Source organism: Haemaphysalis longicornis, unplaced genomic scaffold, assembly GCF_048455015.1.
Source record: "Haemaphysalis longicornis isolate Haplotype H1 unplaced genomic scaffold, Haemaphysalis longicornis Haplotype H1 scaffold_18, whole genome shotgun sequence".
NCBI lineage: Eukaryota > Metazoa > Arthropoda > Arachnida > Ixodida > Ixodidae > Haemaphysalis > Haemaphysalis longicornis.
This window is the reverse complement of record NW_027526282.1, coordinates 788,348-860,436: the sequence shown is the minus strand read 5'-3', so window position 1 is coordinate 860,436 and position 72,089 is coordinate 788,348. Positions and strand designations below refer to the sequence as shown.

General features: G+C 46.7%; 1 pseudogene; it reads right to left on the bottom strand.

The window, feature by feature from the left end:
* Positions 1-15,126: 15,126 nt before the first annotated feature.
* LOC144166621 (uncharacterized) lies at positions 15,127-48,042 on the bottom strand (annotated as a pseudogene).
* Between the last annotated feature and the right edge of the window lie 24,047 nt (positions 48,043-72,089).

The window sequence follows — 72,089 nt, the reverse complement described above, 5'->3', positions numbered from 1 at the left end:
ACCTAAGAATACGGCACCATTACGGGATGAGCAGTTGGAAGGTCACGAAAAGGAGGTAAGGCACGGAACATCTTGTATTATGCCAATATTGGTATACTATAGGAGGTGATTTCAATTTCTTTAGCAAGAAAAAGCTGATGAACATCCGGAAAGAACATAGAATTCAGGCACAAAACTCGGAGTATTCAATTTCGTGTTTGTTACACAAGTTACGTAGGCCAAAAGAACGAATAATCCTATATAATGCGCCTTGCCATTACATGTCACATACACATGTGTGAAACTTTTTTAAAATTTTTCATTCCGCCTGGACGCGCACTATTTTGACTCACTGCAACGCACAATGTCTTAAAAACTACATATGGCTTCTGCTGAATCATGTTCCGCTGAATCGCTAGGTATGGTTTGCGGTGAAATCGTTCGCCAGGCAGGGGTCAAAGATTGCTCGTAGGGCTAGTAGGGTATATACCCGACGCAATGGTGTGTAAGAGTAGCTGTCATTGTTGAAAAGCTGCACTTTTAGCGAGTTCAATGGAAGATTTTTTTGCACCTTTTTACTTCATCACCCAAGTCCGCTGAAGGTAAAGGAAGGGCTCCTTTAATATTTCGAAAATTCAATCTTTTACCAGATATTTTTGCGTTCAGAGCGGATTTTATATAATTTACATATTGAGATACAATGATATTTACACGTGGTGTGTCGCCTAAAGAAAATGAGACATGGATTAAAACAAAATTTCAATCGGCATATTATTTTCAACCATGTCAACTAAAATGCCCCTCCGAAAATTCTAAATAATGTTGTTAACTAAGGCTTCGAACCGACACCATGTAAATGTAAATTCTTCTCCTTCTTTTCACAGCCACCCAATCAACGCAATAGTTCAAGATGTAAAGTGCGTGGCGGACGCCAAAAAAGGATACGAATCAACTGGCTCCTTCCAGGCTGAGTGCAAAAATACGTTTACTTGGGAAATTACAAGTGGTATAGTTGGTCCGTTTCACCTGCGTTATAACATCACTCTTCCCATGATTAGGCAGTCTGGTGAACTACAAATTAACAACAAAAGAATTACCATTGAGTTAAATAACAAAACACTCATCACGTGGGAAAAGTTTCGTAAAAAATACTACCAGACAAGGAGCGCCTGGTACAGTTTCAGGCAGGTAGGTGCTTACGCTCATTATAGTGGTCATTTGCTATGCCTTATTTGTTGCAGGGTCATGTTGGTTGGGATCACCTAACCGACAAATTTATTTTCTGGTTTTATTTCTAAAACATTTAAAAAAGGTAGGGTTATTTGTAGATTGTAGGAGCAACACTTTTCACTAGAAAAAACGACTTAAAGACCATTTGACACTAGCGTGAAAAGGATGGCACTCCCGACGCACACAACTTTACGGTATATAAGGCCCGCACCACGGCGTTTTTGTGCACCCCTCACACGCCGTGCGAGGGGTGTACTAGGTTTTGAGTTCTTCCCGTTTCCGTGGTCAGTATTCTACACCTTAGAAGCGGCATTGACTGCGTGTCGTTACTCTTGTTGTTCACTTTTATCTGTACTTCGTTGCCGCAATTTTCATTCAATTCTGTTGTTCCGCATTCTCTGCAACGCATCGCTTATTAGATGGGAACGGAATACTCCAGAAGCCGTGCGATGTAGTCATCGGGCAGAAATATGCCAGCATACCCCGAAGTTCCTAAATTCCCCAGAAACGTGGAGAGAACTCCAGTAGCGGGACCCTACTTATGTTACTCTAAAAGAGCGCTGCGCCGAAATAGCCAATGCCGCTGCCTGCTCGAGGTTCTGTTTGCAGTCTAGGTGTCTAGAAGCGTGATAGGAGCTTCGCTTATTCCCTCCTTTTTACACGCACTCTGCCCTGTCTTTGCCTTGCGGCTTTCACTTGGGGCTGACGAATACACGCAAAATTTTTTGAAAAATGTCCAATTTATTGCTTAAGCCACAAAATGATTCCCAAGCGCAGTTACCAGAGTCTGTCACAAAAACAGCCGGAGCATGCAAGTGCAGGGCCGATTTCTAGAGAGCAAATACATCAAAGTGATTAAACTCACAGAGTAATTGGTTAAAAAATGTACTCTGCAGATACCACGCCATTACGTGAACTTGCCAAAATTTTGATAAAATCAATATACATTCAAACACCATTGTACGTTTACTCGGGATTCGCAAATAAATACGGCGCACCTACGAAGTCTATCTTTACATTTTAAAGGATGCTGGGGATAGTGTATTGTCTTTTACCATTCCTCAGTGTATCCTCGAGCAGTTGGTAGGGGATATTTGGCAGTAACTAGAATATCCACGCAGACGCATTCTTGTTAATGACCACCACCCCTAGATATGTGCCTAATATGGTCCAATAAATACCGATATTGGACACATTTTTCTCTCCCTATGCGCGAACACCCGCTAAAGTATACAGTGGTTGGCCTCGCGGAAAGGCTAACAACATTTTCTAATATTCAAGTGTTGCGGATAATGCTGCAACCACCAAAGGCAAGACATGTGAAAACTGCACGGAAAAAATAAGCGAAATATTTAAACGGATGTTTTTACACAAACACGGTAATGATTGTCTTGTTAGGCTATTTTCTGATTTTCGAAAAAATACATCGATTCCCACAACGTTCCTAGAAAACGAAGGCGAAAACTTTATTGAACCCCTTATTCATCTAGAGTTAAGTTTTCTGTTAAACTTTTATTGAGTTCTCGTCGGGCCACTGCCTTCGTTTCTCCCGTAACCGTTTTCTTCTGGCGGCAGTTAAGATGAGCAGCACTAATCTCGTCTGCCGTGGAATATGATCACGGAATCCGCACTCAAGGCTAAGGCCTGGACTGTCTCCACCCATAGAGATATGAACTGAACCTATCATCTCAGGCGGCGTCGTGTACGATGAGCTTTTAAAGCAGTCTTTTGTCTATCGCCATACTGCAGAACCGTCACGCGGTGCGACTCTTCTGTTTTTCTGCGGCAGTCCAAGGCTTCAACTTCAATTTTCCGTGCCACCGCCTTTGACAACAACTTTACTTATATCAGAAAGCCTATAACTAAGCATGGAGACAATGAGCTTTTCAACTACGAATGGTAACTTGGACGTTTTTAGTCCATTGGTTTCGAAAGTCAAAGCATCCCAAGAGAGAAAGAAATTTTGAGAGGTGAGGCAAGCGCTAGAAATTCATTTATACCCGTACTTTCCAAGGTACATTTTAGATGCAAAACTTTTATTAGATGCAAAGCAACTCTTGCTCTCGGCTCCGTCTTTCGTCGTCCATCCATCCACCGGCCCAGGGAGACACCGGCAACACTGTCGCTCCAGCATCTCATGGTCGGGGCCTATGTCCCTCCCTTGTTGTGGCGTGTCCACACCTCCACTGCGCATGCTCTGCTCATCTCGGGCCGGCCCAGGAAGACACCGGTAACCATGTCGCTCCAGGAGATAATAAAGGGTAAGACAACACAAAGCCGAGCATGCGCAGTGGGGGTGTGGACGGCGCAACAACGACAAGGGAGGGACATAGCCCCGTCGCATCTAATAAAATTACACCATCTTCCCGTAGGGGAACCGTGAGTAGTATACGAAACAGCCATGGGCTCAACGCAATTTCTCATTTCGTAGTTCCGGTAAGTGAAAAGTGTGGGAGTTACCATGAAACCCAAACTGTAAATATAACGGCAGCTACGTACCTCAACCTAACGGAAACGACGAACTGAAAACTAATGGGCACTTGAATCGACCCCATGTCTGCTTTGCATAATACTGAGGGTTCCCCGAAGATGGTGTAATTTTTTTCATTTGCTGTTGTTGAACAATGTTTTGGTCGCGTGGCATAAAATAATGGTCTAGTGTCTGCTTGGTACACTGAAAAAAAGTGAAGTTTTACGCCCAAGTTTTCATTCGCAGAGTGACATGGCATACGAAAATATTTTAGCTGACTTTGTGGCATTTATATTTTTAAAACTAGCGCCTTCCCTGTGTACCAACTAAACCCTCATTGAACTGGAGTAAAGTTAGGTTTTCCATGGTGCACAAACACTTTCCTGAAACATAAAACGGCCGCTGAAAAGAAGCCATTATGTGATAACAACAGATCAGCCACTTCATATAACTCCGAGTTCTCGCTTCATGAACTAAGGGCTGCTCTGAGCGGCTGTAAGCCTTCAGCTCCGGGCCCAGACAACATAACATATACAATGATACAACACCTGCACACAGACACTCTTGTTACACTCCTTCACCTATACAACAAAATATGGCTCTCGGGGCACATCCCGAGGTCTTGGAGGGAGGCTATAGTTATTACTTTTCTGAAGGAGGGGAAGGACCCATCCTCCCCCGCCAGTTATCGCCCTATCGCCCTGACAAGCTGCCTGTGTAAGCTTCTCGAGAAGATGATTAACAGAAGGCTTGTGTACTTTTTGGAGTACAATGGACTTCTCGAGAGCTGCCAGGCAGGCTTCAGGGCAGGTCGATCTACAAATGATCAACTCGTTGCCTTAGAATCCTACATCAAAGATGCATTTATTCATAAACAGTATTGTATGACAGTATTTTTCGATATTGAAAAAGCGTATGATACTGCATGGCGCTATGGAATTCTTAGCGACCTTAAGTCTTTTGGTGTGTCAGGCAACATGTTAAATACGCTTGCAAGTTACATGTCAGAAAGAACTTTTCGTGTCAGAGTGGGCAATACATATTCTCGAGCTCACGTTCAGGAAAACGGTGTGCCTCAAGCGGGTGTTTTGAGCTGCACGCTGTTTATTATAAAAATGAACTCTCTTGGGAAAGGCTTGCCACCATCCATTTCTTACTCTCTCTATGTAGATGATGTTCAAATCTCCTTCAAATCCTGTAATCTGTCGGTTTGCGAGAGGCAAGTCAAGCTTGGGGTCAACAAAGTCGCTGACTGGGCAGACAGGAATGGATTTAAGCTGAATCCAGGAAAGTGTACTTCTCTTCTATTTTCAAGGAGGCGAGCGATTCATGCTGATCCTGATATTAGGCTTAAAGGTGTCTCAATCCCTCTCAAAAAGAAACACAAATTTTTAGGCGTGGTACTTGATGAAAAACTGACATTCATTCCGCATATAAAACAGCTGAAACAGAAATGCCTGAAAACCATGAATATCCTGAAGGTCCTATCGCATTGCTCCTACGGAGCGGACAAACAAATACTCCTCCGCGTTTTTACCAGCCTTATTGGCTCACGGTTGGACTACGGGAGTGTCGTCTATGGGTCCGCCTGTAAATCTGCTCTGAAAATGTTGGACCCAGTCCTGCACTTGGGTCTCCGTCTTGCATCTGGAGCGTTTCGGACGAGTCCCATTGAAAGCCTGTATGCAGAGTGTGATAGGTGGAGCCTTGAACACCAGCGTTCTTACACTTCCTTGCTGTATGCTATTAAGGCGACTTCTGTAAAAAATCACCCATGTAGCTTTATCATAAACAACATTTCATCCGATCCGTTGTTTGCAGCACGGCCGTCGATACCCGTTCCTTTCTCTATACGAGTGAGAGCCCTCGCTGAGGAACTAGGGATTTCATTTGAGGAGAGCATAAAGTCTTCTATTGCTGACCTCGTTTCCCCTTGGGAGAGGTCAGCAATTTCGTGTGATATTTCTTTCAAACACATCGACAAACGAAATGCCCCAGAGAACTTATACTACAGCCCTTCCTACAGTTACAACACAAATACCCGCACACCGCCTTCTACACCGATGCTTCAAAGTCTTCTTCGGCTGTCGCATGTGCTGCATATGGCCCCAACTTTACCAGTACGAAGACATTACACAGAAATAGCAGCAGTTTTACGGCAGAAGCGCATGGTATCCTATTAGCAGTACAACACATTACACAAACCAGAACAGAACACTCCATTATCTTTACAGACTCTCTAAGTGTGGTAACAGCCTTGCATTGCTTCAGACCTACGAAAAACATTGTGCTCCAGCATTTAATTAAAGCTCTAACATTTGCTGATCACGCAAAACTAAAAATAATTGTTTGCTGGGTTCCAGGTCACAGTGGCATTCGGGGGAACTAAATTGCTGACCAGGGTGCCGCTGTGGCTGCTCTCCGCAGTAGCATAGATGTACCATGTGTTCCCTACCTCGACCTGAAGCCACTGGTACGGACAGCCTTGCGCAAATCTTGGCAGGAAACATAGGACACACAAACAGACAACAAACTCTACACTATAAAGCCACACCTAGGTAGATACATAACCGACAAACAAGACAGACACACGGAAGTAGCCTTAGCCAGGCTACGGATAGTCCACACTTATGTAACACATTCACACTTGCTCACTGGGTCTCAGAGACCCGTGTGCAGCAGGTGTGGAGAAGGCCTATCCGTAGTTCACATACTAATCAGATGCAAGGCACTCCACTCCACACGACGCAAACACTTTCCGGAAATCTACAGACAACAAATCTTACTCCACCCATCGTACTTCTTAGGCGATGAACCAATGTTTACAGTTAAACGTGTTTTTGAGTATCTATCAGAAGTTCAATTTCGGAAACTCATATCATATCATGCATAATCACAACCTGGCCCTCTACACCAGCCATCTCCATTGTCTTTGTTTTTACCTCTGTTGCTATTAAATTTTAGTATACACATTTAATCTGTTGTAGCTAACCATCTGTTTTTGGCGCTCTTTGCCCCAGCTGGCCTTGCGCCATTAGAATGCAACCATCATCATTTTCCATGGTGCACATCAGGGGTCCGTTTGCAGTGCGAAGGCAACCAGCGTGTTTCAAGTAACCTATCGGCTTTTTATTTTGCGCTAAAATTTGTCTCTGTCATATCTGTCACAGACAGCAGAAAGTCGCATATTTACCACATTTGCACTGTCGGTTAGGATAATGTATTTAGAACATTTCAAAGTGCATCCCGTTTGTAGCATTTATATTTCAACCACAAACTTCATGCTTAAAATAACCGCAGAACCCAATTTTTAGCTCTTAGAGCTTGAACCCTTTTTTTAATAATCAAATCAAATCACGTCTTTATTTATTTTCATTTTGTTACAGAGCATGAGCCAACGACAAAAAGCTTCTGTTTTAAGGAGCTTGACGAGGTGGCTGACCAAGTACTGACAGCAATGATCGGCGCAGATTTGAACAGAAAAGTAAAGTGATACATACTCACACACAGTACACATTTTAAATCGTGTGACCTAATACAGCATACAGATAAAAAACGCAACGAGGAACACAATTGAACTCGCATACACGAAAATAAAATGATAACCGCTATGTGACTGTTCGTGATAGCAAAAAAAGAACAGAAGAAAAGGATCCCCTCTCTGCAACCTCGTTTTTTTCCAGTTGCGAACATAATAATATAGTTGAACAAAAAAAACAAATGAGAGGGCATCAAAGAAACAAATCGTGGAAACGTGTTCTTCACAAAATAGCGGTATGAATGTTTTGCGCTTCACGTTTGTTGAGTAGTTTTGGAAGAACATAAGACAGTAATTGCATGTCATAATTATTGCGTGGTATCGGTACAATCCCTGTATTGGTAAAGCGGGTATCATACAATCCCATTTTCTTCTTTAATTCAGATAGGCCAGCCAAATATGGATCATTATTCTTCAATCGTAGGCAAAATGAATGCGCTAAATGGTAATGATAAAAATTATTTGCTTTGATTATCCGGCACTGGCTAAATTATTCCGCTGTATGATGCAAAAATGGCACGTTTGCAATGATTCGCACAACTGTTTTCTGTAACAGATAAAGCAATTAGCAACGCATTGTTCTGATTTTAAATCTATTCAAACTGAAAAATAAATATTCCCATTTGCTGTTTTTAAAAAGTATATACCTATTAAACAAGGAAGTTATTTTCCGTCCTATCGCGAAGTACACTTTCCCTTGTTATAAGTAGAAACGCACTGCTAAGCTCGCGGCAGCTGTGTCCGTTCAAGAACCGAAAAAGTACTTTTAAATAAAACAGTCCACTTCAGAACTAATTCATTTTTTAAGAATGAATGACTTTGGTCCGCAAAACATCGGACGCTCAAAAGACAAAGAAACATTTTAATTCGGTTTTTTCAATAGATTTTAAATGAAAAAGGGATCATTGTAAAGACATGGTTTAGCTGAATTTACAAGAAAGTACTACTGCTAATGGTAGTAATGTTGACAACCTTTCTGTGCCTTTTATGCGCACCAGGCTTAAAGGCACAGGCTTTATTTTTCGACTTCATTGCACAAGTGTGTTAGGCTTCTTTACCAAAAGCTGTCCTTCCGTCCGTCCAAACGTTTGTCTAGTCTGGAAGGCGTGTGCTGGTGGGCTCTATACCAACACACAGGCCGTAGAAACACAGAAATGGTCATTTCGGTTGTTTGGTTACCACCGAAAGAGAAGTTGGGGGAAAATGCGGCAAAATTTGCGACGTTGGAATGAGGGTGCGTGGGGTGGGCTTTGTGACGTCTTCTTAAGAATCCGTAACGAATATGAGCAGCGACGCCGCGGGTATGAACATAGCTCATTGTATGTACGGTATGTGAAAAGATGGGCACTGCAAAAAATTGTGACACAGTCTGCGACACTTACAAATCAGAGCTTTTACAACATTTTCAGTTCATTTTGAACTTTTCGCATACTGAAATACCGTTCCAAAATTTTCGTTACCCTCCGTGAACTTGTACACGTATTCGCGAGATGTCTGTGTACGCAACGTGGTTCAAACAATGTCGTTCACAAATATATTCTCAGCTCATTTACCTCGCAGCTTGGCCACACCAAAACAAAAACAATAAAGATTAAACATGATACTTTAACATGCTACTTTATGTTTCATTAGTTTTGTCGAGAAATTATATTTTCTTTTGTAACACGAGAGTGCGAGGGCTTAGTTCTATAGTGATGGGTGCTCGAAATTATAACATCTCCAAACAAAACAGAATGCCTAACACCATGTTTTGATAAAGTGTTAGACATTTTTGTTATTGGTTTAAATTATTAAACAGTCATCTTTCCTTTTCAGTCATGCAAGTTTTATGCCGCGGTACTCTTCGACGGTTGGTTTGCTGTTCACGATGCTGCAAATAGCAATCCAGATTGCCTCCCTGTTGGAGTCGGAATGCTTGGAAACACTTCGGTAGGGTTGTCGCAGCAGAGTGAAAATAGATTGCGCTACAATATTACGGGCACATACACACAACACGTATGTGTACGTGGTTGGTAAGATCAAAGCGGCATACAAGCAATAATAAATATCTGCTCTCGGCCAAGCAGCCTCTGACCAAAGCTTGTTTCCAGTTACTTTTGGGGTTCATTCCCGAATCTCCAAAATTCTGCATTTCACATATACAGACATACGCGCCCAAATGACACCTATAGTTCAGAAAGGAAATATTCGCGTCCACGAAAATTTTTCAGACACTTCGTACCTAATCCACCAGGACCCGTCATCATCTTTCGGAAAGTTTTTAGCACAAAGGGCGCAGAACGCATACAATATGAGTTTACGGGAACAAATGTAGAGGTTCTCAAGCCTTTTTAAGGTGTGCGCCGCTATGTTATAACGTGGCGGTGACCAAGTGGAAGATGGGAACACAGCACATGGCTAAGGGGCACTTGTATACCAGCCCGCCAACTGCATGCATAGAGGCAAATAAACAGCTAACGTGCCACAACTAAAGCCCCACAACAGACAAACCTGAAAAGAGGCTACATTGCGAATACAAAAAAGGCCAATTTTATGTCGCTTGACAACGTTCGAAATATTGCTTTGGGTTTGTTTGTGGACTGCTACGTATATCTCAATTTGGTTTTGTTTTTTCAAGTTTTATAAAAAAATTGTTCTCCTCCAACATTGATCACATCTAAACCTGTACAATGTCGCTGGGCAGATAACGTTTGAAATGCAGGTTCCAACAATTTTGAAAAATCATTCAAAAAACATGTTAAACAAATATTTCCTACTGTAAACGTGAAGTTTCTTCAATTGCTTATACTTCTTCCTGTGCTTGTTTTCTCACTGTTTACAACACCGGGTGGAGATTGATGAACATTTTTGCCGTGTGCTTTTTGCAACCACGCATTCCTAAATAGGAGACATACTTCCTGTTGCTGTGATTGTAAAATGGTTCGTTTCGAGATGCCTACATTTTTAAAAAATATTTTCGTGCTTTTTCATGCAATTAGTATTTGGCACGTTGTTTTTTTCCTTTGTCCAACTGTCTATAAGTTTGTGTATATGTATACCAAGAGTAATATTTATTTTTATTTTTCGAGGACTCAGAGTCATAAGGCAGCAAGCTGACTCACTAGTGCACTCTCCCACGCCACCCCCTCACCACTCACAAGTGAGTTATGAGTGATTCTTGCCATCGTTTTGGACTGGCAAGTGCGAGTGTGAGTGACTAAAATCGCCACACGCAGTTTATCCTGCTCACCATTCGCGAGTTGGAGCACCTCTCTCAGCGAGGCCCACACACCACTCGCGAGTGCAAGAGCCACTCGCGGGGAGCCTTTGTCACCACTTGCAAAAGCGAATGCCACTCGCCGTTAGTCACGCTCACCACGCCTAACTTCTGAGCCCCGTTCACCACTCAGAACGGCACGCGCGCTATTCGCGCCATTCGCGCGCCTTAGCGCGGTGGCCGCCATTAACGTTCTGGTGGCGTGTGGATGAAGAAATATGATCTTGATTGACTTGTGATGCCGTAAATCACTGATACTGTTCGTTTCATCACCCATGGAGGGTCTGCTGTGCACAATCACGTGCGAGGGGTGGCGACAGAGTAGTCTCCGCAAGCACGACTGAGTGCGTGTGGAGTCGGTGAGGAATCAGTATGAGAGCGAGTGGTGAGTGCGAGCGAGTGCGAGTGGTAAGGAAAAGGGGTGGGCGTCAACGCGAGTGATGATGGCGAGCGGTGAGGGTGAGCGCGATTGAGCGCAAGTAGTGAGGGCAAGCGGTGAGTGTGATCACGATTGAGTACGAGGGGTCACGTTACGTGGTGAGCGTGAGCACAAGCGGGTGCGAGTCGTAAGTGGAAGTGAGCGTGAGGGCAAATGAGTCGTCGTGGTGAGGACGGGTGGTGAGGGTGAGTTTGAGTGAGTGCGGGAGAAGACCTATATTTCGTGTGAGTGAGTGAGTGAGTGAGTGAGTGAGTGGGTGAGAGTGAGTGAGTAGCGTCTAGTTTTGCCGAGGTATGTTCAGAGTTCTCTGAGATGTTGTGCTCTAGTTATTTTTTTCTCACTTAATTCCTCATACTCTCTTGCTAGTTGCTTTATCATTTTTTTTCTTATTTCCATATCTGTGACAACACTTTTTAGGTTCAGCTATGTGCATAGACAAACGTACTGAGATATACGTTGGTGACACAGTGTGTAGGGGGCTGAGGACCTCCATTAGGCCGTTTACGCTGCCAGACCAGTCTGCTCACGCTCAGACGGCAATTGAAGGTATTTCAATTAAAAACATTCCCACTTTGTGCCCAAATACTTTTTCATCTGGAAGAACTTCTACCTAACACGAGAACGAAACACTTTCTAGTAATTAGGGCTTCCCTACGAAAGAAATTTATTAAGCCGAATTCCTAATACTGATGTTCCTCGATTATAATTTAAAATATAAATTATGTGCGTTATTCTGAAATATGCACTATATAGAAATTCGTACTTCAGAAATATTTTACATCGGAAATATCAGCAATCTGGCGGGGATACATAATATATTCGTAAGTTTAAAAACTTCGTGAATGTGGGGTTCCTGATAACTAGATTTTACTTAGGGGCAAAAGCGGTACTGGTAAGTTGAAGCCAGAAATCCGGAAATCTGCTGGGGCCGCTACTGTGGAATACTGGAGGGGACGTGTGTAGGTAGATTGCACTTCCGGCCACCGTAGCGAACGGATGTGTTATGTCTAGCTCCGGCAAAGGAGCCGTATTTGGTACCCAGCCGTGCCGCGGCGGAAGGGTAAAGGAAAATTCTAGCCAAAATTATCAACTTCCTTTTCTATCGTTGCCATCAAGTACGCCTATTTTGAACACCGTATTTCTACATACGGACGTTAAAGCTAGGCCATACAGGGTCGAACTTTTCGTGACGCACTCGCTCATTTGGGACTGTTCCAAGACGTCCTCGCCCTTGGGGCTTACCAAACAAACCACCTGTAGGCTGTAACTTTCAAGGACGCTGAAGGGAAGAGGTAGATCACCTCTGCTGGCGAATTCACAATGAAGGACCATCGCTGCCTTGTGGTAGACTCCTGTAACGAGAATATACTTGGCCGAGGTTAAACTGAGTGCTGCACAACATCCCCAACGACGAGGTTCGTGCGGCTTTGGCTTCCTAAAGGAAGGTTACGGAGCTAACAAGGGAAACAAGTGAAAAGTGGCGAGCTCAAACCTTCTCCGAGAAACTTTCAACCACCCGCTCCGTATCCCTGAAGCTCAAGGCGGGCCTCACTGTGGACGGCCTACCGAAATAGCTGCGAGTAGGCCCAGATGTGGCGCTCTTGGCAGTGCACGGGGAGGGGGGAGGCGCTGCATTGTGTGTACTGTCATGGCAATGGAATAATGTCAGTCCCGTGGTGCGCGCAGTGCCGACGTTTCCGTAATGAAGAGAACCAGTGTGTCAGAGCTTACGCAACTGTTGCCGGCCCCAACCTGCGCGAGGATATCAGCGAGAACATCATGCATGAAGCCGAAACCGAGGATACCCACAAGCGGTGGGCCAACTTCCGGCTTTTCTCGCAGACAACTCAAGTTTCCAAACTCTCTCGCTCTCTCTATCCCCAGAACTGCAGATAGTAGCGCCAACGTTTTTTGCTCTCTTCGGCGGTACTATCTAGCACGACTTCTTGATTCTGCAGCCCGGATGTTTGCTGTTCCCTCCAGCGCTTCTTTGAAAATTCTAATAAATTCACTTCATGATTGAGCTTGGTTACTCTCACGTTGAATTAGCAGTTTTTTCTGTCGTGTATTCATCCAAAACGCTTTTTAGGGTTCGAAAAACATCTCTTTGCGCGGGACTTCTATGAGGAGGTAATGACTAGACGAGCGCGCCGGTTAGTAGACAGACACTCACCGCTTCAAATTAGTCCTGAGCGTTTTTTCCTGTGTGATTTTATTGTTTTTACCCCCTGGTGAACACAATTTCGAGCTCAGAGTCATCAGGAGACTGCCGAATGTGTGTCGCATGCACCCTTCCGGACGGCTAATAATGACCCTAGAAATCACTCTTAGCAAAATTGGATCATTTTCGTCAGTTATGGAGCACCATATTGTATTCTTGTATTTTCTGAAGAAGAGTTACTCAAGTTAGTTCAGGAAACAAGGAATAAAAGTCAATCAACATTTTTATCGTAAAGTGTGAAGTAATGGTAGGAAAAGCACTTTTTTATTGACAAGTGCTCCAGTGACCTGCTAGCGAGATGAGACTTCCGATTGTATTTCGCCGTTTGGCGTGACCTCAGCACTGACATTTTTCAGAGAGAGATGGACAACCTGTTCAAGGGCTAAGACACGTAACGGTGTATTTGGACGACATTCTGGTGACAGCTACAGAAGACAGGGATCACCTGCACGACGTCCTGGAGCGGTTGAAGGACGACAGGCTGAAGGACAAGCTACATTTCGCTCAGCTCTGATTCAAAAACATTCACGAACATAGACTATCAGTTCGACGCATCCGACGCACACAAGCACGCCCTCCCTCTTCAATGCGGCCGTAAAGTCATGGAGTGGGTATACCTTGCTACGCTGCCCTCTAGTGGTCCCTAGTCCGGCTTCCGAAAATCGTCGTTTTTAGGTATGGACAGCACACGGCAGAGTCCTTGTACCTCAAACGAAAGAATGTGTGCCTGCTTCGAGATGCAGTTTCGTTTAGAACAGGCTTTAGGGTCGATCTTGTTCCAGTTGATACATGAACCAAGCATCGGCCCGGCGCGAAGCCTTCCGCTCGGGTTCGAATCCCCGTAATAGCACATGGAGCGTGACTCAGAGGCCCGACAGTAAAGTAGATGTCCAGGCGAACGTGTTACTGCCCTTTTACTTGTCCTCGCCTAGTGGGTTTGGGAACTGGCTTCAAATTAAACTTAGTCTGCCCGGGTGGCCAAATCGCACCCGGGATCCGTCTGTGCGAACCTTCTGGGCAGTTAATCCAAGCCCAGAAAACCGAAACCTGGCTCAATCGAAAAAAACAGGAGTTGTGGAATTGAAAAACATGCGTCGCGGATGCATGCGGTTCTTAGTTGTTACGTTTCGGGGCTGCAACGTTGCAATTTTGGGTATTGCAACGTTTGACTGCCTCAACATAAAACACTCCCCAGACAAAAATGACACGACAAAGTTCTGTCATTTGCCGGATTTTTTGCGTGTCCTACTGTTGTGTTGTCGTATTTTGTCTTATGGGGATTCTTTCGTTGTGTTCTCTGTCGTATTCCTTCCTAATTTGATGTTCCATTGTGCCGCCACGTTCCGCGCACGCGTCATGCGCACGTATCCTTTCCCTCCTCGCCGATCTCTCCCCTGTCACTTATCTCCCCTCCGTCCGCCGCCGCCCTCCGCCTCCTCCCCTCCATCGGGCCGCTGCTTCATGCCGGGCACTTGCGGGGTAGGAGATATGGCTTGACTTCTAGCGCTCAAGGTTTTCTATACAGGCTTCGATTGTTTGTAGATTTCGGAAGAAGCGAAGACGCCAAGGCGCCAGCCAGCAGCTTCCTTACCAGCTCCTGCATTAACGTCACATTAGCTTGCACTGCAGATTGGCGCTCCTTCCGTCCGGATAAATTTGGAGTTTCAGCACCCCTTTGCGAGCTCCTTCTCCTATAACTGTTTCTTCAAAGATACGTTGGCATCCTGACAACGCTGCCTCGACAACATGCCTCAATAATTGTTACATAGCCGGCGTACACAAGTGCGTGGACGACAGACGAGACAGCGCTGGGGACTGATCCGTTTATTCCTCCATGAACACACTATTTAAAGCATAGCAAGGGAGAGGGAGTTGGGAAGAAACAAAGGGCGAGGACAGGCATGACGCTCAGTTGTTGATACGTCACACGCATGGCTCAGGCCGCAGGAGATAACATAGCAAGCCGATTTACAACATTTCTCCTCCCTTAGTATTAAAAACGCTGTACAGGCTTCTTTTCCCGAGTAGAGCGTCGCAAAACTTGCGGGGGTTCCTCTGCCTTCTGGATAGACAGCGACGGTTGTGCAGGTGCCACCTGGTCTGCTGGCTGCTCGTTCGAATCGCCTTTGTTATCGGTCGTTGTGGACGCAGCTGCAGCCGAAGGGCTCCCCTCGTCTTGGTCTCGGTGAACGCCGCTCCGAGCGGATGCCTTGCTCGGCCTGGAACGCATTTGGTCTATGTGACGTCGAACCACCCCACCAGGCGTTTGTATGGTGACCATGCGCGACCCTGTAGTGGACGGAAAATTCCCTGGTGTCCATTGCTTCCCCTGGCCGTAGTTACGGGCGTACACGGCTGTATCGGGCGGCAGTGTCCACTCTTCGGTATCCCGGGTTGACCCTGGAAAAGGTGGGAAACATCAGTCCAAGCGAGGGCAGATCAGGTAGCCAAATAGAAGTTCAGAAAGGGTTTTTTCTCTCGTGGTACGGCGTTCTACTGTATTTGAAAAGAACTTTCACTAATTTCTCTTTTAATGTGCCTTCGCTTATCTTCATTAAAGCTTCCTTAATCGTCCGAACAGCTCGTTCAGAGAGCCCGTTAGATTGTGGGTGATACACAGCCGTACGGAGGTGTGCGATGTTATTGCTCTTCGCAAAGGTGAGAATTCTTCACTAGTGAACTGCCTGCCAGTTCGTAACTATTGTGCGTGGACACGGAATGTGGCAAAAATGCTGAGTAAGCTGGCAATTGCAGACTGCGTGCTTGCCTGCATCATGGTCAAGCCTAAAATACACTTAGTGGCAGCATCCACGACCACCAGTAATCATGCTGCCTGCGACCGGCCCGGCGAAATCGGCGTGCAGACTCGAACATTTTTTTTTAACGGCTGGCCAACTCATTGGTTGAGCAGAGGCTGGCCAAGGCAGGTTTTGCACGCAGTTGTGGCATGACGCAGAGGGGTGTTCTATCTCTCGGTCTAGTTCCGGCCACCAGAATACCGATCTCGCGACAGCCTTCATTGCCGATTACCATTGATGTGTCTCATGCAGCATATGTAGCACCCGTTCTCGTGCTTGTGTGTGAACAACTCGATGACCCCAGTATAACAACCCATGAGCCACGGATAGTTCTAACCGGCGGTCCGAGAATGGCACCAGCTCTGTGTCCTTTACATGTTTCGGCCAGTCATGCTTGGTGTACTCCACGAGAGAGAGAGAGAGAGAGAGAGAGAGAGAGAGAGAGAGAGAACAACTTTATTGAGCCGCACAAAATTGCGGTGAACACGTGCCGGGTGGGGTGGTTTCCTCTTCACGGGACACATAGGCTTCCGCGGCTGCCTGGCTCCTGGAGATCAGGACGAGCTGGTCTTCCAAGGCGGGGCTGGTTAGCAAGGTCTCCCATCGCCCGTTAAGGGATGTCAGAAGGGTGGTGGAGGGTTGGGTAACTGGTGGGGTATTGTCTCGGTGAAATCGCACTCTCCGATGACATGCCGGATTGTGCCCAATTGCCCACAGAAGCTACACTCTTTCTCGTATATCTCTGAGTACATTCTGCTTTAGAGATAGGGGTGCGGAAAGGATCCTGCTTGTATTTGCCTATAGATCGTTTGGTGCGCTCTGCTGAGAGATTTATGCGGGTCAGGGTACCGCCTTCTGCCTCCCTGTAGTGGCTGGTGATGTCCTTGTAAGTCGTTATGGCGTGCGGCTCGTGCTCGTCTGCCCGGTCTTCAAGTTCTCGGGACAGCTGGTGGGCGAGTTCGTTGCCTTCCAGTCCTGAGTGAGCCGGTGTCCATATCAGTTCGACTTTCTGCTTGGGTATGCGGTATGTTGAGGGCCGTCAGAGACACCTGCCCTTTTGTATAGTTGTCCTACGCTTTTTGCGACTCCGTGATTATTTTCCTCGCGTTAGGCAGCGTGAGCGCCTAGGCTATTGCGGTAATAGCCTTCCGCTTCTTCCGGGAATGCCGTTTTGAGTACATGACCATCGCTGGGATAAGGTCCCGCGCAGTTAGCGGTTTGAGTTCTTCGACAGACACAGTACCATCATCGAAACTTGCTAGAGCGTAAACAAACTCTGGGGGTTCGCTTCTCGCTGGTGGTGCTGGAGTCTGAGGCGGTAGCCGGCTGAGGGTGTCGGCGATTAGTAGCAACTTACCCGGCGAGTACTGAAGCGTGTAGCTAAATTCACCGAGGTAGAGAGTCCAGCGCTGCATTCGAGCTGCGGCCAACGCTGGCGTCGACTTCGCTTTCAGCAGGCCCAGGAGCGGCTGGTGATCTGTGACCAAGGTAAAATTTCTGTTGAGGAGATAGTCGTGAAATTTTGACGCCCCAAAAACAACGGCCAAGGCCTCTAGTTCTAGCTGGGAGTTTTTCCGCTCAGCACTGGTCAGCGTTCGCGAACGGAAGCCTATGGGACGGTTCACTTTTCCATTCGTATGAAACAGCACGGATCAAATGCCATGCGGAAAAGCGTCACACTCCAGTTTTAATGGCTTTCGGGGGTCGTAGTTAACGAGCACCCCTGCCGTAAGTAGCCACTGCTTTGCGTTGGCAAAGGCGGTGTGTTGAGCTTCTCCCCAGACCCAACGCGCATTTTGCCAAGCAACTGGTACAAGGCGCAAGCAAAGATGACATATTTGGAAGGAACTTGGAGTAATACAACAGCATGTTCAGAAATGAGCGTAGTTCCTGCACATTTGTCGGGCTAGGAGCCTGGGCGATTGCTTCCACATGTTTCTCATTGGGGTGTACGCCGTTTCTGTCGATTTGATGCCCTGAGTACGTGACTGAAGGCTGCCTAAATTTGCATAAGTCTAGACGGAGTTTTACACCGTGCTCACGGAAACGCTGCAGTACCGCTCGCATGGTCATGCTGCTTCCCAACACAACCAACGCATCATCGAGGTAAGCTTGCACGCCTAGTAGCCCCTGCAGGACTGTTTCGATTTTTCGTTGGAAGATGGCTGGGGCAGACGCTATGCCAAAAGGCAGCCTCTTGAAGCTAAATAGCCTTCAATGCGTCTTAATTACGCATAGCTTCTCCGATTCTTCGTCAAGCGGTACTTTATTATACGCGTCACGCAGGTCGAGAGTGCTGAAGTACTCTCCGTTGTTTAGGCACGCAAACATGTCGTCAATCACCGGCAATGGGTACTGCTCCAGTTCGCATACAGGATTTAACGTGATCTTGAAATCGACGCAAATCCGAACTGTTCCATCTTTCTTAAAGACGGGCAGAATGGGCGTAGCCCACTCCGCATGCGCTACCGTTGATAAAATCCCAATTGCTACCAGTCTGTCAAGTTCTTGAGAAACCTTATCACGGAGAGCGAAAGGACTGGATCGTGCCTTAAAAAGCTCCTTCCTTGAGTTGAAGGTGCACAGGGAGACCGCTGATGCCACGGAATTCCGCCCTGAAAACGTCTTAAAACTCGTTGACGATGTCGTCCATGGCTGGGAGACTCGTTGGCTATCCGGCTTTCGCAGTTAAGTTAAGGACAGGTGACCCTGCGTTGCTCAGCTGAAAAATTAGGTCCCACCCGCATAGACTAGGACCGGGGCAATTTAATACTACCAAGGAGACGTCTACTACGACACCCTTGTAAGCTACCTTCATGTCCAATTTTCCTAGGACGGGGAGCTTGCCAAGATAACAGGAAAGCTTGACAGATAAAGGTTGCAATGGCGGCCATATCTCCCGGTTCTTTTTATATCTTTCGCCTGGCACAACGCAGACGCGTGACCCAGTTTCTATCCGCATTGGCATGTCAACGCCGCACCAAGTGAATGTCCTGTGAATAGGGTGCTCTAATTGCCACTTCCGAGATGAAATCAAAGTCCAGAGGTGCATAGCTTCATCTACGTTCCCCTCCGCACAGTCTTCCACCACCGCCAGTGCTCGTCCCCGCATGCCTTGCGTCTGTACGGTTTCGCGTTTCCTCGAAGCGTCGCTCGAATACATTTTCGCAAGGTGACCCGGCCTACCACAGTGATATCACCTACTCTTGTCCCAGCCGCATGAGTGGCTGTTATGCTACTTACTTCAGCAGCGTCCACATTTTACAGTAGGCTCGCTCGTCAACACGCGCTGCGCGTCAACCTTCAGGACGGTAGTTGTGTCGCCCGATATCTTATTTGCGTCATCTTTTGCCGTTTCGGCTGATAATTCTATCGCTTCGGTCTCTTCCAGAGCCAAGGTTGCTTTTGCCAAAAGCTGTTTTTGCAAGGCTTTTGATCTGACACCACAGACTATACGGTCGCGGAGCATTCGTTCCAGCATGCTGCCGAAATTGCAGTTGTCTGGAATGCGTCGGATGTCGACAAGGAAATGTTGCAAAAGCTCACCTTCGTGCTGACATCGATTGAAGAACCGGAAGCTTTCCGTTTTCTCCTGGCGCTTCGGGTAAAAATATTTATCCAGCGCCTTAACCACTTCTTCGCAGGTTAGGCTGTTCGGTTTCTTTGGAGTGACCCTTCCCATCAGAATCTGCACAGTCCTCGTGTTTAACGCTGCTACGAGCAACGCCCTTTTTTTCGCTGTGTCGGTAACAACCATTGCTTCGAAATAAGCTTCTGCCTTGATGACTGTGTGCTTTCCAATTGTCCCTCTCGCCGTCATACTCAGGAAGATGGTGGTGGACCATGGCTGCCGTTGTCATTGCTGCGGGTTCTTGAAAGACCGTACCGTGGTTTTTCTCGCCGTGTTCTTCTTTTACTTCATGGGTTCCTTTCTTGCTCGTCGTCACTGTTACATAGCCGGCGCACACACGGTGCGTGGACGACAGACGAGACAGCGCTGGGGGCTGAACCGCCTATTCGTCCGTGAACACTGTATCCAAAGCATAGCAACGGAGAGGGAGTTGGGAAGGAAGAAAGGGCAAGGAAAGACATGACGGTCAGTTGTTGATACGTCACACGCCTGGCTCAGGCGGTGGGAGATAGCATAGCATGCCGATTTACAACAATAATAATGTAGGATCTTCACGATTTTGTCCTTAGACTCAGGAAAACGAATGTTAGTGTGTATGCTTTGAGCCCCCTTAATACTGGAACATAAAAGACCTACGAGCATCTATCTGTGAGACAATTGAACCTAAAGGCCCTGACCCCACTATCTTGGTCCTGGTATATTGCCAATACTCTGCCTATCTTGGTCGTCGTGTGCAAAACGTAGTTGCCTTCGCGACTCCGAGCTCACCTAATTCATTCTGATCCGCTGTACTCGAGACATGTTCTTACGGTTTGCCATTAGTTCCATCGTTGTCGGAATTAGTTTTCACGTTTGTTTCCTACAAACTACCTTCAAAAAGCTGCTGCTGATTCTATGATTGCTGTTGTTGGATTGTCATTCAGCAGCAAGTTGCGCATTTCTTGGCGATAGACGACAGTAGCAGGGATGGTGGCGAGACGGTCAGGCCATTTAATAACGCGTTTGTTTTGTTTTAGAGGAGCTGCGATGGGACGACACTTCGCTCTGAGAAACGCTGCTGTCGGCGTTTAGTGATAGAGGCGTCTACGACACTCTAGAAAGTGTTGTCGACTTGTACATGTAGGAGTCGGCCGAAAAAACCAAGCGAGCAACCAAGCAAGCAAACGGCGTGGAAAGACATTTCCAACACCGCAGACACAAAGTCCTCTGCCGAGTCGACCCGACAGCAAAACAATCGACGTAACCGGCTTGTTTTTGCTTCCGCTCGGGCAGGCTAGTTCTACGGCCTTTGCAGGTTACTGCGTCGAGTAATTCTTTAGTTGTTGTCTTTTTTTGGGTCTGATAATAATCTTAGCATCTTCTTTGGGGAGGCTGGAATGTCTTCTGTTATTTATGACGTTGAAGCACGGCTCCTGTGCAGCGTTCGCGTGGCTGGGAAAACAAGTGCGAGCTGAAAAGATTTAAACTTTATTTTCAATGTCCAGCTGAAGTAGCTAAAAATTCTTACATTTTGAGCGTTCGTAAGAAGCTCGCAGAGGACTACCAATAACGCGGTAATTAGCGGAAGAGCGAAAAAGGCAAATGTGATACTTACGTTACGTTTGTTAATGCGGCGGTAAGTGATGATGATGATGATGCTTTGTGGTTTCCACTTTGTAACGGGGTGGCGTTGCACAGCGGCCTTAGTCGCGACACCACTGTACAATTACCCCGCAAAAAATACAAACAAAATAAACAAAAAAATAGTGTCACAATTAAAAGAAAATACTTTACCAAAATTTTTTTTTGCTAGTCTCACTTCTTTCTTCGCATGTTTTCTCAGATTGTTCTCTGGTCTTTTCCTACCAACATTCTAACCTTCTTTTACTAACGTCTAGTGCTGTCCAGTTCACTTTTCCGCTAACCTTAAAGCCAAGGGCTTCCGCAAGCTTGATGGCTCCATCACTAAGGACTGGACGAATACTTTGGCACTCCGTTACAATATGTCGCATGGTTTCTGGCTCATTTCCGCAGCCTGCGCATAGTTCTTCCGGTACCGGCTCGCGGATAAGCGTTTTTGTCCGCAAGCAACCCCCTCGGGCTACAAAAAGCAGTGCACACCCTTTGGTATTATCGAATAGTTTTTCCCTTGTGATCTCCTGCTTCCCGATCCTGTAGATATTGAAGGACTTCTTCGCATCCATGCTCTTTTTCCCGGTCGTTGTTTCTCTTTCTCTCAGTTTATTTTTTTATTGCCTTGGTCGTTTCCCCTGCACTTCCAGGTTTCATATACTTTGTCCTGAGCCTTCTGGTTCATTTCCTTCATTGTGTGTCCACGCTTTTTATATAAAGATACCGTAACACTTTGGCCGCCCCTCTCTGATTGTTGCCATCTGTACTTAAGAACACGTGCTGTGTCAAAACAAATTGCAATTTGTCGCCTGACACATAGTTATATTCACTGCGAATCTAATGTTTCGCTGATGTGCATTTTGTGGGATATATTGATGTTTTAACAAATAAATGCTGCTTGAATGATTATGGGCTCTAGTGCACCAACGCTACACAGGTGATTAGGCGGACTGTAGTGGAAAGCTCCGGATTAATTTTGACCACCTGGGTGTCCTAAACGTCTGGTGAAATCTCAAACAGACGGACATTTTTGCTTTTCACCTCCATCATAAAAGCAGCCGTCGTGGCCGGGAATCGAACCCGCATCCATGAGCTAAGAATAATTTGTAGTTGGAAGTAGCACCTGTCTCTGTCGTCCTGCTTCATCCTTAGTGCTATTTTTCTCGGTTTAGACATCCACATTTGGCTCTTCTTGTGGGGTGTGTTGCTTTTTTATTCAGGTATTGTCGTATGGGATATGCGTCTTTTCCAAAATCGTATGAAGCTGGGCATAAAATAAACCTTTGAGTCACTGCACGCCTCAAGTCACAAATGTTGCAAGCAAATATAGTACATACGCAAAAAGCTTTTGCTCTGTTCTTATTGCGTAAACAACTACCTTGCGTATATATCGTTTATATACCAAACCAAAACGATTTGGGCCATATTAGATACACCACCTGCCCCGTTTCATGCGGAAACGCCTCCGCGAAAGCTCACTGGTTATGTTTTCATGGCCAAGCTGCCGTGCTCCTGCCTTGTGCGGGGACGCGGCGACGCGGAGCGTGCGGTGAAGCGGTGCTGCCCTCGTGTGGTAAGCCACGCCCCCCCCCCCTCCCAAATACGCGCAAGAAAAAATCTCATGATCCGGGCCGGCATTACGAGGAGGAGGATAATACTTAATTGAACAGTGAGGTCGAGCTCGTAAGTGGGCGGGGTCCTCCGTCCAGGACTCCGTTGGTGCGGCCCGCCATCGTCGCCCTTTGACCGAGCCAAAGCTGCTTGCTTAGGTTTGAGCTGCAAATTCCCTCTCCCACTGCTCGTATGCAGGACTGGTACTTGGTGCAAGGTCTGGGTTGGAAGGCCATGCCCAAACAGTATGGAAGAGCGTTGCTTGGCTGCCGCAGTGCCTGCACAGGGGTAGTATAATATGGGGCGATGGCGTGTAGCCGTGCGGGATGTGGAAATGTGTTAGTTTGGAGTTGTCGGATAGTGAATTGCTGTTCTTTTGTTAATTTTTCTACCGGTGGCAGGAAGGTGCGTCGTGTGAGTATTTAGTGTTGGGTGATGTCGTTGTATAGAATAAGTGAGTGAGTGTCTGGTCCTCTCGTAGTCTTCTTGTGGTGCCCGGCGAGCAAGATCTCGGGCGTGAGCGTGAGCCACTGCATTGCTGCGAAGGCATGAGTGGGCACTCGTCCAAATGATTTTGATTGTTTTTTCACAAGAGTTTTCGGCTAGGATGCCTAGGGCTTTCGTGGAAATCCTTCCTGCTATGTACTTTCGACAAGCCGCTTTGGAGTCTGTTATAATGATTCTGGCTTGGGTCTGGGTTATGGCTAATGCGAGCGCTGCTTCTTCCACTTCGAGAATGCTAGCCTCGTGAAGGGTGATACTAGTAATAGGACCAGTGGGGGTGCCGAAAACCGCTGTTTTGGTATTTGCATGTGCGTAGTCCCGTGCGTTTGTGAGTACTGTTGTTTTTGAGGGACAGTACAGCCTTTCAAGAGGTTGTGCCATGGCTGTTTTCTGCCTTCGTGGTGCTGAGGGGTCGTATTTCTTGAAGGGGAGCAATTTTTAGCTTCAATCTAATTTCCAGTTGTATGTCTCCGGCAGTCTCCATTTCCACTAAGGGGACGTATCCCAGGTTCATATGTACTTGCCGGCCTGTCGGAGTCGCGCTTTCTGGGCGTTCAGGTGCGCCTTTGTAAGCTCGTCTATGGCGTTGTGCACACGTAGCGCCATCAAACAAGACGTAGAAATGCTTGTTGGAAGTCCGAGTGCTTGTTTAAAGGGAGGAAGAGACTCAAGTCCGGCCGTAGGTCAGACTATCTCGGTAGGAGACGTTGTCCAATCTTCCGCTTAGGTTGTTCCTGATTTGAAGCTAACAACCCGACTACTACTTTTTGCCACATACTTCTGTCTGCAAAACATACGCATTACCTCGAAGCATCCAGGTGATACAGATGTTGCATCACTCCTATAAAACGAGATCCTGCCGACTTCTTTAGAAGATAGACGAACCCGGTTGTGAGAACCAGGAAAATGATTTTCGATCACTGCAAGATCCCAAAGCGACCTTCGTTTATTCTCAAACACAATAAGAACAACATCGCCAACTTCAGCGCTGCTTAAAGATGCATTGTTTTCAGTGTGGGCGGAAGGCCGCTGTAGAATGTATTTTCTACATCTTGGGGAACAGCGCGAACTAACAGGGACATAATAAGAAAGAAGTGGACAGGACTAGCGCTGACTTTCAACTCGATTTATTGGAAAAGACGTAACTACTAATACATACACAGAATCCTCTTCTCCCACCACGCCACGTGCCCACACCAGCCAATGACATACAATCACGACCAAAACACTCCACTGTTGACAACGCACCCTTCTTAACACTGGTACACTTTATCGCGACGACCGCTCGAAATAACCAAATTCTTTTCCGTGCAGGACAACTGATGCTTCACTGATACAATCACTCCCCTACTTTCTGATGTAGTATGATTCCATCAACCCTCTAGTACGCCTGTCTTTATGCTCATACAGGATATCAGTCTTGCGGAAAAGCGAATAGCAACGGTGCTTACACGAGCGGCAATGTTCGGCCAGACGTGCGTAATCATCTCTTTTAAGCTTGTTGCGATGCTCCAATCATCGAACGTTTAAGCAGCGACTTGTCTGACCAACATACACTTTTCCGCACCATACAACATACACTTTTCCATCCTTCGTTCCTTCGTTCCTCTGACGGAACGAAGGATGGGAGGTTTCAAGGCTATTAGCTTCGACGTGGTTCGATGTTTATTACTCCTTACCGCATGATAAGTTGCTTAAAGCAGTTAAGTCATGCATACAGGATGATAATGATTAAATTCGGTTTAGGAATTACTGCGGGGTTTCTGTCGAATCCTTTTTAGAACTCGTGTTTATGTACTTGAAGGCCACTGTTGTAGCCTGGGGAGATAAACAAGGCCACTGTTGTAGCCTGGGGAGATAAAGAACTAATCCAGCGTAAGTAACATTTTTCTTGCCGTTATAGACAGAGCGGTGCGAAGTGCTTTGCGGGGGGTGGTGGAAGTAGTCCTTCGTTTTGTTGATGACTATTTGGTGTTTCTGCCGGGGACCATGGTTAGCCAACGTGGTATTGATGTGTTAAAGGTTTTCACTGAAAACGGAGAAGGTCTGCTGTTCACCCTGCAATTACCTAGCAATGATGAACTCCAGTTTGTTGACTTACAGCTTCGCTTTAAGTCAGATCTTACGTGTTTCCTGTATAAGCCAAGGTAAAAAAACCACTGTTGAATTACAATACAGGACACTCGAAGCTCATAAAGAAAGGAATAGCCTTATCCTGCTTACGGGCTTCATTGACACGTTCCTGTTCTGATTCAGTCTGTGAGGCTATGCGTGACCTACGCGAACTATGCGTTCGCTTTCAGAAACAGGCATTTCCTCACCAAAACACCATTGTCAAAAAAGCACCCCAAACTTTGACGAAACACCGAAAGGCGATGTGCATGTACCTAGCCACGGATATCTTCAAGTACCTCTAACTTTGAAGTCAGTGAGCTAAACAGAGCAGGAAACGTTTTTCTTGTTTGTTTTCTCCAAATGATGTGCGGGTTTACTGCATCTGTTTCGGCTGATTTTTTATTGTCAACTTCACTCAGCTAGAAAATAAACGTATTTAGTGGTTGGCTACTCCCCGTACACGCCTTTTGAGTTATCTCTACTTTGTTGTCGCATTAACAAATTTTTAAAGGTGCGGCAAGCGTGGAGTCACTGAGGACAAGTGCGTTTGAACGACGCGCCAGACTCGCTACCGTGTTTAACTGGCGGCGCATAGCGGCGTCGCCGTGCAGTAGCGGTGACGGTGCCTTCCCGTGTATTTCTGGTTCTTTTTCCAGGGACTGAAAGAATGTATACACGAGGCGCTGTTTGCTCACATCCCCTTTCCCAGGGCCGGATGATGACCAGCTATTTTTTTTAGTTTCAAAAAATTCACAAAAGTGGTTTTAAGGAAGGTAGGGATTCATAAAACATTAGCGTTTTCCGTGGTGTACCCGCAATTTTGCACCCCACCCTAACATGGTTGTCAGACCGGAATATCTACTTTGTGACTTTGTGCAGTCTTGTTCGTTTTCGGGTTTACGTTTTTTTTAAATAGGGTGGTAAACATCGGGTGCTATTTTTGAAAGTGACAATTGGGGAGAAATGGGGTCGTTTTACAAAACCATTCCGAAATTCAGTTTCTTTTAGTTTAAGTACTCAGTTTATATTCTCACAAGGTATCACGAGCTTCTTAACTCTAACGCGCTTAAATTTCTGTTGGGTTCTAACTGTTGTGGGAGGGACATCACGGTTTTTCAGCAAACCTTGTCAGATATTTGGCGTTTCTTTGGGAACCAGTCAATAATAGTGATAGTGAAGAGCATTGATGACCTTTGAGAAATAGAAAATTTTATTCACGAAAAGCTGGGCATCCATATTTTACACATTCTCGTTTACATACAGTATCATTTGTACTCGCAACATGGTCTGCAATGAAGACCTGCCCTATCTTTGAACGCATCTCAGCTGGGAGAAACTTTTCTCGACCTCACAGCTTCTATTAGCTAGGCAAAACAATGTCAGTGCAGCATTTGCCAGCCTGGGATAAAGACCGGTAGCGTCATGTTTTGCTGTGTCATGCTGAATTCGAAAGCTGTGTTTGTGGAGCTTCCCTCCAGCAAGTACTAAATAAGAACGGCGGACCGTGAGCACAATATTGGGTCAATCGCTACTTTGAAAAGGTCCATCCAAGGAGAAATCGCGTTTGACACGATTCTCCTGCACCATGTTCGGGGTGTAGCAATCGGGTAAAATCAGATTTTACCCGAAAACCAGCAGCTATATTTATGTAGCTCTGTCGCCTAGTGTAAAATGCCCTTTCGGTTTTATTTTTTTCTCGCGCCCGTGCTGTTTTCCCCTTTCTTCCGTTCTTTCCTTTCCTCTTACTTTATTCCTTCGCCTCGCGTCACTGCGTTGTTACCCTCTTAACCCGACAGACCGCGGGAAGTTCAAAAGCTTTTGTTATGGAGTGCGTTGACTTCTGTAGCTTCTTTATTTTCACAGGGGAGCTGTTTTACAATCTGAAATTTTGCCTTTGCAGAACAAAATACCAAGAAAATGCCGAGCGTTCTCGAAAGCGTGCCTCGCGGCGACAGCCATTTCGCGCAGTTGCTCTAGTACAAAAAGCACCAGCTCATGCGCTGTCGTCAAGCGCTACCCAGCATGTAAAAACACTTCAGTGCTTATACTGAACATGAAAAGACACCCTAAGGTCGGCGGGGCCGCCACATTCTCTCGAAGCCATTATGGATAATTGGAGACTTGCTACCAGCGCGCAAATCCTTCCCAGGATGGTTTGCAGATGAGGCCACTGCTGCCTCGTGTCGCTGAGGACCTGACAATGCTGAGGAGGGCTTCTGTTCCACCTATATTATCTATTGGGGCGGAAAATTAGGGGTGGACAAAAATCGATATATATATATTTATATTGTAAGGGATATAGTTGACCCTCCGGTAGTAGACCGAACGTTGTTTATTGGAAGGAGCAGAAGCAAGGCGAGCGCAGGTACAAGCGTACGGACGATGGCCGAACACACGCGCCAAGCACCTTCTGCCGTACTTCTTCTTCCACTGCTACCAGCGTGCGCGCATACTGTCGTGCGTAGATTGGCCGCGATCGCGTGGCACTCTTTCTTGATGTGGCGCATACCCGGATAAGCTGATGGCGTTACAAGAGCTGCTCGTTATCCTTGCTACAATCGCCCCCGGTGAAAAGGAGCCATCCTGGCGACTTAGGGTGAGGACGACACCAGGGGGTCGTAGTAGGGCTTCAGTGGTTGAACGTGGACTGTTTCACGCCCCCGGCGGCGAAGATCAGAGGAGGGAGTGACTGGTTCCACAATGTAGTTCACGGGCGAACTGCGGGCGATGACTTTGTAAGGGCCATGATATTTGGCGACAAGTTTAGAGGAGAGACCCGGTGTTGGGCAGGGCACCCAAAGCCAGACATGTGAGCAGGGTTCAAATGTCGGAGGGGTGGTGAAATCGTCACGGCGATGCTTCTGGCGCTGTTGGTCTGCAGTTGTAAAGAAACGGGCGAGTTGGCGACACTCTTCGTCGTGCTGCGCTAGTTGCGAAACCGGTTTAAATTCTGTGGCGTCAGGGTTGTAAGGCAGAATGGTGTCCAGTGTACAGGTCGGCTCGCGTCCATAAAGTAGGAAAAACGGAGAAAATCCTGTCGTTGTCAGCGTAGCCGTGTTGTATGCATACATTATGAACGGATGTAAGAGGTCCCAATTGGAGTGATCCGACGACACGTACATTGATAGCATATCTCCCAGGTGCGGTTGAAGCGCTCTGTGAGCCCATTGGTTTGCGGGTGGTACGAGGAGCTCGTGCGGTGAACAACGTGGCATTCGGCGAGTAGAGCTTTCACAACGTCCGATAGGAAAACGCGGCCACGATCACTCAGAAGTTCCCGAGGCGCTCCGTGAAGAAGTACAAAGTTACGCAAAAGAAAACTGGCGACGTCACGAGCCGTGGATGCCGGCAAGGCAGCTGTTTCGGCGTACCTTGTGAGGTGGTCGACCGCTACAATTATCCACCGGTTACCGGCAGCCGTTAAAGGCAGGGGCCCGTACAGATCGATTCCAACGCGATCAAAGGGTTTCGAGGGGCACGGTAGTGGTTGCAACGGGGCTGTAGAGCAAATAGGCGGTGATTTGCGACGCTGACACTCCGGACATGAGCGCACGTACTTCCGCACGTAGGTATACATGCCCCTCCAATTGTAACGTAGGCGTAGTCGCTCGTACGTTTTGAGGACGCCAGCGTGCGCGCAACTCGGGTCGGCATGAAAGGCGGAGCAGATGTCGGCACGCAGATGGCGTGGGATAACCAAAAGCCACTTGCGACCGTCCGAGTTGTAATTCCGACGATAAAGGAGCTCTTCACGCAGTTGGTAGTGAGAGGCTTGTCGCAGCAGTGCTCTGGGTGCGCCGGTAGCTGAAGGACCAGACAGGACGCCGATGAGGGAAGCTACCCATGGGTCCTTACGCTGCTCGGCAGTCATGTTGGTGATACCGAGCGACGACAAGCTACAGTCCGCTGCGGCAAGGTGAGACACGTCAGCCGGGATTGGAGAGCGGGAGAGGGCGTCAGCATCCGAATGCTTACGGCCAGAACGGTAAACCACGCGGATATCATATTCTTGCAGGCGAAGAGCCCACCGCCCAAGACGACCTGAAGGATCCTTCAGGGAGGCGAGCCAACAAAGCGCGGGGTGATCGGTCACCGCGTCAAATGGGTGGCCATACAAGTACGGGCGGAACTTCCCAAGCGCCCATATTATGGCCAAACATTCCTTCTCTGTGACGGAGTAATTTGTTTCTGCTTTCGTCAGTGCCCGACTTGCGTACGCAACAACATACTCCTCAAAGCCGGATTTCCGCTGAGCGACACGGCACCGAGGCCAATCCCACTCGCATCAGTGTGCACTTCAGTGGGGCCCGATGGTTCGAAATGCCGTAATATAGGCGGGGATGTCAACAAACGACGCAGTGTCGCAAACGCCTGGTCGCAGGATGGTGACCAAGCAGAAATGCCGCTGTCGTTACCGAGGAGCTTGGTAAGAGGTGAAATGATGGTCGCGAAGTTGCGAACAAACCTTCGAAAATAAGAACAGAGGCCAATGAAGCTCCGAAGCGCCTTCAGTGTGATCGGCTTCGGGAACTCTGCAACGGCTCGAAGCTTTGTTGCGTCGGGGCTGATGCCGTCTTTGGAAACGACATGACCCAGGATGGTAAGCTTGCGTGCGGCGAAGCGGCATTTTTTGAGGTTTAGCTGCAGCCCAGCGTTCGCAAGGCAAGCCAGGACTTATTCTAGGCGAATCAGGTGTGTCTCGAAATCGGGAGAGAAAACGACTACGTCGTCCAGGTAACAGAGGCACGTCTTCCACTTAAGGCCACGGAGGAGACTGTCCACCATTCTTTCGAATGTGGCGGGGGCGTTGCAAAGCCCAAACGGCATAACGTTAAATTCGTAAAGGCCGTCTGGGGTTACAAATGCCGTCTTTGCGCGATCAGCCTCGGCCATGGGAACTTGCCAGTACCCGGAGCGTAAGTCGAGTGACAAGAAAAATTCCGCTCCCTGCAGACAGTCCAGCGCATCGTCGATACGTGGAAGAGGGTACACGTCTTTTCTTGTGATGGTATTCAAGCGACGATAATCAACGCAAAACCGAATAGAGCCGTCTTTCTTCTTAACCAGAACCACTAGTGAAGCCCACGGACTCTTCGAGGGGCGAATAACACCTCGTTGAAGCATATCTGTGACGTGGTCTTCAATGGTTCTCCGCTCTGTCGGAGACACACGATATGGGCGCTGTCGAAGTGGAGCATGTGATCCTGTGTCGTTTGAGTGCGTAACAGTAGAAGTGCGGCCCAGCGACGTTTGCGTGCAATCAAAGGAAGAACGAAACTTCGAAAGCAATGAAGTAATACGTTCTCGCTGGGTTGCATCCAGATTGGAGTCGATGCAGTGGGCAAAGGCATCGGATGGCAATAGCCCGGGCGAACATGGAGAAGCACTCAGTTCACTGATCTCAACATGAGAAAGATAACCTGGTACGTCAACAACTAGACGAGAATCTACAAGCTCTGCGAAGCCAAGTGTTTCTCCCTGTAGAAGAGCGCACGGGGTCGCTGACGGATAGGTCACCAACATAGTGGTGGCGCCATCACGCACAGCCAAAACGGCGGAAGGTAGTGGAAGGCATTTGCGGCGAAAGAAAATGACAGAAGGCGTAAACAAAACAGTGGCGTCGGGGACAGAGGTACAGCACAGGGGCACGATGACGGAGGAGCTGGGCGGGGCGTCGGTGTCTTCAGCGACGAGTAATTTTGTAGCGGCATTACAGGAACCGTCGAAAAGAACAGAAGAAAGCTCGACTTCAGCACGGGAACAATTAATGACAGCGTTATTGTGGGAAAGAAAGTCCCACCCGAGGATGATGTCGTGAGAGCAAGCTGGCAGCACGATGAATTCAATGGTGTAGGAATTGTTCTGGATGACGACACGAACTGTGCAAGCGGCTAGCGGCTTAATGGGCTGTGAACTGGCGGTGCGTAACGAGAGTCCAGAAACGGGCGTCATGACTTTTCGAATAGAACGGCAGAGGTCGGCGTGGATGACCGAAACAGCGGCTCCAGTGTCGATGAGAGCAATGGTAGGGACACCTTCCACAATTACGTCGATAACATTTTTAGGCGAGAAATGAGGACTTCTAGGATTCGATGGCGACGCAGTTCTTGCCTCCGGAACTGCGGCTTTTAGTTTTCCTCTTCGGCATTAGTAGGGCGGCAACGCATGGGAGACACCGAACGGCGACGTGGAGAAGCTGAACGGCGGCCAGCGAAAGTTGGTCGGTCAGTCGGCTCAGGGGGCAAATTGTACGGCGCTGGTTGAGCGGCATACGGCGAAAAGTAAGGGGTGGCGTAAAAAGGCGCCTGGGGTAAGCTGGCGACGGGCGGCAATATACCCGCCGCGGTGGCTCAGTGGCTAAGGCGTTGCGCTGCTGAGCACGAGGTTGCGGGTTCGATTCCCGGCCGCGGCGGCCGCTTTTCTGATGGAGGCGAAAAGCAAAAACGCCCGTGTGTACGAGATTTCGGCGCACGATAAAGATCCCCAGGTGGTCAAAATTAATCCGGAGCCCTCCACTACGGCGCGCCTCATCGCCTGCGCTGCGTCGGCGCGTTAAACCCCACAATCAATCACGGGCGGCAATATGCGGCGGGGACAGTAGCGAGCGACATGCCCTGGCGTGCCACTTGCAAAACAAATCGGACGATTGGCCTGCGTGCGCCACGCACCCGTTAGCTGGGGACTGCTCACCGGGCTTATCGGCGGTCGTGCTGGTAATGAAGCTGGAGCACGGGGCGCTGATGGAAAGGAGGGGGCAGGAAAGGAAGCGGCAGGTGGGCATACACAGGTCGGCGAGAGAACGAAGCAGGCTGCTGCGATAGCCGTCCTGCTACCGAGGCGTAAGTCAGGGGCGCAGCTACGGGCAGGTTATGCTGAGCCGATGGTAGTGACTCAGCGACCTCTTCCTTGATGACATTCTGAAGCGAAGGCGCCAGGGTGGAAGGCGGGTCTGAGATGTAGGGCAGGAGGGAGACTTGACGGGCCACCTCTTCCCGAATGAAATCTTTGATTCGCGCAAACAGCGCAGGGTCCCCTTGATATACTGCCTCCACACTTGATACGGGCTGCTCCCGAACACAAGCCTGCCGTGTGAGGGCTCGCTGCTTGCGCAGCTCGTCGAAACTCTGGCAAAGGCAGACGACGTCAATGACAGTTCGGGGGTCCTTGGATAGTAACATCTGGAAGGCGTCGTCATCGACTCCCTTTAAGATGTGTCGGACCTTCTCTGTTTCTGCAATGGAGGGGTCGACGCGTTTGCACAGGTCGATGACATCCTGTATATAGCTAGTGAACGTCTCCCCAGCCTGCTGTCCTCGCACGCGTAAGCGCTGCTCGGCTTGAAGCTTCCTCACCGAAGGGCGCCCGAAGACTTCCATGAAGTTACAGCGGAAGGAGGACCACGTCTTGTTGCGGGATTCGTTATTATTCCACCACGTTTCCGCGAGACCGGTGAGAGAGAAGGGGACATTGATCAATTTGTTCTTGTCATCCCATCGGTTGTGGTTACTCACACGTTCGAACATGGAAAGCCAGTCCTCAGCATCATTTCCGTCGGTGCCGCTGAACTTGGGTGGATCCCGCTCGCGCAGTGCGCCCGAGCAGATGACGGTTGGTGCCGCCGACGAAGGCTGCTGGATGGATTCGTGGTTCATCGTGGACAGCGTCCGGTTGCGTAGCTCCCGGATGGGACCGAAACACCTGACCTCCACCACTTGTAAGGGATATAGTTGACCCTCCGGTAGTAGACCGAACGTTGTTTATTGGCAGGAGCAGAAGCAAGGCGAGCGCAGGTACAAGCGTACGGACGATGGCCGAACACACGCGCCAAGCACCTTCTGCCGTACTTCTTCCACTGCTACCAGCGTGCGCGCATACCGTCGTGCGTAGATTGGCTACGATCGCATGGCACTCTTTCTTGATTTGGCGCATACCCGGATAAGCTGATGGCGTTACAAGAGCTGCTCGTTATCCTTGCTACAATATATATAAATATATATATATATATATATATATATATATATATATATATATATATATATATATATATATATATATCCTGATGCACTTAATTTTCGGCGGCGGCGCGCCATTCCTGCCGAGACTAAGAGAGCAAGCTCCAGCGAAGCAGCCGCTAAATTCTCCCGTATTCACCTGTTACAACAGCAGCCAGTTTCCGAGCGAGCGTATTGGCGACACCGCCTCGCAGCGGATGCCGTGGCGTGAAGTCACACCGCCCACACTTGCGCTCGGGGGGCTCAAGGTTATTGCGAGGCGGTGAATGACATTGAGACAGATGGCGTAGCAGAGCGTTTACTCTAAAAACAAACAAAAAAACAGAACATTTTGCCACACAACACTTGGTCACCCCTTAAAACGGTACTCAATAGTTACTTGAGCTGTTTTGACGCCCCTTGTATTTTTTAATATCTTGTGTCTCTGTTTTATGTTAATGAGTGTACTTTTTTCACGTGCCGCTACTTCATTGTGGCCTTGTCGTTTGCAGTTCGTCTGATGCTGTTTTTACGGCTGTTTGGTCGTCGCCTTTAAAAAAATTAACAACGAACTGCACGTTCTTTAATACAATGCTTTTCGCAAGGGTAAACGATGGATAAGACATGACCATCTTTTTGTGCTACGCTCGTTGAATTAGGTTCAGCACACAAAAAAGAAAACGATATAATATTGGCTGGGGACCGCCTTCTCACCTCCATTCGGTATCCACTGAAAACAAAAGAATGAGTTCTGAAAGACGAGTTAGACTATACAGACATTTCGCAGTTTTTTTGTGCAGAACAAGGGCGGCATCTCAGAAAATGAAACGAAAAACAGAGAAGGAAGTGTCGTGTGACCGCACATTCTCATTACATAGTTTGTACCAAAAGTTTATTCAAGAACATTGCCATGTTTAGAGCCTCACTTCCGTTTCGTAAAGGTAAAAAAAATACTGCCTAGGGAATTCACTGTCGCTTTTATATCCTTCAACGAGCTTGCCAAATAGGAAAACCTCTCAAGAATGTTCAACTGTACTGTACACAGTTACTTCTGCCCAGTTCGACTTCAAATACGTATACCGTTCAGTTGTCATGAGGACAAAAAAATTCTCGCGCACCTCCGCGAGGGGGATTGTGAGGATGCAGAAATGCATTGGGTGCACCGATGAGTGTGAGGATCGTTCACGTCAAAGTCGTCGGGAATCGTTTCGAACTCACCGTCAGCATCATGGACGTCGTCTTCCAGCATGTTCATCTCGTTCGCCGCCGTCATCGAAGTGATCGAGCCGACTCCAATCGACCCGAACGTTGATGGCGCGATACAGCGGGGTGTGTTCCAGGTGCTTGAGCCAAGCCAGGATGTTGCCGCGCTTCACCAACCCGCGCTTGTACGTTGCCGGACTCATCAGCCTCCGCTTGATGTCAACGTCGAACGCAACGTCCTCGGGTACCATGCGAGGAAGGCACAGCACAACCTTCGATACGTCGATGGGCACGTTCACCGCCTGTCCCTTGATTCCAAACTGCCCGTTGCCTTGAGTCAGCCGCCTGATGCTCAAGAAGGGGAGTCGAGGCGCAATGAGCCGCTGTTCGACCGGGTTCAGATCGGTAAGATGCGCCGGCCGAGGAGGATAACGGTAGCCAAAACTCACGCAGCCCTCCTCTTCGCAGCTTTGTCTTCTCCTTCTTCTTCTTCTTCGGTTCCCCTACGGGAAGATGACGATGGTGGTTGAACGCGAAGCTATCTTGTGATGGATTGTTTGGTTGGCCAATCCCTAGGGGCATCATGCCACAATCATCATCAGACGCGCTGAAGACGCCGGCCAACGTACGCAAGACAACCCCCGGCACTAATGCATTTCTGCATAAAACAGAGATAATGGTTCCACAATCCCACCACGTTTAAAATATCTACTTCAAAACAAACCTACCACTTCCTCCTTCTTCTGTTTAATTTTCAGCATATTTTACATTGGTTCGTCTAAAACTTGAGTACACTTGCCCCGGTGGCTGAGTGGTTAAGGCGTTGTGCTGCTGAGCACGAGGTCGCGGGTTCGATTCCCGGCCACGGGAGCCGCTTTTACGATGGAGGCGAAAAGCAAAAACGCCCGTGTGTACGAGATTTCGGCGCACTTTAAAAATCCCCAAATGGTGAAAATTAATCCGGAGCCCTCCACTACGGCGCGCCTCGTCGCCTTGCGTTGCGTCCGTGCCTTAAACCACACAATCAATTAAATAAAATGAAAACTTGAGTACGCTTGCACGATCTGGGACACACACATACCTAATCCATATGAAATGTTAAAATTATTCCCGAAAATACCACCGAGGTTTATATGTTCAGATTACTCACGTCACTGAAGTGTGACGAACGCAGCCCATTTTTCCAACCTAGTATTGGATGCCCTGAAGGTAGACTAGTCCTCTTCGACTGCCCGACGTTTCTGGTATTACACCCGCTCTTCGCATGTATTGCCACAGTAAGCAATAAAATACCGTTTACTATGGGCGCAACCACACAGCTTTACACCTTCGCTCATTTTTTTTTCTCAGACACCAAGGATCTGGAATGACCTCGCACCCCATAACGCGCAACAATGGGACTTTTGCTTATCCAGCATGTAACACCCCGAAATGGGTCTATGAGGTGCAGTAAATAACTATTACTTACGTGTATTAGCTCTCAACCTGGCGGATCCGAAAAAAGAAAGACGTGCTCCTGAACTGAATAACTCATTTCTTTAACTCATTCAATTGTTTTCTTATGTTCCGGTGTCTTTTAGTTGAGTGAAAAGGTAGTGGGTTCGAGATTCCTTACAGTGGTTGATCCGAAAAAACTCAGTTTAGAGCTGATAGCGTTAAATAAAATTACACATCATCAATCTTTGAAAGAGACGTTGAAGCTATGTTTAAAAAGATGCACAGATTTGCGTTTTTCTCAGTTAAAGGAGCCATAAAGACAAAACACAAGTTTGGTTCATTCAAAAGATACCCTCGTTAGAATAATACTGACCTTACTTTTGACGTAAACTTCGCTCAAATAAGCTATATAATTAGGAAAAACAGAATGGCCACGCGACCCACTAGCTCATTTCCCGCAACAAAACCTATGATGTCATACCAGCCTGTTCTGGTCATAGGCGGAGGCCTGCAAAAGCAAACGCAAATTAGGCAGGGCATATAAGCTTGCCTAACGAGCTATTTGGGCCTAAATGTAATGCATACCCATTTTACAGAAGTAACAATGGTGCGGTAAAGAACAAAAGTTACGAAAATACCCGTAAACACAGAAGTACGGATCCGCAATGCTGTTGGTACTGGGCGCACTTTGATTGTTCTAGCTGCACAGCGGTCCGACGCTTTGGAGTTGTCTTATACGACGCTGGCTGATTGGCGTGAGCGACATTGCCTTACGTGACCCTGTTTGTCAAGCATACCCCATGTTTCATGAAGTGATTACTTTCTACCTTAACAAAAACAAGCCAGGTGTAAATACGGTCAAAAACAAAGCAATGACGGAGTGCAGAGTATGCCAGCGCCATCCGGGCAAGCAAGGTTGCAGAGCCAAAGGCTCACTGGAAGTTTCTTTATATACGCGCCGTTATGACTTCATTGTAGACGTCACCAAAACACACGATTTAGCAGGAGGATCAAAATTTTAATCTAAGTGGGTTGTGTTTCCCAGTGAATACGGCATATTTGCCGCCGCGCAAGCGCTGGCGACACTATAAAACACGATATCTTTCGAATAAAACAAACTTACATTTTGTCTTCATGGCTCCTTTAAAATATCAACGTGAAATTGTATATCAGTTGAGTTGGTGTTTTGTGACCTAGATTTTTAGAACAATGAAGACACTAAACTTTACTGAAGTAACCCCATATGACGGAATGTCCGATCTATATTACATTGGTATACTCTCGAACGTAACGTATTTTCCGGCGGCAGCCACTCCGATAAAAGTATGAACCTCCAGGTTGCTCATTGCGCGAGTTTTAATAAAAATGGTATCACTAAAAACTTTTTTGATGAAACAAAGTGATGCCCTTCGGTATCTGATAGATGTGCCTCAAGTTATCGAACGTGTTAGAACAGATCTTTAGTTGGCTAACGCGTCAGTGGGGTAGGGGTAGCGCCCAACACTGTCGTAGTGGGCAAAAAAAGCCTGCACTCCAACCTATACATTTAGCAGCTTTTTTGAGAAGCTTTATAAGTTCAGGACGATTAAAATTTTATCTCATATAGACCACGCATCCTATTCCCTTCAAATTTAAACTATTTACGATATCTCGTTGTTCGTGGTAAAACAAAACCACACGCAACGCTTCAGGGTGCTTGTGAACGAACTAACCGATTAGCTTTAAGCCTGTCTTAATTTGTGCTTTATAAATACTTTTTACGCTGCATAGGATATCGTACTGTCCAAACGCATCCATACGCAGAAGCTTTATACCTCGATGAAAACAGCACAATTCCCGAGTAACGCTTTCACCGAAAACAAACGCTCGGAAATGATCAATCTATCGTAGAGACAAAGAAGTTGTTTACCGAAAGTGCAAAGAGAAAAGATAAAGGATGTACTCTTGAGAATACTGAGGCAATATTAAAACTTCTTTGACATTATTTTTGACGGCCCATTACGACTACTTTTGTTCTCCACCTTTGACCATCGGCAAAATTGCGACCAGGCACTTGTACTTAAATTTCTGGTTTCAAATTTCGTTTTGCTAACCTATCAGCTCTAGGAATCCCAGTCATGTATGAACCTCTGGTGTTAAACTAATGTGTGGCCTTTATTTCTTTCAAGTGGTGCATGCAGTACTGACAGGGTTAAATGGCGAGCACCACACTGCGGAAATTGTGTGCCACCAGAAAATATACCCTGTCTAAAGAAGTATAATTACTTGGTAATTAGAAAAAGATTACACGACACCTCATAAAAATCGGAGAGTGTTGATCACAAAGTTCACTTCTCGTCGTGATTACGGCCTACTAACAGAATGTGTAAACTACTCTGAACGAGTAAATGAATCCTGTAAATGAATCTGGACCAGTAATGGACCTGGAAATGAATCCTATACTAGGACAAATTTTTTTCAACTGCGAAGTTTCTGAAAGCTGTACAGCTTTCCTTGTTAGCTGTACGGCTGCATTGAGGTGGATGTTAAATTTTGTTCGCAGTGAGTAAACTATTATAACCGACAGCGACCACACTAAATACCACTGTTACAATTATAGGTAAATGTGCACATCATTTTCTTTCGATTCACTAGGAAAAGATGCCTGGTCAATGGATACGGGTTGAATGCAGCATGAATGTTCCGCACAGCAGTTCAAAGCTCACCATTAATTATAGGAGGCTCAGTGTTGCTTGGTGGTTCATATTGATGCTTGTGAGTTACTGTAAAAATGAAAATTCAACAAGGCAGTTTTAGCACAAATCTACGTTTATTTTCTACTACGTGTAACTCTATATTACGAAGCTCAATAAATTACTAAAATTTTTAATTCGTCCATGATTTCTCACTTGCTTCCATGCTTCGCCGTTGGCAGCATTGCTCTATAGTATGCCATCTCCTTTCTGTATGACCTGTTCTCCTTCGTGGCCAGTCTGCTTTCTTCATTCCTGCACTACAATTATTTGCGTTTGCTCTATGGTTAGTGTGTATACCTCGTAGCCTGTCCCACCTTTTTTGAGCCTGCAAAGGATGACTTGATACAAGGGAAATGTTTTTACGTTTTATAGTAATCCTCGTATATTTCTCTGTAGGGGGTGCGGTCAACACATTAGATTGGCTGTGTTGATATAACATATTTTTTAAAGTGAGCGCAAAAATACACAAGGGCAACGAAACACAAAATGGAAAGACAGACGATATTGTGTTTTGTCTTTTGTCATCTCAGTGTAATGTTTGCTGTCAACTCGTCAGTGTTCGACAAACTTTTTCCCGGAGTCATCTATTTTGGGAGTCACCTGGGATTTGTGTGTGCGATGCAAGTCGGCGCGATCACCGCAAGGTTTATATATTGTGCTTTAGCCACTTACACGCAGCCCCACAATTTGTAACTTGGAATAATGATTTAGCAGCAATAATTTACATGACACTGAATGGGGTGGTACCTATGGCGTCAGCATATCAGATATTAGATTTTATGCTAACGCGTCTTCACATTATTTAACCATGTTCACTTTTTCAGGTGTGCGTTTCTTATAAGGGAAATAAACATTAGTTGCAAGTCTGGTTGCTCTCGGGTTTGGACAAACCCGCTTTTGCTTCTGAGTGAATAGTGATCAGTCTTTCATGTTTGATTGCTGGCAACGAAGTGCAATGTCAGGGTTTTTTGGCACAGGTTTTCGGACTGTTCAAAGGCATTACAAAAGCAATAAACATATATGCACTGTGCATTTTACCACAAAAATAAAACACAGATTAACTTTGCTCTATTGGACTATTCACTGCTGACTTGCGTACGAATTGCGCTTGCGTGCCCGTGTTATCGCCAAACCTGCCAAGGACAATTTTTTGTACCAAGATCTAGGGGGCAATATGGCGTCCTAAAATGACTGCCCAAATTATACCTACATACAGGAGCATGGTATATATATTACATTTGTGATAGCCACATTACCGTGCTAGCTTAATGACTTGCTTACTCCTGTCCCCACATCCTGGATTCCTGTTAGGTTCATTTTTGTATGTCGCGCTCACATTTGACAATAGCGCTAGCGGTCTCGAAACGCTTTTTTAACAAGGTAGCTGTTCCTGGGCTGGCGCTGACGACAGCCTCAGGTGATATTGTGTGAGGCTCTCTTTTCAGCAGGTTTCTCTGCCGCACAAAAACCGACTCCCAGTAAAAAAAAGTTTATAAAGAAATAAAAGGACCTAGGGTCTTCAATTTTTCACATGTACAACACGTGGCTATATACGGACGGAGTGTGGTTAGAAAAACTGGCTGATACTTTTGTTCTACAAGAACTGGCTGGAAACAAATGACATGATAATCGGCCGCAAAGACGAATCTAACACTACGCACCGCAGCTTCGCTGGTCATCCTTCAAAGAGTGGAAGGCCGCTTAATTTCTCATTTTGAGTTCTATCAAATATCTGTGTTTCAATTTTTCTTCTATTTCCTTCTCGAGGAAACGTCAGCTACAAGTTCTTACCGGACTTTATATTGCTTTTGATATTTCTTCAAGTAACAACGTTCAGGATATGTTGCCAAATGCTGCTGGCACCGAAGGCCAAGAATTTGCCATTGCTTTACTGACGCTGGCGTGAGGTCGGTTTACCGACACCGTAAATCAAAATACCACATCAGCAACAAGGCGCATGTGAAACAGGAAGTGGTGTGCATATGCGAAAAGTATATTCTTGTACACCTGCGGGAAAAATGCTTAAAAACTACAGTTTTCTCAGCGCATACAGAAAACTCAGGAACTAAAGCTTCCTGATGTGGAATATAAGCAAAAGCCTCACGTGTTTGGTGACGCTTCCTACGTTTACTTGACTCACTTCCTCTCCTGTTCCTGCTTGTGCCCTTTAGCTTTGGCTCTGGTTGTAATTGTGCGCCGTCCTATATTCCTGACCGTCGTGGCTAGCGTCTTTTTGACGTCTTTCAAGTGGTACTGGTTGGGAGTTTAATTGTGGCAGCTAACTGACTCTCCTCTCTGTGTAGCCTTCTGGTGTTCTCCGACTCCTTTCGAGGCCCACTTCAGTGGACGTCAACGTTTCTCTTGTGTCATAGAGGTACACGCTAACTACACAGTCTATGACTTACAAAAGCCACGTGTGGCAATGGAGACAATACCTGAATATGTAGCGCTTGTACATTGACCCAAAGCGGAGTAGGAATCAGTGAACAGGCCGCTATGTTTTGAAGGCGGCTGTCATTGTCTCTACCCCATCCCCTACAGCAGGCATGCGAGTATTAATAATGGTTACTCTAGCTCCCTGTGTTGAATCTCCCGAAGGGTATGCGCCACTCAATCACCATCATCATGCAGATTTCCCCTGTCAGTAAAGTTGTCATCCCCGCTAAGGGCAGCCATGTTCACGGTCTGCCTTGCGTCGTTCTTCCGTTAATATTTGGTGCCGTGAAACCCGGAAAGACGACCGCACGCGACGAAGGAGACCACCGACGTCCCCTCCGGCATGAGGTTCTCAGAAACCCTCTCCTTTGAATGCTGTTGATGCTGCTCAGCCCCGCCCTCAGCCGGAGGTCAGCATGGCTGGCCCTGACCACCTAGTGACGACCGACCGAATGCGTGCGATTGATAAGCTGCGCCGGCAGCAGCGTATCCTTCGCGGTGCTAGTACCCGACTGCTCAAGGCAGCGACGGATCTTCTGGAAGCCGCCTCACCGCATCCGCATGAACTTCAAGCAGCCATTGATCTGCTCGACTGAAATGACGCGGCACTGTACGAGACCGAAAAGAAAATAATCGAGCTTTTGGACCATGATGAAGTTGAGCGAGAATATTTCGACGCACCGGCATATCAAGGAAGCATATGTACTGTCCTAAACCACCTACGCTCGGCCTTGAACACTCGGAAGGCACCTGGCAGGAAGGTCACTACTAACGGCACTGCAGGCAAGCCAAACTACTCTCGACCCTTGACCGTCGTGTGCAACGGTGTTCGCCCAGCCACCCATGCAGACCATCCTCCTCACTGCGGCTCACACCCGTCAACGTCGGACGTTGCCCTGCCGAAGTTTCAGTCTTCAACGTTCAAGGGTATTGTCAATGTGGGAGCCAGCTCGGAGGTAGCGTTGAGCGTCCCAATTGAGGAAGGGGGTGCGGAACACGAGGGTACGCCTGCCGCAGCCAACGACTACTCAGCTGTTTCTGCTCAACGAAACGCAAAAAAGGCAAGATAAATGACGTGAAAGAAAGCATAGAGCCATCACCGTACACTTTCGAGTATATCTTCGTCCCAGACTTCATGAATGAGGAATCCTTAACGCAGCTTTCTAAAATCCCGCTATCACCAATCGTCAAGTTAGAACGGGACGCTGCACCCAGGTTCGAGTCTGGTTCGTTCTGTGTTCCTGATGTTAGGAAGTCTGAACCGCTATTGGCGACCATATCAGGTCAATGTAACGAAACAACGAAGCCTTGCCAAGAAACATCAATAACGCATATTGAGCTAACACCTCGCCCAAAAGCAAGTTCGACAGAATTGGAATCCGCCAAGAGGAAAACCCGAGGCAGGGACAAGACAAATCTGAATATACTGGCTGACTCGCTGCAAAAGAACTGCAGGTACTATGAGCCACTGAGACCTTCCGGACATCAGATTCACGAGAATAGGTACATAACCGGAGGACAGGAAATGCGAGCCTGGAGAAAAGTTTGGTTGTCGCCCGCTTCACCTTGGCGGCGCTTAGCTGTCGTGAAAGCTGCGAAACGCCGGATGCACCGCTGGAAGCAAAAGAGGTGACAGCAATTCAGGGTAGCTTTCGAAGGAATGACCTTATGGAAAGAAAAACACTACACTATGATTGCGGATTAATTCGTCAACCCCACAAGGATTTTCTCGCGGGTGGGAGAGGGAATAGGAGGAGCTGTTTCGACCTGATGAATTTCAGCGTCCTGAGGAGCAACGGAGCCAAAGCCACCCGTTTGTACGCACCGACAAAAGACACATTCGTTGTTCCCAGCTGCTGAGTCGCCACAAAGAAACCACCGTCGCACACAGCGAGGGTCAGGACGAGCTGCGAGATACGCCGAAGGTTGAGAAGCCTGTGAATACTTCGCCACCGTTCAGCTCCGTGTGTCCTATTATGTTGCACAGCCGTCGCGCCGCAGCGCAAACCTTGCAGTTTCGTGAAGCGCCAAAGAACTAAAGCTGGTTTTACTTGAAGACGACGTGTACCGGATCCGCACGTGTAACTTATGCCGCAGCGCAGAGGTGTCCCAGACGCGTCAAAGCGGCGCCTCCATGGCTACTGCTACGAGAAGCCCATTTGCCGCTCAAGATTTTCGATGGACTGCGGGACAACCTGCGCGAGATTCGTCCCAAGGCGAAAGCACTCAAGCAGCGCTTAGAGAAACTGCATCGACAAACGTGTACGAGACACAGAGCCAGCTGGTGAAGCTATTGAACAGCTAGAAAGTTCGGTGTGTGGGACAGCGTTTGTGTGAGGACAGATACGCACGTTGCGGGCGCGGGAGGATGTTGAATCTCCCGAAAGGTATGCGCCACTCAATCACCGTCATCATGCAGATTTCCCCTCTCAGTAAAGTTATCGTCCCCGCGAAGGGCAGCCATGGCTTCGGTCTCGCTTCGGTCGTTCTTCCGTAACACCCTGCATAAAGCGCAAGGCGTCTTATATGCACACGATACGGCTCTGATTATTATACATCCGTCACTTACTTAAATTTATTCATTAGGAAATAAAGAACTACAAAATACACTTAAGTGGTTCAATGCGAAAAAGCTCTTGTTAAATATAAGAAAACTAAGTATATTTTCTTCTCCTCGAACCATAAGAGAGGGCTGAAAATGTGTACCTTAAAAATTGTAGGGATAGAAATCAGCCAGGTTGACCAGTACAAATATTTGGCAGTTGAGTCTGGACACTTTGCTTGATTGGACACCGCATATAGAAAAATTTAGTCGAAAACTAGCTTACGGGTGATACACGCTAAATAATGCAGGAAAATATTTTGAGAAAGAAACTTTACGTATAATCAATTTTAGTGTTTTTCCTTCTCACTTACCCTTTGCATAGAGTCATGGATTTTCACCTATGCAAAGTATCTAACACACAAATATTCTTCAAAAAGGAGCTTTAAAAATCATGGTATCAGTTCGAAGGACTTCACTCTCCGCACTAATTTTTAACGAAGTCAGTGTAATGCCGTTTAACCCAGTTCGTGAGTAAAAAACCGCCGTTCCCATTACAGAGTTTGGTCTCTGATCACGGGTTACCGTCATCAGTTTTTTTAGTGCCTTTGCGGGATGCGCGACATTCATGCCATAACAACCTCAATTTGCCTAAAGTGTACATTGTATATGCTTATATGCTCATCACGTAATATCTTTTCTTGGGCCCAAAGTATTGAACCAGTTACCCATGGAAATTAGGTGTGTGCCAAATTTTGAACTATCGTTGAAGAAATACCGTTATTCCGAGTGTTATACTTCTCCTAACCTGTAGTCTGTCATTGCATCTAAGCTATCCTGTTTTTGCTATTGTTTGTTATTCCTAAGGGATTGAGTACAAATACTAATTTTGTAATGAATCCGTACTAGCCTTGTCGGATAAGGACTCAAACGCGTGATTCACAGTTCTCTTATGTATATTTTGCACTAAAGCATAGTCGGCTTCTTCTTCTTCTTCTTCTTCTTCTTCTTCATCTTAATTTTACTACGGTCTGTTGTCAGCTTTCGGGTTCATTTAGGTCACTATGGCTGGGTGCTGATTTTGGTGATACTGTAAGCACGCTCTTTCCGCTTTTTCGCCGAATGCCTTATCTAAGGCTTTAACGTGAAACATGCTAGGAGCAGGCTGAAAATACCAGTGTCAAGTTTAGTAAATGCACACACTGCTTTTTGAGAAGCAAAATGTAGCCCAGAAAAGCTACTCCGTGTCGCCCGCTCCCACCTCCGGAATTGTGAAATAAGGGGCACGAGAAACCAGCCAAGCTTTCAATGCTGCTGACCTATAGGCACGCTGTAGGTATTACCTTTGAAGCATTAACCACTGTTGTATTCAGGTTAAACGCTTTTAATCTGACGCGAAGAGATCAAAGCAAGTAAAGCTGCCCATTTTTCACAACAACGGGAATATCACCCTTATGAATTGAGCAAATAAAGTTAGGTTAGGTTGACAGATTGTGCTCTTATTCCTCTATTTTGTCCCTGGGTTTCTCCCACTATCATCTTGCGAAAAGGCGTTCTTGACGTCACAAAAGAACTACCCCTCCATAAGTGCGTAGTTTGGTGTAGGTTTGCTACAGAGGCTCTAACTGTCACTTTAGTACGCCTTCCGCAGCAGGCATGTAGCCTGGCGACAGTAATATTTCTAAAGGGCGATAAACCTCTTTGGGCCCACGATAAATCGTTCTGTATTATCCCAATGTAGTTATATGGCACACCAAGGCTCTGGAGGACCAAGAAATAATGAAGTCGTAGAAGCGTATTTTTGAGCTATTGAAATGACGCATGGGCTTCGTTGTTTCGCAGCCGACAGGCTCGTGTTTAGTCAGAGATTGTGAATCTTTGTTATTCATGAAAGAACGATTGATGGGCAAAGAATGGGGGCAGTATCTTTTTGGACCCACGCGTGAAAACCTTTCAGATAATGGCATTCAGATGGCTTCCAGAGTGCCCGATGACGAATGAACCAAGGTATTCCCTGTAGCACGACACTGAAGCAGTGCACATTCATTGCTGTGCACTGTCATTGATCTGCGAATGCAATCAAGTAAGTATCTACAGTGTAGCTCTATGGCTTCGCGAGCTGTTCTGAGGACATTGTTAAAATATTCAGGGGCCAGCATGGCAGAGACCGACATTTTACCGCCACTCTGAGTACAAATTTGCTCACCCTAATCGGTTAACCGAACAGTGAGAAGTTCGTACCTCAATACAGCAACGTTCATTTGATTTAAGTTATTCGTTTCAAAACATTGCGTTTATTAGTTTTATACGACATTTTGTGACGCGGCGACAGTGTCTCGCATCGACCCTTACTGGCGGACGCCGAGATTAACGTTTTGCGGCCGCATTTAGGTAGTGCTAGACACCATACAACCTAACATAATCGAAGCTGTAGCAACAACCAGGCCATCACCGACAGTAATGTTATGAATATGTGAATGAACGCTTCTTATTCGTTCAGAAACGCTCTACTATGTATACTGGCCAAATGTTCTATAAGCCTTAGTGTTCATACTGTGAACCAAATAAAAGAAATTATCAAAAATAAATGGCTTTCAGCGTTTTACATTACTTCCTACCTTGCTGCCACTGCATCTTCTTCAATCCCTTTGTATAACAATCAGCGCTGATAGAAGCTATGTTTAGTACTGGCCATGCTCTATGAAGTTCACACGTGTTTGCAGAAGTCGTGTTTGCGTTTTGTCCTTTAGGGGTCACGTTCATGGAAAGGCTTGCGCTTATTTCTCTGAACTGTTCCTCCGTGTCCTTTTGCACAAGCCATTGTGACAATTCCCTTCATTTTTTTCAACCCTTTTCGTTTGAAACACCAGAGAACTCTCTTTAAAATTATTTCCGTAGTTGCCGAAAGCTCCTCTACTTGGGTAAAGTGTCAGTTGGATCTTTTTCGTGCTTAAACGACAACATTCTGTAATGTTCCTCGATAACCAATAAAGATACCCGGGAATTTTTGACATACTCATGTGTACTTTCCACTGCACGCCATTTTTGCGCTGAATATCAAGCTGCTTCGATAGGTATGTGAAATCGCAACCGCGTTGTGACATCCGGTAGAGTTAAAACCAGCCACAATAGTGTCATCCAATATCACCACAAAACGTTTACCGGTACAGTTTGTAGCACCATAAACGCAGCGAAGACGACGAAGCACCACTCTGGTGCTCACTGCGCGAGCCTCGTGGGCAGCTGACGGGCCAGTGGCAGCTATGCCTGGCCGAACGCTCAGAGTTCCCGGGAGCACTGACTGCTCGCGCCACGAGGCTCGCGCAGTGAGCCCCAGAGTGGTTCCGTAGCAGCATCCGCAACAGCACCATTGTCATCGCTATGCGGTTGCGTGATCTAAAAAAGAAGAGAACGAAGTTGGCCCCCGATTCTCGACCGCCAGCACTGCGTCTGCGTCTCTTTACTCTACGGCCCTGACCCGTCGGCCACAGGCGCCGTGCAGAATTTGTGGGCGCGGGTGGCCCGCCTCCTTACGCAACGGCCAGCCCAGCTTGTTGATCTTGTTGCAACGGGCTTGTTCAGCATTTTCACCGTTCCTTCAAGACTGCACTCAGGGCAGAGCCGGACGCTACCCATTGGTCCACCTCCCTTCCGTTGGTTCTGCTGAGTCTTCGGGCTAATTTGAAGCAGGATCTACACTGCACGCCCGCAGAGATGGTCTTTGGTGCGTCGCACCGCCTGCCGGGAGAGTTTTTCACTGATTCCGAATCATCACCGTGCCCTGATCGCACCGACTACGTGACCAAACTACGAGGTTCGTTTCGCTCACTTCGTGCGCCCGCGCAACGCTGTCAACAGCGTGCGGATCCCCATGTTCCCAGCGAGCTGACAACGTCCCCATACGTTTTTGTCCGCCTTGACGCCGTGTGCAAACCACTTCAGCGCCCGTATGACGGACCCTGCCGCGTCATCCACCGTGCTGATAAGCATTTCACCGTGGATTTGAATGGCAGACAATACACTATTTCTGTTGATCACCTCAAACCAGCGTTAATTGAATAGCCGCTCTCTACACAACAACACGAATCCACAATACAACTGCGGATCACCCTTCCCAGCCACCCCAGTCGGAACAGACAACAAAACACACATGACGACCTCCAAAAGTATCCTTCCGGCTTACCCCACGGCTCCGCCACTAGAGGGGCGGCCTCCTGTAGCAGCATCAACGCAGGGAAGAGGACGAAGAACCACTCTGGGGCTCGCTGCGCGAGCCTCGTGGAGCGAGCAGTCATTGCTCCCGTGAACTCTGAGCGTTCGGCCAGGCATAGCTGGCGCTGGCCCGTAAGCTCCTGACGTGTTCCTAATATATGTGTTCTGTGGCTCGGCGTTTTTATTTCCTCGTGTTGCCACAAGTTAATACCAACCATACTGGTGTCATCCAATATCACCACAAAACGTTCAGTGTATGCTGTGCAGATCTTTTTCGAGATGTAAATATTGCGACCACAGTAAAATAGCCAGCATGCCAACCCTACCTGAAAAACAACGCAATGGCATACACCTGTTACCCAACTTATGATCAAGTAGGCGAGCTCGTGAATTTAGGGCACAGTTTATCTCAGAAAATGATGTGTAATCGATGAAATCGCTGGGAAGTGCCGCACGGGTAAAATTTTAACCATAGACATCGTAAAGGCTTTCATTCTAAATAATGTTGTATAGGAGTTAATATGCCTTGCCCTAACCTGCATCTAGAAGTGTCAAAAATACAGGCCTTCGCTGGAAATATCTTCAATAGTTTATTACTTCAACAAACCTGCACTGATTTGTAACCTATAGGGCACTTGCGTCAGGCGCCGATGTATTAGAAATTGACATACCAGCTCGCTGACAGACAAGTGTGAAGGTTTATATGGGGACACGATAGCGGTAAAAGGCATGCGCCACACAAGTACACGAAGGAACTGCCCTGGAGAGGAATAGCAGAGGGCTAGATTAAAAATTTGACTAACTTACTACAACTGCATTGCAAGGTTTGTTTTCTTGCTGTCCAGTTCGGTATATGTGATGGTGTCCTTTCCGTGTGGCGCACTCTGACTTACTTGAATGAGTTAAGATGTGTTTTACGTGTTTATAAACGTTTTAAAAATGAATATTTGCTTGAATTGATGGACATACATATTTCAAATGATGTGCCGGGTAAGGGAGCTACAGGAGCACATGTGGGTTTACGACCTGCGAATGTGTCCAAACCGCGCGGTTAAAGTGTCGATGCGGACAGAACACAAGTTTTGTTCATTCGAAATATTGCACCGTTGGACTCATACGGGCACCAATTTTAATGTAAAGTTCAGTCAAATAAGCTACATCACTAGGATTAAAGGGAATGGCCATGAGACCCACCAGCGCATTTCCCACAACTGAACCTATGATGTCATACGGGCCGGCTATGCGGTTTCCTGAGGCCGGCAGAAGCAAACATAAATTATGCGTGGCTGCTAAGCTTTCCGAGCGTGTTATTTTCTCCTAAATGTGGGACACATTTTATATCAGTAAGAAGGGTGGGCTAAGCTAGGGAAGTTACTAAAGTACACGTAAACATTGAAGTACTGATGGGTACTGCTGCTGGTACTGCGCGAAGTATGCCTGTTTTAGCTGTACAGCCCTGCGGCGCTTGGAGGGTTGACGAAGACAACACTGGGCGATTTGCGTACGCGACGGTATCTGACGTGAACGTATTTGTCGAGCAAACCCCATGTTTCAAAAAACGATTATTTTCTACCTTCACAAAAACAAGCAAGGTGCTGTTACTGTCAAAAACAACGCTAATGCAGAAAACGGCCTGAGGCAGTATGATCGCATCATCTAGGTTGACTAACGGTAAACAAACCACCCCAGCAGCTTGAACACCTGCTCTTGGGATGTCATTGCAGATGTCCTGAAAACATTCAATTTGCGGGAGAATCAAAATTTTAACCTAAATTGGTTAGTTTATCACTAACTAAAGCGTCGTTTGCGTCTGAAGAAGCACTCGGTGCAGTTTGAAACACGAAATCGGATGAAAAGAACTTGTATTCTGTCTCCGTGGCTCCTTTAAAGCTATACTTCTATAACGGGAAAAAAACTGTGCGCGGTTTACTACGCCGACATATACAGGAGCATTACCAAACGCTTAAGTAATAACACTCACTGTTACTTTTATTCCAAGCCACATTCATGTTCCATAAAGTATTTTACCGAGCGCAGTCTCTCTTCTCCTGCGGTACTTGTAAAATTTAATCTGTATCTCTTCCTGCCTGTCTGCATGTGGGTTCGTGCTTCTGTCTGTCTGATTGTCACCTGCAATGTGGAAATAGTAATGTTTTTACATGGAACCAACACATATTCATTGCTGTGACAGCGCTAAATTAAACGGAAGTTACACGAGTGCCAAACCGAGGTTGTGCTTATTGAAGAACGCGGTAATTGCTGTAAAATGGCTATAAAATAAAAGGAGATGTGGGGAAAGCTGATGCCGAAATTAAAAACACCGATTGCAGCCTCCATTGAGTCACGATCTAAACGACAAAAAAATGGCCGCATTACTTAAAGTTGCAAAGTTCTTGCAGTGTATGCATCAGTTACTGCAACAAAAACAGCTCACTGAAACTGAGCAAATATCAAGTCAAATAGAGTATCAAGCATGACCAGGCTAGAGACAAAGGGAGTCAAGAACAGCACCAGGCTACCCCTGTGTAAAATTTCTGGGAAGAGATTGGAGTCACTGACGAAGGGACGCTGCTTTCTGCAGAGTGCGTAGTCGAAGGAACTTTTAAGTGCGAATGCACTTCTTAAGCGAGCCTGAATCGTCCGCCGCCTTCGTCCGCATAGCAACAGCTGCGGGTGCGCGCGCTCCTCGTCTTCCCAAGCAACGGGGGGAGATGGGCGCGCGCTACTCTCCTCCTCCTCTCTCCGCTCAGTGACTGCGGGTGTTGGGCGCCTCCTCTCCACTTCGGGCGGGAGAGCTCTCGCTCGCGTAGCGGGCGCTTCGCATTCCAACGCGTGAGGGCGCTCGTGTAGCCCTCGCCGTAACGGCGGGCGCTACTCTCCTCCTCCTCTCTCCGCTCAGTGACTGCGGGAGTTGGGCTCCTCCTCTCCACTTCGGGCGGGAGAGCGGGAGGGCATTCGCACTTACAAACTCTCCCCCTCGGGGAAGTGCGAGGGAATTTTTCTAAGGCTATATAATATAAAATCGTGTACATTTATGAATCTCTAGAATAAAAATATCTCGAAAACGTTCAACGAAAATAGCCAGTGATAACCATAGGTAAAAATGTTGAATACGTCACGTAACTGATTTTGCGGTTTCTTGATGGTTTTGCAAAAACCTCATAGCCTTTTCCTTGAAGTAAAAGTGCTGTATTTTGAAGACAACAATATCTTCTTTCGGGTGAAAAAGTTATCAAACTGATCTTGCGATGCATCGGAAATGTGTTCTAAACACTTTGTGGCCCAGCAAAAATTTCCCGCTAGAATTCATGCATAGAATGGCTGCCTGAACTGAAAGAGGAAATTTCACCGTAAGTACAACCGAATATTTCAAAACCAGATTGAAACTACGGGGACGCAGCATGGCTTTCAAAGGTGCCTCAAACTTTATTGGGACGAAATAGTTCGTCGGTAAGGTAGCAACTGCAGGGTATTTCTAAACTCATTTAGTCCGTTCACTTAAAGCTACTCTTCAGCTCAAAATGGGCCCACCAAACCTCGGTCATGCCCTAGTATTTAGTAAAAAAAGGCGATGATTTGGGAAATAATAACAGTTCTGAAATGATCGCACGCGTGCAATGAACATTTACGTGTTAATGATGATGCCTAATATTAATATCCTGCATATTTTAGGCTGACAAGTACTGCGCGTAACACATGCCCGGTAAAGTAGTAAACAGGCTCAGGACAATGTAAATGACGTATGACATCAAGCACGCCGGAAAAAGTCAGTTTGTGGACCTTTAGAGGTTCCTAAGGGGAAGAACCTTGTAACCTAAATTACTACAGAAAACAATTGCAGGCGTCAAACAGCGAGTGAGCATATATAGTTGGGTAAATGTTTGTAAAACATGAGCACGTACATACCCACAAACAGAGTGCAGTGACGAGTAATCGGTCTACAACATCTGGACACAGTTTTTTAGTCAACGAAGCAACAAGTGACTAAAAAAACAAGCAAAAAATTTGGCCGATATTCTTAATATTAGCGACCTCAACTCCATTAACTGCAATATTTGCATAAAACAAACAAAAGCTGAACGTCAAACTATTCTAAACAAACAAGCACAAAGTCAAGTTTTCCACTGATCATTCACAGAACATGACCTTACTGTTGCACTTTCGAGAGAAAAAAAACACCGTAAACAACGCCAGGGGCTTCTGTGTTAAAATATTGTCATGAAGACGTAAACACAGTCTTTCTTTTTTAGCGGTTGTTCGGGGAGATCTAGACGTTTTCGGAACTAATAAAAGCAGATGTTATTCCGAATTGTTAAAATAAAAAAAATAATTTTAGGAAGCAGCTGTAGGCCAATTTGACTTCACAGCTCGAACTGCAAAGTTTTAAGAAAAGTTGATCACATATTTATAATCCACATTGGAATATATTTGGCTTCTGAAAAACTCTGTGGGGAAGTTTTGACGGGATTTTTCACTAATGACAGTCGCGATGCCTTTTACTTCCTTAAGATCCATGTGGTTCTCTTTAATCGGCTTTAATGTGCTTCTCATCTATAATCGGCAAAATATGACTTCCCCGCGTTGGGCCATGCTTTATTAGCTATTCTTAGGTATTTTGGTATCCAAGTGAACATGCCATAAACTATTCAAATTATGTTGCCTGAAGGTAATTCAAAATGATTTAAAATTGCCTTACACACTGTCAACGCTTTGCCGCCAACGTACGTTTTTGAAAATGCGTCAAACAGGGTTACGTTGGAGGTTGTGCACACTTAGTTTTGTGAGAAGGTGTCAAAAATGTTTCACGTGGTTTAGTAGTTTAAACGCACAATTTTCATAATTTCTTGTGCCTTGACTGCTCTGCTTTCATAATTCAGGGAGACGTTCAGCTCTGGGCAAACAAGCTAAGGAACTGAGTGTATGAAAATTGATAGACGTTTTTTGCATGAGCAGGATGTTGTTTGAGCTTTAAACTGCAAGGCATCCGCTTGAGTTTATGCATCGCCCTTAACGAATGTTTAACTCATTCTGTGTTTCTCGATGACGTTTGTTCAATTCCCAACATTAAAGCAGCGTTTCGATGAATGATCAAAATGGACACCCGAATATTCTTTCGAAGCAGTCACTGGGAACAGAAAAGTTCTCTTTACAAAATCAATAACTACTTCATTCTATAGATTCCAGAATACAAGGGCTCCCAAATCAGCCATGAGCTATGGCAGTCATTAAAATATATCATTCTGCGCATCTCTCACGGCTTAGACAGACGTCTTCTGCATTCTGCGCAACTGCACACCACCTAAGCGATTTTAGCAAAGATATATTCCGTGGGAAAATGGGGCATGGTTACGCCGCTGTATCATATCCTCGGCAACCAACAATCATTACACAGGCCCTGAAGCTATTGACTACGTAACTCCTGAACTCCAGGCTTGTTGTTAACGGTATCTGACTCGATTTCCCAAATAAAATATGAGTAATTACTGTTATGCCAGCCTAGCGGACAGGTTGGAGAATGACGAAGGTACAACAGCTGAGGCTTACGATGAATCGATGCTGGGATGGCAGAAGAGGAAGAGGGCGTACTTGAGTCGGTTGAGCACAGTCAGATCGCTACTGCTGCGGTGCTCTTTGGGTTGGCTACACCAAGTAAATAAAGTAAATATTTTGCCTACTAAAACGGCGCTTTCTTAACGTCACTGATACTGATGTTGTTGGCTAAAAGGAACGGCAGAAAAGCCAACTTTGCAACACGGGGAGCCACAAGATTATGATGATGACGATGATGACAATGATTATGGTAATGAAACAAGAATCAAACCCTCCAGTTGCCAATCGAACATGGGTCTGTGGTGTCATAAAGGCGAGGTCTATCCAATTGCGCAATTCCGACATGATCGAAGCTGTATGAATTTTAAAGTGAACTGCAACGTTTCACTCTGAACGACGACGATGCGGGCACACAACGTTCTCGCGAGACATTCGTTTGCTGTCGTATGAGTTGGGAAATTGAGTCACAGGCAGTTTTCCCTTCGACCGTTGACGTTGATTTCAGGGACTTTGACTACGGCGCTGTGCCCGTTGATTTTTCTATGCAACAAAGCTTCGCGCTTGAACCATCGTCGTCGTTGGACGGAGGGGATTTCAGTTTTTGATTGTAACATCATAATAAGGTTGGAGCTTGAGGTGAATACGTTGTCATCCACATTTTAAGGTGTAATGACAACACAAGCAAAATTTTATTTACAGAAACCACTGCACCGTGCAGCCTTTCATCTGCGCAGCGAAATTTGGTATCTGTAACAACAGAGAAGAAAGCTCCTACTTACGTAGTGCCCCTACACTGGTTGAGCCTATAGCAGAAACGTCAAGGTACGCAATTTTGAACTAAACGGACTAAACCTTATCTATTTTACTATATGCTGCTCCCAAAGAAACTGCCGAACTAACAACCACTCAATGAGGACAAGACCATATTCAGTGGTGTAGCACACGGTATGAGTTTGAAACAACCGTCGGAAATGCACGTATTACCAAGCGTGTAAACAGTTGCATATGTGTCTTAGAGCAAGCGCTGAAAAAGTTATGTCTACAACTCAATCAAAGGAATTTAGCCACGGTTCAAAAATAAACTTAGAAGTTTAATTTGTTCAATTTCTGCTCATTATTTCAAAACTACAAGTAATGTAGTTTAGAAGTAATCATAAATTTAGTGTATCTAAACATGTCGCGGAGGTTGTAATGCGACGATATATAGCTGTCACTCGACCTGGTTGTACTCTTGAGAGTCTTCTGGAGTTATGGGCATTTCGATATCTGTCAAAACTGTAATTGGGCCTTAAAGATACGTGTCCCGTGTAAGCATGTCCTTGCACATCTTCCTCTGTTAATTAAGTGGAGGCTATAAAGTTTGAGTATTGTATCTGGGACAGGGTGACAGAGCCTATCAATGTTCGTACGCTTTAAAAACAGGCAATCACTACACGTACACCATGCAGCTACATGCAGACGATACCACTCTGATAGGGACGGCAATGAAAGTGAGAACGTTATCATTCAAAGCCTACTGAAGTGTATTGGGAGGCCACCGAATAAAATGTTTTAACTGAGTGACGAGGTTGTAACCTTCTCATTTCTTCTCTAGGCATTCAGTATTGCTTCCTACATCGGCCTAAGTCAATTCTAGTACGTTTCGCTAAGAAGTTGTGTCATCTTTGTAAAAGTAGTAATATTTTCTCATGTAGCAATCTCGGGCAGCGTTTTTATTAAATTTCTTGGATAGTTTAAGGCAACATTGTGGCCAGTTTTCTGAGCTCAGTTATAAATGGCAGAACTTTTCTTCAGAGATTTGATTCCATAGGACGCCGATCTGTTACATTTCTCGTTAATAAAAACGAAGCACGGCATATTCGTCATAAATTACTGAAATAACATGGCACCCACACTTATGTTTTGTATAATTTAGTCAAGCCTCTTTTGTAGCTAGTAGCTTTGTTGGCCGTTTCTTTTTACTTATGCTATTTTTGCGGACACAGTTGGTACTCGTGAATCTCAAATTTTGTTTTCACTACTTCAAGTGTCACCAATTGAGAACATTTTCTTTTATAATATACTTTGTTATAAAATTTGCGGCTGCCGTATGAATATACAAAAAAAGCTACTATTGCGGCATTGCGAATAAGCTATTTTTTTCTGAAATAAACCGCGTTGGCCACGCCGTTGACCCATGCCGGTCGCCTGTTTAGATGAGAAGTCTTGCATGGTATCATTTTAATTGCTTAAAAGGCCCGTCACTCATATCATATTTTTTCTGTGTTTAACCGTTTAGTGTTTCCAAATGAATGTATTTACGCCAGGCATTTGTTCGCACATTTGCCCTAAACCCTCTTAAAGATAATGTGATTCGTCGGCGTGTTAAACCCGGCTGAAATTTCAGGCAGCTAATGTTCGCCTTCAGTGGCGCGACGACTTTTTGTCTTAAAGCGAGGCGCAGGTTGAGCCTAAATTCGTATTTACAAAATTTTCACGGTTGAAAAAAAATTTGTGGACTTGTTCTTCAGTGTAACATTAACATACTATTTTAGTGAATTACAAAAATGGTGCTAAAATAAAGCACTTTTGTTTCGAATACCTACAAAATGCCGCATCCCTCATTGTAGCCTTTTTGTAGCTTGTTGCACTATGAATTTTGAAATATCCTAAACAAATTATTGCCCTTCCACTCTGTAAAAACGGATTACCCGCAAAGCTTGACGCCCTCCAAGGAGGGCACAAAACAAAGCACGACTGCTTGTAATTTAGGACTGAGCATACTTCCTTTAAAATTACCTGAATGAAATTTGCAAATACCCAATCTTTATCCTAGCGGACAAACGCAGAGTTGTGTCGTTTCCTCCCGCGTTAAAGGCATCTTACTGTTTGTGTAACACGCCCAATCCACTCTACCACTGAGGAGAGCCGATAGGTGGCATTGGGCTGTTTGACGGCCACGTTTAAACCTGACGCCAACACAACAAACTTGTAATAACTAAGGGGATGAAACCTTTAGCTGCGCGTGCCCGGCAACCTCCCTCCACTGCCAATTTGTGCACGCATAAACTAGCAACCGTTCATGAGCGGCTACTTAGAAGTGAAAGCACTGTCGAACATGTCGCCCACAAAGGTTTTTGAGCTGAACAAGTGATATTGGCCTACGTCGGCGTTCCAAGCGGGCCGGTTGCTGTTCATCAGGGAGGGATTCGCAGCTACTCGACAATCTGGAACATTGAGGCGGGAATGGTGGCGGCAGTGGCTTTAGGTTGTTTTTGCGCCTATTCATGCTTCTGTTCGAATTGACACTTCTTTAGTTTCTGCTCTTGTTCCTCCAAGCGAAGGACATGCGTCTGTCCCATAGCGAAGGCCTCTAACTTTATTGTAGCGGACACACACACTTGGGTGTCTCCCTTCCGCTGCCCAGTTGTAGGCATCTTATGGTCTGTACAACACACCAACACAGACCCAAATTGTTCAATTGAGGAGAACAGATGACAGGGCGCATTGAGGCATGAGACTCCCATGTTTATATCTGCCACCACCACAACGGAGAGGTCTTCGGTAGCGGCATTAGGGCCCATTGTGCGTGCATTCCCCCTCCCTCCACACTTAACCCGTGCACGCCTAAGCTGGCAACCGGGGATGCGTGCATAATTAGCCGGGAAATACACCGGCTCAGGGAGAAAGAAAGACTTTATATGCGGCCAGACTAAGATTTATTATTATTCTTCCGGCAGGCGAGCTACGAAGAGCTCGACAACGAGGACCGCCGATGCGACGATGTAGCCGAATTTCTCTTTTTTCTGTGGTAGCCGTGAGCCCTTGCAACTGCGTGCTTTGGGGCAGATCAATGCGTAATTGTACCAAACGGTGATCATGCTGAGTCGAAGAACGTATGACCAAGCTGGTAATATGCCTCCGCCGAAGTTGTAGCTGACGGTAAAGACAGACCAAACGTACTTCGACGAAGACCAAATACACAAGATACGGGCACCGGTGGCGCTCCGTATCATGCTTTTGCCCCCGATTATTTAACGCCAAGTTTTCCTTTTTCTTTAAGTATGAACCAACTTGCTCAGCAAGGCGTTTTGTTAAGCTTTAGCTGTCGGTCCGTGCGCCGGTTCACCACGAAGGCGACGTTTTCAGAGGCACGCTCAAAAACATTTCCAAGCTCCTCAGGCCACTTATTTTAAATAATGGTGAAACTAATAAATTAGGAGTCCCTAATAAGTTCCTCACAAAATATTAACATTGTTGTTAGGTAACAGCTTGTCCTGCAGAATAGTACCCCCCACCGTTTCGGCAAAATAGGCTTTGCTTCCTTTTTCCTTAGCTTTAAAACCTTCCTTTTTCCTTAGCTTTAAAACAGCCTGTTTTACTTTTCACTTATATAATACCATAGTAATCTGCGGTTTTGTGGCACTGTGTTCGAGTATACGGCAACTAAAACGTTTTGATCCAATCCAGTGATGAAGCTAAGGCGAGCGCATGGTATAGTTGAGGCCCATGACGACACCGACGGCCTTGATATGAGCCGCATAGACGCTAGGGCTAGATTCCTCTCATAGGTATATAGTAAGACACGCTACGCCGGCAAAGGCCGCGGCTACATTCTCGGCTGCGGCGGTGGCGGTGCCTTCGTGTGTTTTTACACCGGTTTGCACTGCTACTAATTCTCCGCAGCCATGTTACGCCCGCTGTCCAACGACTGCGCAACTTGTGAAGAGGCATTGGTGGTTTCGAGGGAAATAACGTTTGTGATAACCGTTGTGAAAGAGGGCTCGGCGGTGGCGAGGAGGAGCTCCGGTGCGACGCCGATTAAATGGCCTTCACCGAAATGAAAACGGGTATTTTTGGGGGGATGGGGTGAGACATATACAACTCTATGCAGTAAAACATTAAAGGCAATGACTAATCATGATCGCACTCGTTGGTCCGGAGCTTATGGAGCGACTGAATTCGAGGTGTAAATGCACACCGTACTACTAAGTAAGCATCCTGGCTCAACACTTTTAATAATCATAAACGCTATAGGCGAACGCAATTAGCGTTCAGGTATTTTCCGAAAATCACCGCAATCGAGCATTTTATATACGGGGTGAGAAGTTTAGGGCGCGAAAAAATGTTCGAATATCCTCTCCACCACTGAAGTGTAGCGACCTCCTTGTTTTTGCTATCATTACATTCACCAAACTGAACTGAGATTTATTAGGCTCCAACCAATACAATGCAAAAAGGCAAAAAACCCGACGTTTCGAAGCCGGCTCGGCTTCTTCTTCAGGGGTGACAGTGGCCACGCTGCAGCTGTGTCTTATAGTCACATTTGCTGGCCTCGCACAAAGCCCCTCGCTGCGGCACGTAATCCGTGTGTGTACACCGAGGGGAGAGTGCCAAGCGAGCGATTAACATTCCCAGGTGTGCGTTGAATATGCTACGATTCGAGGAAAAGCCGCTTCCTCCAGTTCGTTTCCCTTTCGAGGATGGCCGTTCCGGAGAAGTAAATTTTGTGGTCGGCCACTTCGCAATGTTCGGCGACTGCGCTGCGGACTCTATTTTGTTTCCGGACGTCGTTCTTGTGTTGTCTAATCCTCTCCGGCAGGTTTTTGGTCTCACCGATGTACGAGGCGTTGCACCCCGCGCACGGGATGCGGTAGACGACCCCGGGTGCCTTCTCTATTGTCAGCCGGTCTTTGGGGCGGGGGATAAGGCGGCCTATAGGTGTCGAAGGCTTGTGGGCTATTTGTACTCCTACCCCTTTGAAAATGCGGGCCAAGGCCTTGCTTGTTCCTGGGATATACGGCACCGGCACGCGTTTCAGGGGTCCGGCGGTTGAAGTTCTTGGAGAGTTTGTCACCCTCTTCTGCTCTTTGCGGCGGGTCACGGAGTGAATGAACTTTTTCGGGTAGCCGTTTTTCTTGAGGTCCGCAATTACAAGGCTTACTTCTTTCTTACGTTCTGATTCGGACGAGCAAATTGCATCAGCTCTGTTAATTAAAGACGACACAACTTAGCGGGGTGGGCCGAATTAAAATGAAGGTAGCGGCCGGTGTGCGTAGGCTTCCTGTGAACGGAGAACACCAGGCCCCTGCCTCCTCTTGTCACTTGGGCGTCAAGAAAGGGAATGGAGCCGTCTCGTTCACATTCAACCGTGAACTGGATGGCGGGATGAACTGAATTTAGGCGTTTTTTCAGGCTGTCAACTGCAGAGGTCTTCACTATGCAGAAGCAGTCATCTACATACCGAAGAAAAAGTTTTGGTTTGGGCCGGAAGGAGCTCAAAGCCTTCCCTTCCACGTGTTCCATCGTCAAGTTCGCCATTGTTACAGAGATGGCGGCCCCCATTGCGGTTCCAGTTTGTTGTTTAAAAATTTGCCCATTATGCGAAAAATATGTGCTGGCCAAGCAGAACTCGAGTAGGCGGCATATCTCGTCGGCAGTGAGCAGCGTCCTTTCTTTTAGGGTTGCGTCATTGTCGAGGGCAGTTCGGGTCGCGGATACAGCCAGCGGTACAGGAACACTAGTGAACAATGACACGACGTCGAACGAGACCATTCTCTCGTCTTCGTCAATGCACACCTGTGACGCAAGTTGCACGAAGTGTCTGGAGTTGCGTACGTGAGTCGCGGTCTTCCCGGCGAGGGGGGCCAGGATGCGGTGCAGGAAATTTGAAAGGGCTCGGCACGGGGATGATGTGAAGTCTACGATCGGGCGAAGGGGGGCGCCAGGTTTGTGAATCTTCGGTAATCCGTAGAAACTAGGTGCGGAGCCGTTTCGACAGATCAAGCGAAGGTATAGGATTTTTTGTTCCGGGTGGTTCTTGAAAATCGCCGCGAGTAACTTGTTCAGCTGCGTCTGCGTTTGGTTTGTAGGATCCCTCTTTAACTTCGTATACGCGTCTCCGTCCAAGAGAGCCGAAACCTTCCGGTCGTAGTCCTGACGGTCTAACACCACCGTCGAGTTGCCCTTGTCGGCAGGTAGGATGACAATGCTTTCGTCTTTTCGAAGTTCCTGGAGTGCTCGGTTTTCCTCTGCGGTCAAATTTTTTCCCATTTTAAGCGGCGATTTCGATAGGAGGCCAATCGATTTAAGTCTTATTTCATCTCGGGCGTGCGGCTGTACTTGTTGAACGGCTTCCTCTACCGCGGCAACGACCTTTGCAAGGGGGGGGGGGGGTCGTAGCCACATTGTAGCTGTGTCGTTTGGCCAGAACAGAAGTTTGCTCTTGAGTGAGAGTGCGGGATGACAGGTTGGTCACAAAACCTTGATCTTGGGCAATTTAGGGCGAGGGCCTTATCGACAAACAAGAAAGTTTCTTATCTTGCGTGATCCGGTGCTTGTCCGCAGTCGATGCCGCCACGCTGTCAGCAAACTCGTCGACGGAGGCCATCAGTCCGGGGATGCGGTGCTCACCAAACTGTGAGGTAACCGGCAATTGTCCGATAAAATACATATTGTTTTTATGCAGTGCAGGGCATGTTTTGTATTTCTCGTATGATCTGTTTTTCTCGTATCGCAAGCAAGATACGACAAGCCTGCGATTGTTGTGGCGTAGGCTTCACATCAACATGCGCGAAGGATGTCCCTTCTCTAGAATATGTACGCCACTGTTTGAACAATATGGCGGAGTGAAGGAACTTTCCAGAACACCAAAGGAACACGAGAGCTGTTCTGACAGTCACAAATACATTGTGCTGGATACTTTAAAGGCGTACTCACCATCGCGGCTGGTGTTCCAGGTTTTACAGAGAAGCTGTTAGCCTCTCGTTGGTGCGAAAGTTTTGTGGCTTAAACAACCCAGCCAGGACCTAGGAGTTCTCGCCCAAGACGCCGAGTGCATGCGTCAGGCAAACCATGCGTGCAGCATACCACTTAGTACTCGTGTAAATATTAAGAAAACACAAAACAACCATCTAAGCGCATGCTGAATGAGAAGGCGCCGGTGAACAGTGGGAATTCCTCGCCCTCATGTGTTCTGGTAAAAATTACGTTAGCCGCTGCACTCAAAAGCGGAGGAGGGTTGACGTCATTCAAGGGCTAGGGAATGCGCCAGGCAAGGCAGGGCCCAGCTGTTCCCGCCCAAGACACCTTGTGCATGCGTTAGGACCTAGGATTTGCCGCCAGAGAAGCCAAGTGCAAGCGGCATGCCCGCCGGAAAAACAAGGAACATTTCATACCCTCCCCCATCATCAGGTGTAGTTGTTTGCAACAGCAGCACTGGACATCCATTTTCGGAAGCCAGGAGGGCGTCGATTTTTTCCCTCGACAATTGAAATGCGCAAACCATTATTAGCCTACTACCTGCTTTGGCCGGCACAACTGAAACATCAATGATTATGGGAGCAAAGCGCTGTCTCGCAACCACAAACCAAGTTGTTTTTACGTGGCGTCAGTACACAGGACAACAACCACTAGATACCTGACGTTCAGGAACGGTGGACGAGCACTACTGCGCATGCGCCAACTAAACATCAAAAAACAAAGAAAGCGACTTTTTTTGCCGGATGTGACGTCATGGTTTAAGAAAAATGGCAACTGTTGCGCGGTCATCTCGCTGCGCTCTTCTCGTCGTGATTTTTGCCTGCCGTTGCAGCGGTGCATAGGTGATTGCACCGATTGTGATTGTGATGAAGGTGCTCTCGATTGTGATGAAGGCGCTCTCGAAGAACTTCTGGAGAGCACTTACGGTGGTGTACACCGTGTGATCGCGAAGCTGAGTGTGTGCGAAAGCCTAATTTTCGCGTAGTACGTTGCAACGGTGACCACGGGCGCTCTGCATCAGTTCTGCCGCCTCGATTTACGACAGTGATGAGTGCGTTCCCGTCGAACTTCTGCACTGTATTTTATTAGAGCGCCGTGTTGAGGCCACTGGGCGTTTCTCTGCCTACGTGCCGTGGCGAGAGGCAGCAACGCCGGTCAGACGAGGGCACTGTGACGGCGCATGACCAGATCGTAACCAAGCTAGCCACTGCAAACGTAGACTACTTCTAGACCGCAGGGCTATGTTTTTGTCCCAGGACAATGGAGTTTACCTGTGCGAAGGTATAATTGTGTGTTCGGAGTCGTGAGGCAGGCAGCTAACCATAATCTGTCTGCTAATAACTTTGTTGGTCTGAAGCCTTAAGCCAGCCGATAATAGGACATGCAGCTCGGTGGGAGGTAGGGCTGCGCACAGGACAAATGTGTTTTTGTTGTTGTTACCAGCTGTAGGAACCAAGCCTTAATAATACACATCAAGTCCTCAAGTAGTGAATGAGAAAATATTCACTAGTTGCACTTAGCCCTGGTGCAAGCATTTTTTCTTTCGCGTGCCCTCTGAAGTTACCGTTTTTAAAATTATCCCTTCTAAGGCACGTTCAAGCTGGTATAATGCCATGCATTCAACAGATACTGAACAGTTCACCCAATATGTCCTTGATGTGTGCTGTCACATGCCGAAGAACAATATTGTACTTCAGTTGGTACACTTAGGAACAGATCTTATGATGTGCAATGCTTTCAAGTTCATTTCTTCTGTGTTTAGCGTGACTGAGGACTTGTCTGCAGCAATCATACTGCAAATAAGTTATTGCTTGTCGAACAGGACAAAAGTACCACTACAACTTAAAACTGAAATTAGTTAGGGATGAGGTTTTGCTTGCCAGTTTTCTTTCTCTAGCAGTGATGCCATTGGCAGCTGAGCAGTGGCGGTGCTGGGTAAACTTGCACCCGGGGTCCAGAAAATGTGTCTCCCCTTTACATATACAAAACAATTAATAATAATAAAACTAGTGTTATTGTTATTATTAATATGTTAATGTCTTCTATTGTTACCATAAGAAGGCTGGTTCACACTTGCGACTGCAGCTACCAAAAGTGGTTTCTGTCACTTTTGTCACTCGGCATTACTCTCATCGCGCGACAAGAACGAATGGTCTCGACAAATTTTGTCTTTCATTTGGATACCATAGTAAAAAAAACTTTTTACAGCTACTGAATGCATGGGCTTTGAAACGTAAATGCAAGCATGCATAATAAGCGACATTCGATGGAAAATGAAGCCACAGAATACTTGATGTGCAGTTATTTATAAAGAATTGGCAATATATTAGAAAAGTAAGCAGCAAGATAAGAAGCCATGTGTTATTTAGGCATTAATAGCTACACGAGCTTGGTTTAGAGAACCCCAGACTAATATGGTGCATATCTTGATACACAACACCAACCTTTTCAGTGAATTAGGCATCGATAAAAATCCTAGCAGTAAGGAGCATCATGGTGTGTCACTCGTGAGCACGAAAACACCATTAGCAGCCGAGAAAGGAGTGGCCAAGAGCTACTTGCCGCAGCACAGGGTGTAATGCGCCAAACCAAAGTAGGGTAGGGGAAAAGTGAAGGCTGATACGCGGCAGTGTGAGAGTACCACATCTTACAGCCGATACCAAGCGAATGAATGCCTGCAAGAGCAATGGAGTTGTGAGAGAGACTCGGGCCTCGTCAGAAAACGACACTACAAGGTGGTCGCCAGAGGCGTTCGGAAAGCTTTGCAGCCCGCTGTGCCGACTAAATCATGCAGAGGTCCTGCGGGCCTAGAGGAGGGTGGCCATATATGATAGTGCTGTTTAAAGGCAACACATGCTAGACAAATATTCGCTTCATTCCCATCAATTTTCCTGTGTCTAGGAACACACCTTGAACAAATTATGCTTGAAGGACCACAGGCGGAGCCTGGTGAATGAAGGCTGGGGGAGAAATAGAAGTTGTCCCAGCAAATCAACAACAACCTGACTTAATAAAAAAAGCTATTTCCAAGTTTTGTGCAGGAAAAGTGGTATAAATTGTCAAAAAAACAGCCGCCCCAGAAATTCGGAAAAACCGCCTGCGCCTGCCCGTTTGTCACTAAAGGCAGTCTCTGTGGCAGCATGCAACTGCATGCTGGAAATTTCTCTAAGTGAGAATTTCAGTACGTTTGAAATAGATACACTGTCGGTTCTCTTTATTTCTATGGTTATGTGATTACTACGAATGGAAGCAGATAGAAAGGAAACATTTAGCGGGGAAAGAGATGACTCGCTGTACATGAGTCGTCTAGCGGCCAGTGCACGGCTAGTCGTGCGGATGTTTGCCTGCGACAATATTGTCGTTTCCTTTCGTACGTTGTAAAAAGATTCCGCCACACATTTGCAAAAAAGGTAATTGACATTGGCGTCTTGGGAAAACGAACACAGTATAAAGTATAAAATGTAAGGTTTGGGCTTACCAGTGAAGCAGCCACCAGCCAATGGAGGAAATCTGAATGGAAGGAGGTTACGAAGCGATAAAGAATGAACTCTTGAGTAAAAAATCAGATTCGTACGGGCTCGAGTGTATCGGTGCCACACGCTGGCTCACAACCGTTCGGTCGCGCCCTTCCCGATGTGTTGGTGACAACGATTTATTGTCGTCGTTATACAGTCGACTAGCTCAAGACAGATCCTAGATGAAACAACCTTTTCCCAGTAGCTGAGGAAATAATATCGCCCTCTCCAACCAAAAGTAATAACCAAGAACAAGACGCTTGGCACCCATCTCGATTCCCTTTTCCTTCAGGGGTGACTGGGGTCACGTTGTAGCGCCGGTCACTCACAAAGAACCTCACTGTGGAGCGTGGTGCCCGCGTGTACACAAGTGGGAAGGTTCGGAGGAAAGGATTTATGTTCTTAGCATCTTTTCCTCCAGTTGGGGACGCTTCTGGAGCGTTTCACCGAAGTCTCTTTTGCGGTCTGATGTTTTGCAGTACTGGCGACGGTTTTGCAGCCGCTCGTCGTCGTTGTGCTGCCTGAATCGCCCAAGTAGATTTTTCGCCCGCAATGCATGGGGAGGGGCACTCAGCTCAAAAATCTTGTAACGACACCGGGCGTCCTGTTTTCAACAGTCTTCAACAGTTTTTTTTCTAGTAATGTTCACAAAGCACTCAGCAGAACGCCTTCACTAACACAGAAACTGCCCCTCACTCCCACCTCAATTATCGTGGGGTCTCCCGGCCATATTCCCGAATGGGAGCAATCAGCGGATCGAATGCCTAATGATAGAAAGTTGGTGACGTAGCTGGTGTTTATCTTTTTGTTATGCACTTAATTTCGTTGTCCTGTCCTTTTTCTTCTCACCCTTCACCTTGAAAGAAGAACCTACCAGAGCAAAATATTTAGGTCATCAGCTTCAAATATTTCTTCACTTAGAACTCCTTAGGACGGCCTCATGAAAACCATGATAAACTGGAAAGAAGATTAACACACGGCTATCAGCTTTATTTATGTGCGCAACGCAGATACTCGTATATATTGCTCTCAAATTACAGGGGAATAAAATTTAAAAAAAACATAGATTTACCTTATAAAAGTTAGGTAAATAAAATAAATGCTTACATAACTGTTATATTTCTTACATAATTTGTTCGACAAGCTACTCTGTTTTTTTAGTTTAATTACACGGGGCCGCATGGGATACGCCCCTTTCATATAATGCCATCTTCGTACAATCGCCATGTGCTGGCGGCGTCGCTGGGAACGATGAAGGAAAGTCAACGACATAAAAAATATGAGCTATCAAGACCCGATATCAGATCCTTCGCGATTGCTTGGATCACGAATTGCTTGGTTAGTGCAAGCGCTGAAAGAATGTGGTGCAACCAAGTGGAAATCGCGACAACCCAGTTGTCTCGCCTGTTGAACACCTGAGCTCCCACCCCTCCTCTTCCACTTGCGCCCCTCCTCCCAACACAAGCTAATTTTGTACAATTAGCTCCCCCGCACCAACCTTCATTGCATGTTTCACACTTACTTTCATTTTGTTTTAATTCTCAGTCCCCGCTTCCTCAAGATTCAATCTTCTCCATATTTTTTCAGGTCATTTTCACATTGGTTTCCTTCTGAAAATATGACTACCGGACCGGGGTACATTCTGCGATGCGTCACTGCAAAGACTCAAGAAAATGCTAAACATTCACCATGACCCGTACACAACATCTCATGTGCGTAAAAAAAACCACATAGCAAACCGCCGAGGACACATGACCAAAGTTGTAGGCTTGAGATGCCTCCCCCTTCACTCCTACCCCTGCTGATCTCGTCCGCCGCCCCAACAGTGGTCCTGGACGTAATGAAGGGGCTTCGTTAGGCCCCTGTCGTCCCATTGAAAAGCAAGCTCGCTCGCTACACCCCTCCGAGCGTCGCAGTCGTATACCGACGCACCCCCTCTCCAGGAATCGTTCCTTGTTCGCCTGCACTCACCCTGCAGCCAATTAACGCCTCAAGCCGCACCCATCCTCGTCTACCGCGACATTCCTGGATGCCAAAATTCTCCTCGCTTTCTTCCATTGTACCAGGAAACAAATTTGTATAGACTGGTAGGGAGGCAAATTGAACAGGCCAAAGCTGTGGTGTCGTTACAGTTGTCTTACAGTTTTCAACGTCAGCATTACAAATTGTAGGGGCACAAGTGGCACCCCCCCCCCTTTACCGAGGGGCTGGTACCCGGGGCCCAGGGAACCCCGGACCCCCCTTAGCGACGCCACTGTAGCTGAGTGTTTTTTGTCACTACAAACGACAACTTACCTTTTGTACAGTTGAACCTCGTTATAAGAGACATGGGTGTAAGAGACAAATGGGTATGGGACACTATTCACCCACATGGTTGGCTGCCCTATCTTTCCCATTAAATTGACCTCTTTTATAACAGACATCGGATGTAGAAGATTGGTTATAAGGGACAAATCATCCTTGAACTTTAATCAATAATCTCGCTTGTAACCGACATTTTAACTTCAGATGCAGTGCCACGAGTCCCTAATTGCAGTTGCTTCCATTCTGGAAACACAGGTGGACGACAGACGCCTGCAGTCGCTATTTATTATAACTTCAGCAAACACAGTGGTTCAGCCAGCTATGAAATGACAATAAGAAGCCCTGCCAATGGAAATGAAACTTACAGAAGTGGAAGTGGTTGAATCTTACTGCCATATGGAGCGCGATCGCACATGCGGGCTCTCCCACTCGTAGCTCCCAATCAAGAAGCATCGCAGATGTTGAATACTGCAAGCGTAATGAATAGCCTGAGCACACAGTGCGCTCTGGCTATTCATCAGGCTTGTGAACTCAACATCTACGATTCATCTTTCACAAACAAGGAATAAGGAAAGGAAAAAAGCTTGTAGAATCGGTTGTAGAAAAAAGTGTAAATACAGTCATAAAGCAAACAAAGATTCAGAACTGTTTCATAAATCTGGGAGCCAAAAATAAATTATAATTACCCTTTTGCAACATGCTGTAGCGTTCTTTGGAGCTTACTTTAGTCATACGGTGCCCACGTTGAACAAGGGTCTGATTGGTAAGTGAAAGCATGGTTCCCTGCTTATAAGAGATATCTCGTATAAGAGACAGAAACTGTTCCCCGGTACGTGTCTCATATAAAGGGGTTCAACTGTATATATTTAGAGGTGTGTGATTATCAACTTTGCATCTGTGAGTTGAATACAAGTTAAACTTGGCTGTGATTTGAATAAAATATTTTTGAATAGGAATAGTAAAAGCTGGTTGCGAATTGAATATTTTCAAACCACGCTATCTTTGTTTTGGTGTTTCTAGGGTGTATAAAGCATAGCGTTATCCAGTACGGTCTTAGCTTCATCGATGAGCCTGGTATTTTGCTGCCTATGAGACGTTCTCTCTTTTTTCAGCTTGTGCATGCTCCGTTGCTTGCCTATAACTGGTAGACAGAGTCACCGCTTTCAGTCCGTTTCGTTCTTGATCATCAATTCCCGTAGCTCTGACTTCGTTCTCTAGTTTAAAGGCACAATATGTTGCGGATGAATGGAGTCCTTAGACACCGCAATGAAAGAATAACTGTATTTTAATCACAATGAATTGCTTGTCACTACAATCATGGCGTCCCAGAGTTCCTCTACTTTTCATATTTATTCCCTAGCGTCCTCGAGCCACGTCCTCTTCTCCCTCTCGGTTACTTTGCTATGTTCGACGCATTAAATTCAACACCGGGTCCGTGGTAGTTGGCGCAGGTGAAGGTTTGTGATGGACAATTGTCATATGGTTGTGATGCTGGGGACAGTTTGCGCAGGCCAGACTGCCACGGCAGGAGTTGGTTCTGTGCCCAAACCGCTGGCACTTAAAGATGCGGGGGGAGTTTGCAATGTACGGACGGATGGAGCAGCCGATAAAGCCTGCATTAATATGTTGTGGAAGAACGGCGCAGTCAAAAGTCAAGATGTGTTTGGTGGTAATCTCCTTGTTGTCTCTGCGGATGGTGATGCGTCTCACGGCAGTGACGCCCTGATCCTTCAAGCCCGCAATGAGATCCGATTCCGTTTCGTTCAGAAGACCTGTGTCGGATATCACATCCTGCGAGCTGTTGAGGCTCCAACGGGGTGTGACCCTGATGTCTAGATCAGCCAGTGTAGTGTGAGCTAGAAGCTTTGTCGACTGCTGCTTGTGATTTACCTAGATGAGGAGTTCACCAGTCCTTTTTCGGCCTTAAAAGATTTTCTTTTAGGGCTTCAAAATATTTTGCGATCAATGAGAATGACAGCGATGCAAGAGGGTAGGCTGGATTGAGGGATGCCTTCAGAAGAAATCGTGGAAAATTATCCGGTTCAGGAAACGTTACGGATGGCAACGGGGAAAAAGATGCTTCAGTGCGACCCCTTTTCAGGGACCGACCACGTTCGGGGGGGGGGGGGTTAGAAATACCATATATCATAGTATAAATGCGGGGAGACAGGGGTACTTTCTTCATCAGCCTTACCCTGATAGCTGAAGAGGTCCCGGAGCTCCCTGCCTGGTACCGTAATTGCCCGATTCTAACGCGCCCACGATTCTAACGCGCACCGTATTTTCCTGGCAAAAAAAACCGAAAAAACTTGCACTTCCGATTGTAACGCGCACGGAACTTTGTGAGCAAAAAAAAAACGAATGCGAGATAAACGGGTGATTTATTTCTCGAAGTAATCTCACCCATCTCCCTCTTCGTCGCTCTCCGCTTACCACAACATCTCCTACTCGGTGCCGTCAAGCGCGTTCGCGATGCCACACTTCATAACGAATGTTCAACCATGATCGATGGGATCATGGCCCACGCCTCGCACGCCCACCCTGCGAATTTATCCAGAGGCGCACGCTTCAGCAGACCACTCGTTTTCAAAGCGCGAGAGTCGCTGCTGCCATTGCTGTTATCAAGTGCGCAAGTGGAACGATTTGACGATTTGTGTGAACGCCTTTAGAAAAGCCTGGGCGCCTATGCTTCCCGTGTCCGAAAAATTGTTGCTAAAAGCTTTGGCGCCATCTTAAAATGGCGATGGGCGAGACGAAATTTCCGTTGTTTCGGCAGTTTCGGTTTCGTATCCGATTCTAACGCGCATGCGATTTTTCGACCTATTTTGCTGGAAAAAAGGGGCACGTTAGAATCGGGTAATTACGGTAAATAGACAGGGAGCCCATCCACCGGAGCTGTACCTGGGCTCCGACGGCCACTTTTTGAGGTTTCTACCCTTCACCTGAAAACACATCGTCACGGTTTGTCACAACCTATGTATGGGGGCTCGGGGTCCTCGGTGTCGCTAATACCGTCACCAAGATTACTTAAGGTGCCTCGTGCGGGGGCAACGTGAAATAAGTCCCCGCTAAAGACTGTCATGCTCAAGTACGCGGCCACCTGCAGCAATGTATACCCGCCGCGCCCGTCTCATCTCCCTCGCCTGCACGCGGTCGAGGAGTGCCTGATCGCACCACATTTGCCGTTTATGTGCATACTAGGCGTCTCTCACGGCCGTGGTCAGTACGTATCCGAGGCTAGATAGTGGACGTTCCCATTGATGTGCAAGGAACTCTGCATGCCTCTCTCGCTACATCTCGGACGACATCACGGTGAGATTCACATCAAGCGCCGACTCATACACAAGCCGACTTGCAAATCCAGAGAGGTCAAGTCCGGAGTGCATACTTTGGGGTGGAAATACAAGAGAGAGGAAAAGTTTCAAGCCCTCACTGATGGCGTGTCTGTTGTGCTTGCAGTAGGTACAAAGGGGGGCATGAAACGGCCCAATGCGACCTGTAGGGGTACTTAGTGGTCGAGTGGATTTCGTTGGTCGTGTTACACAAACCCATGTTGCCTAAGACGTGGGAGGGAAGTAGACAGCTCAATCTTGGTCCGCTAGAATAAAGCTCGGGTCCATTTAAGTTCCATTCAGGTAATTGGCATAAAATTATTCTCAATGACGAATTACAAAAAAGTAGTTTCCTTTTATGGACTCCGTGGACTGCGTCCTGCTTCACAGGTAATCTCTTAACAAAGTGGAAGGGCATTAATTGTTTTTCCTAATATCATCGTCATCGGCAAAGACTACGTTCTTTGGACGACATTTACAGCGAAACAGCGAGGAAGGCGGACAGTTTTCATTCCGTGATTGGTCATCAGCAGAACCACGGAAAGCGACCGCCCGCAGAGTATTCTTTACCTTTTGGCAACTGGTATTAACAAACAGACCAGATCAGATACTGCACAGAGTATGCCATTTTACTTCAGACCTTCAGATTTTGGAGTCCAAGAGATTAAGAACCTCCAAGATCAGTCAGATCCATTCAAACAGGAACAGGGTGCCTTTCAGGATCAGGTACAGGGTAGCAATCTTCCAATGCAAGCCATTCCGGAAGAAGTCGAAGGCCTGCACGGCGTGTTCATAGCCGGACCATCGTGAGGACGTTCACCAAAACCAGCAAAGGACTCCGAGATTCTCTACATGCTATTTCAACAACCACGCAGGTACTCGAAGCCTACGTGATTAAATTGAGCCCCTGTGATTAATCTCCACGCCTACGGATTCCTATCTCTCTTATGCTCACTTACAGTACGTTCGCATGTGCTGGCAGGCTGGGTAATTGAATAAAATGCGGAAACGATGGAGAGTGAGACCGGTTGCGTCCGTCTCACATGAGAGTACACGCTGCAGATCGCTTGATTTGTTTTGTTTGATAGCTTTTGGTTCTCAAGCTTGTTGAAAATCGTGTGCGGTGAGTGAAGTTCCCAGCTTTTAAAGGGAAATGAAGATAGCATAGACGAGGACGGCATGTTTTTTCCTTGACGAGAAACTCTGCGACGCCAGTGGCGAACACCGCGACCCAAAATCCTAAAAATAAAAGCAAAAGTTTAGTACCCTTGCACTCTGTGAAGAAGGATGACCTGCATAGCAGCATGCCCTCCACGGAGTGCACAAAAGAGACCACGTTTGTTTGTAACAGAGCATACTTTCTAGCCACTTACCTGAATGAAATGTGTAAAACACACGAGGAGTATTTTACAGGACAAACATAGAGCTACCTCTTTCCCTCCCTCGTCCCAAGTATCTTACTGGTTGTGTAACGCGCCCACCCAATCCACTCTACCACAGATGACACCGGACCGGACGCATTGGCCTGTTGGACGGCTACGTTGAGCCTAACGCCAACGCAACAGACATGCCATCAGTAAGAGTGTGAAACCTGTATCCGCGGGGGCCCGCCACCTCTACGCCCTCCTCTCCCAACCCGTACACGCATAAATCGGAGACCGGTTATGAGCGAGTGCTTCGAAGTGAAAG